This window comes from Melanotaenia boesemani, chromosome 8, assembly GCF_017639745.1.
Source record: "Melanotaenia boesemani isolate fMelBoe1 chromosome 8, fMelBoe1.pri, whole genome shotgun sequence".
Taxonomy (NCBI): domain Eukaryota; kingdom Metazoa; phylum Chordata; class Actinopteri; order Atheriniformes; family Melanotaeniidae; genus Melanotaenia; species Melanotaenia boesemani.
Genome location: NC_055689.1, coordinates 2,264,034 through 2,336,122, shown reverse-complemented (window position 1 = coordinate 2,336,122; position 72,089 = coordinate 2,264,034). Strand labels below are relative to the sequence as shown.

The following is a 72,089-nucleotide window of genomic DNA, read 5'->3' as shown; positions in this document are numbered from 1 at the left end:
TTTCACCACATGGTGAAATGTCTCCGTTTCATCTGATATCTTGTTTATGTTCTACTGGAACAAAATATGATTAAATTAAACAGATTAAAGAACATAAACCTGATCTACTTTCATTTACAGCAGATTTTAAATGGCTGTTAAAACCATTGGAAGAAAAATGCTTTTTTTTTTTTTATTATTTACTTGACTTTTACTAACTGTAAACATCTCCCCACACCAGGTAATTATCCATCAGAATGTACCCACACTACAGTTCCTGAGACACTGGTCATGATAGAAGAGAAAGATGCTCGGGGAGATGTGCTGGAGTTTTAAGGGTTAATGATTTAATGGTTTGTGAAATAATTCTAACAAAAACCATTATTATTACGTTAATTTATTTCTCTATGTATTCTCTCATTAATTCATTCATTTTCATATTTGTTTACAGTTCATCATCACCATGCAACAAGCCTTCAATGTGACATTTCATGCAGCCTTTTGGTATTTACATTTTCATGTTTTCCTCTATAAATGTCACACTGCCCACTCCCAGAATGCACTGGGAGACAATGTTCCTGCTGTCATTATTCTTTTAGGAAAAAAGAAACATTGCTGTAATAGTGTCTGTGGAGATGAGTTATTAATAATCATTTTAGGTGACACAGCCTCTCAGCACATGGACATACAAACACACACACACAGGCAGGATTTCAGAGCAGAATGACGAAGAAAAGAAACGTAACCTCAGGGCATGAAGAGGAAGAGGAGGGCAGAGCGAGGAAGGAGAGGAAGATATCGGTGGATACTGAAGTGGACCTGACATGCTGGAAGTAAATGAACAGCATCCCAGAGTTAGAATGTGCTATGTAAACAACTCTGAGTGAACACCATAGATTATTCTAGAGGAGCACATTTCCCCCCATCATTTCTGGATGAGTCCATATGAGCAGATCACATATTCATCACACAGCTGATGTGATGACATGTGACAGAAAACGGAGCAAACATCGCGTCACATGGTTAATCTTTTACAGTGTATTCCACTAATTACCATCATTATCATTACCATCAAAGGAAGCTGTGTTTTTATACTAAAAGGAGGAAATATACTAAACAAATGAGATAGATCTCTCATTGGACTCTCTCATAAAAATGAGCCTATTTATTTCCTAAAATGTGGAAATAACACCAATGGTGTTTATTTCTAAGACTTGTTTTTCCTACATAAGCTTTAGATAAGCTTACAGATAAGCTTTACATAAGCTTTTGCACATTCTACTGACCAGAAACTGGAATCTTTATAAAAGTGAAACAGAAAAACAGAAACCATAGTGTGAAACTGACAAGAAGGATGTGTTGGACTTGAAGGGATATAGCAAAACCCGAGCTCATGTGTGTTTTTATTTGTGGACACCCAGCTCCTGTCCCACACTTCATGGTCCCACGCTGGCACCCAGCTCCTGTCCCGCACTTCTTGGTCCCACGCTGGCACCCAGCTTCTGTCCCGCACTTCATGGTCCCACGCTGGCACCCAGCTTCTGTCCCGCACTTCTTGGTCCCACGCTGGCACCCAGCTTCTGTCCCGCACTTCATGGTCCCACGCTGGCACCCAGCTTCTGTCCCGCACTACTTGGTCCCACGCTGGCACCCAGCTTCTGTCCCGCACTTCATGGTCCCACGCTGGCACCCAGCTTCTGTCCCGCACTTCTTGGTCCCACGCTGGCACCCAGCTTCTGTCCCGCACTTCTTGGTCCCATGCTGGCACCCAGCTTCTGTCCCGCACTTCATGGTCCCATGCTGTCACCCAGCTCCTGTCCCATGCTTCTTGGTCCCACGCTGTCACCCAGCTCCTGTCCCGCACTTCATGGTCCCATGCTGTCACCCAGCTCCTGTCCCGCACTTCTTGGTCCCACGCTGGCACCCAGCTCCTGTCCCATGCTTCTTGGTCCCACGCTGTCACCCAGCTCCTGTCCCGCACTTCATGGTCCCATGCTGTCACCCAGCTCCTGTCCCGCACTTCTTGGTCCCACGCTGGCACCCAGCTCCTGTCCCACACTTCTTGGTTCCACGCTGGCACCCAGCTCCTGTCCCTCACTTCATAGTCCCACGCTGGCACCCAGCTCCTGTCCTGCGCTTCTTGGTGCCACGCTGGCACCCAGCTTCTGTCCCGCACTTCATGGTCCCACGCTGGCACCCAGCTTCTGTCCCGCACTTCTTGGTCCCACGCTGGCACCCAGCTTCTGTCCCGCACTTCATGGTCCCACGCTGGCACCCAGCTTCTGTCCCGCACTTCTTGGTCCCACGCTGGCACCCAGCTCCTGTCCCGCACTTCTTGGTCCCACGCTGGCACCCAGCTCCTGTCCCGCACTTCTTGGTCCCACGCTGGCACCCAGCTCCTGTCCTGCGCTTCTTGGTCCCACGCTGGCACCCAGCTCCTGTCCCATGCTTCTTGGTCCCACGCTGTCACCCAGCTCCTGTCCCGCACTTCATGGTCCCATGCTGTCACCCAGCTCCTGTCCCGCACTTCTTGGTCCCACGCTGGCACCCAGCTCCTGTCCCGCACTTCTTGGTCCCATGCTGTCACCCAGCTCCTGTCCTGTGCTTCTTGGTCCCACGCTGGCACCCAGCTCCTGTCCCGCACTTCTTGGTCCCATGCTGTCACCCAGCTTCTGTCCCGCACTTCATGGTCCCACGCTGGCACCCAGCTCCTGTCCCGCACTTCATGGTCCCATGCTGTCACCCAGCTCCTGTCCCGCACTTCTTGGTCCCACGCTGGCACCCAGCTCCTGTCCCGCACTTCTTGGTCCCATGCTGTCACCCAGCTCCTGTCCCATGCTTCTTGGTCCCACGCTGGCACCCAGCTCCTGTCCCGCACTTCTTGGTCCCATGCTGTCACCCAGCTCCTGTCCCATGCTTCTTGGTCCCACGCTGGCACCCAGCTCCTGTCCCGCACTTCATGGTCCCATGCTGGCACCCAGCTTCTGTCCCACACTTCATGGTCCCATGCTGGCACCCAGCTCCTGTCCCGCTCTTCTTGGTCCCACGCTGGCACCCAGCTCCTGTCCCTTTCTTCTTGGTCCCACGCTGTCACCCAGCTCCTGTCCCGCACTTCATGGTCCCATGCTGTCACCCAGCTCCTGTCCCGCACTTCTTGGTCCCACGCTGGCACCCAGCTCCTGTCCCACACTTCTTGGTTCCACGCTGGCACCCAGCTCCTGTCCCTCACTTCATGGTCCCACGCTGGCACCCAGCTCCTGTCCTGCGCTTCTTGGTCCCACGCTGGCACCTAGCTTCTGTCCCGCACTTCATGGTCCCACGCTGGCACCCAGCTCCTGTCCCGCGCTTCTTGGTCCCACGCTGGCACCCAGCTCCTGTCCCATGCTTCTTGGTCCCACGCTGTCACCCAGCTCCTGTCCCGCACTTCATGGTCCCACGCTGTCACCCAGCTCCTGTCCCGCACTTCATGGTCCCACGCTGGCACCCAGCTCCTGTCCCGCACTTCTTGGTCCCACGCTGGCACCCAGCTCCTGTCCCATGCTTCTTGGTCCCACGCTGTCACCCAGCTCCTGTCCCGCACTTCATGGTCCCATGCTGTCACCCAGCTCCTGTCCCGCACTTCTTGGTCCCACGCTGGCACCCAGCTCCTGTCCCGCACTTCTTGGTCCCATGCTGTCACCCAGCTCCTGTCCCATGCTTCTTGGTCCCACGCTGGCACCCAGCTCCTGTCCCGCACTTCTTGGTCCCATGCTGTCACCCAGCTCCTGTCCCATGCTTCTTGGTCCCACGCTGGCACCCAGCTCCTGTCCCGCACTTCATGGTCCCATGCTGGCACCCAGCTTCTGTCCCACACTTCATGGTCCCATGCTGGCACCCAGCTCCTGTCCCGCGCTTCTTGGTCCCACGCTGGCACCCAGCTCCTGTCCCATGCTTCTTGGTCCCACGCTGTCACCCAGCTCCTGTCCCGCACTTCATGGTCCCATGCTGTCACCCAGCTCCTGTCCCGCACTTCTTGGTCCCACGCTGGCACCCAGCTCCTGTCCCACACTTCTTGGTTCCACGCTGGCACCCAGCTCCTGTCCCTCACTTCATGGTCCCACGCTGGCACCCAGCTCCTGTCCTGCGCTTCTTGGTCCCACGCTGGCACCTAGCTTCTGTCCCGCACTTCATGGTCCCACGCTGGCACCCAGCTCCTGTCCCGCGCTTCTTGGTCCCACGCTGGCACCCAGCTCCTGTCCCATGCTTCTTGGTCCCACGCTGTCACCCAGCTCCTGTCCCGCACTTCATGGTCCCACGCTGTCACCCAGCTTCTGTCCCGCACTTCATGGTCCCACGCTGGCACCCAGCTCCTGTCCCGCACTTCTTGGTCCCACGCTGGCACCCAGCTCCTGTCCCATGCTTCTTGGTCCCACGCTGTGACCCAGCTCCTGTCCCGCACTTCATGGTCCCATGCTGTCACCCAGCTCCTGTCCCGCACTTCTTGGTCCCACGCTGGCACCCAGCTCCTGTCCCGCACTTCTTGGTCCCATGCTGTCACCCAGCTCCTGTCCCATGCTTCTTGGTCCCACGCTGGTGCCCAGGTCTAGTTATTTAGACTGTCCAACCACCATCACGTCTTCCTCACCCAGCTACATTTGGTTCAGCCAGCAGTTCCTGGCCACACTCTCCCTTAGAGATAGGGGCTCAGAGTAGAGTTACTGTTCCTCTGCATCGAGAAGAGCCAGATGAGGAGGTCAGGATGCCTCCTGGTGAGGTGTTCTGGGCATGTCCCACCAGGAGAAGGCCCTGGGGAAGATCTAGAACACACTGGAGGGATTACATCTCTCGGCTGGCCTGGAAACACATCGGGATCCCCTCAGGACGAGCTGGCAAATGTAAATGGAGAGAAGGAAACTGGGCTTTCCTGTACAGGGAGGCTGCCCCTGTGACCCGACTTGGGAAAGTTGCAAGAAAATGGATGGATGGTTTAACAAAATAATTAAAAATAAAGACATAAAAAGGGAAATTAAAAAAAAAATCAAGAGACCATTATAGTAAAAAAATGTTTTTACATCTGCTGTTTTGTCTTGGCCCATATTTAGCCTTGACTTACGGCATTGACACTATGTGTGTGAACCTTAGCCACATCACCAACAGATGTGCTCCACAAGGACTTTGCCATGACGAAGGTCTCCCGTAGATCACTTCTGGCCCGCAAAATACTATCCATAATCGTTGTCCAGGCCAACATCTGACATGTATAGCACATTTCATGTAGAAGACAATTCAAAGTGCTTTACATAAAACATTAACATCACAGCAGGTGCAGGAAGCAATAACAAGTGTATGAAAAAAAACTTTCAAAGAAATATAAGAAATTAAATAAAACCAGAGAGAAAAAAGCTAAAATAAAATAGATAAAATGCCAGAAATAAAGTTCCAGTGTGGGGAATTAACAGTTGTTTTGATAAAAGGCAGCAAATAGAAAAGTTTTTATGTAAAGTCGACAAGTCCAGGTTTTTCTTTTTCAGTAGTGGCTTGATGACGGCTGTTTTTAGGGTCTGAGGGAAGACGCCTGAAAGCAGAGACGTGTTTACAACCTGGAAGATATCTAAGGCCATGCATCCTGAAACATTCTTAAAAACCCGGCTGGCAGGGCGTCAAGACAGCATGTGATGGTTTTCAGATGGCCGATGATCCCATCCAGGTTTTTAGGACTGATTGGAGAAAAGCGTGTCATGGTGTTCATGTCTCTAGGACATGGGGACATATGTCCTACCCCTGGCATGGAAGCACTGACTGACTGCCTGGTTTTCTGAATTTTGTCAGTAAAGAAAGAAGCAAACTCATTCCAGGCCCAGTTGGATAGAAGTTCTGGAGTTACCACGAATAGCTGTGAAGGCTGTGGTGCACTGTAACGCGACACATGAGCACCTGGTGGAAATTGGGGATTAGAGTTTTTGTAGCTCACTAGTTAACAAGTATGGCCTACTATATAAATTGTTTGGCCCATGGGCCACTAGTGTGTCAAACAGGTAACTAGGTATTTTTTAAGGTACTTGTGTATGTAGCTTTGTTTTACTAATGAGGCTTCTATTGTAACTAGTTGTTGAAAAACAGTTACTAGTCAGATTTTGTATTCCACTAGTCTTTGCCTATGAAATGTGAGTATATATTAACTAGTTGCAAATTAGTGAACTTTAGCTAGTTAACTGGGACTGTCAGAGAGATCTGAACGACCTATGTCAGGGTTGGAAACATGACTTTATCTAGCAAGATGAAGATGCATTGCATATCATTAGAGGGAGTACTTACCTTTTTGCAGGTAAAGTAGTTCTTGGCCACTAAGCTTTCTTCAAATGTTAGATCAAGACTGTAATGATCTGCCAGACCTCTGAGGTCCTCCTCACAAAGAAAACTGTCTGATCCAGGGCGACAAGCCTGAATACCTCTGACAACTTTACTGTTAAGAGATGAAAACCGTTGATCATCTCAGCAACCATCCTGTCAAGGCATGGTAGAAACAAGTTTCTCTTTAGCTGCTCTGCATCACTGAGGTCACTTCTGCTCCATAACTAGAGAGCACCACATTGTCCTCCATGCATTTCTGCTTCTGCCTTGGTCTGGTTGCAGTTCTGGGACACATATGCTTTTTGCTTTGTCATGCACCTCAGCAGTGTTCTCATCTGTGCACATTTGTTTAGAGGGTCACATACAGCTCCTTTGTACTCTACAGCTTTACCAAGGTTCACTGTTTCACTTTGCAGATATTTGTGCAGGTTCTCTGTGACAGACAGAAAACAAGTATACTGTGGAGAATCGACTAATGCTGGGCTCACACCAAACGACTTTAACAGTCACAAACTGAAAACGGAAGTCTTTAGGGAACCTTAGGAGTTTTACTGGAGTCACAGCGTGTTCCCATTATCTTGATAGTTAGGTTTAAACTGTAAACATTTGTCTTTAGATGTGAGCTGGTAGTTTTCTAGAGTCTTTTGCAAATCTTTTAAAAGTCTTCTGGTGTGAGCCCAGCACAAGTTAGACATGAAGTCTCACTGCCATGGGCTTGTTGATGCTAGAGAGGCACCAAAGGACTGCAGAGATTCTCTACGGTGGCTTTTACAGAACGTAGCTGACATGACCAGCAGGTTTGTGAGAGTTGCACGAGTTCTCTAAAAGGCCAAACAGATCCCAGGCCTCTGGAATTGCCTGACAGGTGTGACACAGTGCTGAGTTGATGTGCATAGCAGTGCACATAAATGGCCTGGGGATGATTTGCTTGGACACCTCCAACCGTGCCACTCACTACTGCTGCACCATCATACCCAAATTTCCCTGAGGACTCTCCAAAGGGATTAATAAAGTATTTCTATTCTATACGTCTGTGCAACACAGAACATGCTCAGCGTGAACCAGCTGCTCGTCAACTGCAGAAGTTCATTCAGCATCAAAGCTTGTTAGTTCTGTCATGGCCAGCAAACACTCCTTTACTCCGCCTCAGTGACATAACAGACACATGTCGCCAACTGCTCAGTGTTTCCATCTCTGGCTTCATCTGCAACAACTCACTGACCAAACTTGCTGTCACCGCCTTAGCACAGCACTTTATTATCTCATTTTGAGATGAAGGGGATACATATGTGCTATGTGATGGAGCTGAGTATGACTGCAGGAATGGATCAAGCTCTTTCAAGAGTTTCATTCCAGGACGTTTCCCTGATTTTGGCTCAAGTCTCCTTCACTGTGACAGCGAAATGGGATATTTTGTTTACGAGTGATGTATTCCAGTCTCTCTTTGATTTCAGCTTCGCTTGCTGCATTTAATTGTTCGACAACATTACCCTGAGCCGCACTGGTTTTAAAGCTGTACCATGAAAGCATGCTTGCTTTATGGGCAATCCCTACAGTATCATGAGCGTTTTTTTCCAACTTTTAATGCCAATATTTAAAAATGTACCATGCCTCATGTTTTAACCAAACACCCTACATGAAAAACAAGAGGCAGCATCTCTAGATGTGGAATATTCCAACCGTGGGAAGCTTTCAAACCAGTTTGAATTGAATGATCTCTAATTTTAATCGAAATGTGTGCTGAGATAGTCTGACTTGATTTGGGCCCCAGTGCTTTCACCCAGATCATTAATAGTACCATCAACACAGTTTTTTCCTTCTGCTCCTGAAGCCACGACTTGTAGGTGCTGCAGCTGGATCTGATCTCTGCTGCACTCTCTCCCTTCTGCTTCTGTGTTTCTTTTCTCTGGTCTGGCCTGGTCATCCTGCATCCTCTCTCTCTCTATCCTTCTCCACATCTTTCTCTGCTACACCTACAAAACAGAATTCATGAGACTGCAGTCTCTCTTAATTAAGATAATTATTTAAGAGCTATCACCCACTTAAATATGTTTTTTGATGTGTTATTGCAACAGTGTTCTCCTCTTCCAACCTCTCTCAATGTCCTGTCCAATTTTTCCGACTTGTCCAATGGGCAGAGCAGCACTTTAAAAACATTATTTCAGTACCTGTCATGCTAAATCATTGTTTCACCTGCAGGAAACGTGGAGAAAACAGGAGCCGACTGCATTATAACCATCTTTCTACCTCTTTTCTTCACTCCATCCTCTTCTCTCTCCTTATCTTCCTCTCTATCATCCTTTTTATTGCTGTCAAGCAAAAGTGAAACAAACAAACCAGAGAATTTTTAATCTGATCAGATCATAGATTAATATGGAATTAAGTTATAGCATAATTCTGAATAAATATCAGGTTGTTGGAAATGAAGTTGGTTGATGTAACTTTCATCTCTCTCTCACTTGAATTTGGGTTTTTATGATGAAAAAAATGCTCATATGTCCATCTACTGAAAAAATACATTTTAATAATAATTATAAAACAGATTTGATTCCAAACTTTAACTTATTGACCATTTGTACATTAAATTGTTTGTATGGGAAAGTCTACTTCCATCAGAATTAGAAAAAAACACAGTGACAACATGTCCTAAACTAATAAAGCTTAGCTTAGGATGCGACTATGATCAGCTTGCTTAGAGCCAGAGTCAACATTGGACCTTCATTTTCAACAAAATCTATAAATTTCCTGGATCCACCAGTACAAGAAGAGCACCGTAAACAACTCTGAGCTGCATGTGCCACCTAATTCAGTTGTGTGCCTTGCTGCAGCTACTATTTTAATCAGTCTGCTTATTTTGCTTTACAGATATGCCTAAGATAACTGTCCTAAGTCCCTGCTACTGTTAGGCCTAGATCACCTTGTCCCTGACTGCTGGTCTACTCCTGTGTGCGATTATACCAGGTCACAGACCTCATTTACCGTAGTACGTGCCCCGGTCAATGAGGTCTGACAATGCCTATGCTCGAGAGTTTTTGAGACCATTTTATCTAGAGCCCGATCGATTGATTGGCCAGCCAGTTAAATCAGCCGATAAAAATCCCTTTTCATAATAATTATAATCGGCCAGGGTTTTGCCGATTTAACGCTGATATATTCTTAATTTATCGTTAAACCGTAAATGCTGTCCAGTTTCTGGGTCGTGCAGAATGATGTTGTTGCGCTGTTTGTCCACCAGATAGAGCTCCGACTCCATTCAGTCCTCACCACTGTCAATAACTACAGCAGCAGCTACAGCCAGGCAGCGCTACAGGGGTGGGCAGAGCGGACTATGATGACAGGTATATTTATAATGACATTGTGAAATTAAGCATGACTCAGCATGTCTCCAGTTTCTGTTGAACTCTGTTTGCCTTTTGCTAACCTAAGACATGCTAACCTAGCTTAAGTTACTCCCTATTACTCCCGCATAATGTTAGCAATAACATTGCTATGGTTATCCCAGCCTAGCATAGCGTTAGCTAACGGCTTAAAAGCCAGTAAGAACTGCAGAAATAACGTAAGTTTAGAAAATAGAGTCCAGAACAAGGTTCGTCCCTCCATCAGCTGCATGTTGAGACACATTTAGGGAGGATGGATGTGAAGCAGAAAGGAGGAGAAGTTAAAATGATGAACATTACTCTCTGTCTGCAGCTACGTCATGATGTCCCTCCTAGTTTTACTTGGTCAGAAAATGCTAGAACATGACTCATGCTGTAGCAGCAGCTCGCTGTGGTGTTGTGGAGGAACATGAGTTCCAGATTATCTGGGAGCATTATATGTTAAAAATGCAGCTCTGTTAAACATGACATGTGTTAACATCTGACTGTCTGGTTTATTTTGGTTCATATGAGTCATCACCTTTATGGCCCAGAAAATATCGGAGTAGAGAAAATGTGATTTAACGTTAAAGGGTGTCAGAAGGCTGCATAAATAATGATTTACCAGTAACTTCATTCATTATATATATATATATATATATATATATATATATATTCATCAGTGCAACTCATAGCTGTATTAATGCTCCACAGAAAGAAAAATTCACATTTATTTATTTTATAAATAAAGTAAAAGTTTTTTTATTCATATATCAGAATCAGCCTAAAAAAATCTGTATCGGTTGGATTCTAGTTTTATTCCTGTGATAAATAATATGACTGTGGCAAGTATTTTACTGAGCTGTGTTCTTCATTGTGAGAAATTGCAATAACTATTAAGTTTGTTTGATATTTCCATGTGCTGCGTCTTCCCTTTGTTAGAATAACTGACACTTTTCTGAATTTTTAGGCATTGCCAACCTTTAACTCTTTTGTAAATACTTTATAAGGCATAGATAGTGCACACTTTAGGTGAGCTCACACTATATACTTTATTAATGATTATAACTTATCATGATTATAATTTATTAATGTATTAATAACTCCTCATAACGCATCAATTGGAAAAGAAATTTGTGAGTTTGTATAAAGTATTTAACTAACCATTAGTACATGTCTAAACACTGTAAGTGCAAGCATAAATAAAAAAAACTCACATCTGGTTTGTAAGTGATGCAATACTACATTTTTAAATGCTGAATCCAAAATTTACAGCTTGAAAATACAATAATTAAACACCCTGTAGATGAGCTTATTAATGAAGAGTAAAAATCATAAATTTATCTATAAAACTGTAAACAAGCTGTTTAAATGATGAATTCAGGAATTGCTAACTCATAATAATGTGCTTCTCAATGATGAGTAAAACATCTACACCTGTGCTTATAAACCACATACTAATGAGTATTCCTGTCAGAAATACGTTTTGTAAATGATAAATTCAGTATTTATTCATGCTTAACAAATTCTTCGTAGTGTGTTCTTATTATAAAGTGTTACCAATTTCTTTTTTTGACAGGTTCTTTTCTGTTTATGCGGCAATGAATAACAGGAAATTTGACTATTTTATTTGTGTTTGTTGGATTTGTTTGGGGTTTTTTTCATGGGGATATGATAATGTCATTTTTATTTTTGCCGTACTGTGCTGAAAGGCTTAATCGGCGTCTATGTCTATTTAACCACTTTATCTCTGTAACAGGCAAGTCAGGTGCAGCGTATTAATATTGTTACACTTGGACTCCGGGGAGACAAGGGGACGTTTAACAGATTTATTGACAGAATGGAATATTGCAGACACATATACAATTACCAACAGGGACGTGAGGAATCTGGAGACAGAACGGGAGTGAGTCCTTGAGGTGTGTGGTTTAAGGTCCGACAAGGAGTGACTGAACTGGTGGAGTATATAAAGGACTGGGGAACAAAGGAAGACAGGTGTGGCAGGTTGACTAGATTACTGATGAGAGGATGAAGAACAGGTGTGGAGTGAATGGAGGAGTGGCAGGACAGATTGTAACAAATATTAACATATGCACTGACTACAAAGATATTTGGCAAATCTGATGTTTTACCACAGTTTCCTCCTGAACTCCGCCTTGTAATCCTGCTGTTGGTATCAGGATAATCCTGTTTTTTTTGGATCAAAGTTATCCGGATTCTACAAACTGAGGGTTTTATCCGGATAACAACCAGGACTGGATTACAGAATCCGGATTTCCCTTTTGAACAACCCATTTTCAAGATTTGTTCCTATCCGATAACCGAAATCCAATCGGATTAAATTTGAACAACCAGCCCAGAGTTCCCATTATCCAGGTTTGTAAGTAGAAGCCAACCATCTACTGATGGTGGCCCAAGAATCTTAAGTCATGTTGTGTAATGATAACATGTTTATAACGTCATCTAAAAAAGCTTTGTTGTTATAGCATTACATTTTTCAATGTTCTTTGATGCTGATATTCTACTTACTTATACGTCATTATTTAGTTAGTTAAATCAGAGTCTGCATGTTTTAACATGGTTTCAGTACAGAAGATTAAACTACAGTGTGTGCTGAAGCCTGCATTATGATACCAGGTTTACAACATAATTCAGGACATGAATAAATACGGTTTTTAAAAGCACAAAGCCTAATTAACATACATGAATAATGAATTAAAATATAAACACTACTGGCACGCAACATACAAAAAATTCTATATATGCACCTTATTAATTCTAAACTTAGCAATAATATAACTTAGCTGGTTAAGTTTAGACGCACATAGATTGAATTTAAAGTTAAATCCGAGTTAGCTGTTTTTATTTTTGGCCTGCTAAGTAAAGTTAAGTGCAGGTTTCATTACTGTAAGACGCAGCAGGGGCAGGACAGACTGAGCTGGTCCAGCTAAATTAGCTTCGCTGCTTTCTGTCTTCTTTTGCTCCGTCTGTTTGTTTGTGTTTTTTTTTTTTTTTTTGTCATTTGTCACTGCCAGATGGACAGGTTCTCTTCATTTTGAAAGATCTCCTCACTTGTTTTAGAAAGATGCAGCACTGCTTGCTGTGAGAGGAGAAGGTGGAGCCTCCAACATTATCACTGCTCTGTAATCATTCAAAGCTATTCAGTGCTTGGGGGCCTCTTCTGGCTGCGGCCCCAAGCACTGGCCGGCTTATTCCTGAGGAAGGTGTGAAAGTGCACTGATCCAGGATTAGTTTCATGTGGCTTGATGAATCCTGGCTTGCTCTTTGTGCAGCCAATGAAGCCGCTTGTTTGGATTGAATGAACCCAGCTTAGTTATTTACGTATCCTGGATATCTGGGTCCCACTGATGTGCAACAGGCCTCTGGTCTGTCTTTGTGTTTTGGTGTCAAATGACAGAAAGTTCAGACGAAAGGAGGTGGAGCAGGAGAAAGAAAAGCGATTCACTTCCTGTTATGATCTGCACTCGTTCGGAGGAACAGCTGACAGGAATCAGCAGGAGTTTGTTTGAGGAATAAAACTTATTCAAGATCTTCAGACTTTTTCTTCCAGACTTTCTACAGGTGATACGGTAAAATCAAGTCTTCTGTTTAATATCTGTTTTCCACCTGAACAAGGTCAGAACCTGTACGGTTACCACTGAGCTAATAAACTAAACTGTTAAACATAAGACACATGAGCAGCAAAAGAATCTGATCTTCCACTTTAATAATCCCACATAGATGCAGAAAAGGTTGATTATTCTGTAAATTATACACAGTGTGGATGGCTTTCTGTTTTACTTTCACTTTCATGTGTTGTCAGAGTGTCGTCATGTCAGCTGCCAGCTGCCTCCTGCATGAGGAGCAGTTCCTGTGCTGCATCTGCCTGGATGTTTTCACCCATCCCGTCACCATCCCGTGTGGACACAACTTCTGTAAAACGTGCATCACGCAGCACTGGAACGTGAACAGTTCTCGCTACCAGTGTCCCATGTGTAAAAAACACTTTACAGCACGTCCCGACCTGCAAGTCAACACTTTCATTTCCGAGCTGGCTGCTGAGTTCAAGCAGGCGGCAGGGAAGGAGAGCGGTGGCAGCCCGCAGATACTGCTGGCCAAACCCGGAGAAATCCCCTGTGACGTATGCTCAGGAACCAAACTGAAGGCCGTCAAGTCCTGCTTGACTTGTTTTGCCTCATACTGCGGCATCCATCTTGATCCTCACCAGACATCCGCTCGCCTGAAAACACACATGCTGACTGACCCGGTGGAGAACATGGAGGCCAGGGTGTGTTTGGACCACAAGAAGCCACTGGAGCTGTTCTGTAGGACTGATCAGATGTGTGTGTGCTCACACTGCATCGTTGCAGAGCATGCAGCACATAACATCACCTCCCTGAAAGATGAATGTGACACGAGGAAGGCCGAGCTGCAGCAGACAGAGGATGAAATCCAGCAGCTGATCCAGGAGAGGCAGCTGAAGAGCCAAAGGATTCACCAGCTGAAGAAGCACAGCAAGGATGACGCAGCCAGCGAGATCTCGCAGGGAGTTTGCATCTTCACTGTTTTCATGCAGGCTGCAGAGAGAGATCTGAACCAGCTCATCGAGGTGATTGAAGAGAGACAGAGGAGGACAGAAGAAGAGGCCGATGGCTACATTGCAGAGCTGGAACAAGAAATATCTGCTCTGAAGAAAAGAGCTGCAGATGTGCAGCTTCTCGCAACCTCTCAGGACTATCTCCACCTCCTCCAGAAGTCCAGGATCATGGACTCTGCTGTAAGCTCTAAGAGCTGGACTGAGGTGAGCGTCCGTCCTCCGTCGTACGAGGGGACTGCACTGAAAGCCGTGGCTGAGCTGGAGGACATGCTCAGCAGAGCGAAGGAGGAGCTTCTTGGTGGGGCCAGACTGAGACGAGTGCAGCAGTACGCGGTGGAGGTGAGGCTGGAGCCTGGAACAGCCAATCCGTGGCTCATCCTGTCAGACGATGGGAAGCAAGTCTGGTGTGGGGAGGTCAGACAGGACCTTCCAGACAATGTGGAGAGATTTTCTCTTTACATAAACGTCTTAGCACAACAGACTTTCTCTTCTGGAAGGTTCTACTACGAGGTGCAGGTTCGAGGGAAAACTGACTGGACTCTGGGGGTGGTCAGTGTGTCCGTGAACAGGAAGGGAACAATCCCACTCAGCCCCGCTAATGGCTACTGGGCTATAGGTTTAAGGAATGGAAACCAGTACCTAGCTCTGACCAGCCCCGTGGTCAGCCTCGGCCTGGACCCGAGGCCTCAGACGGTGGGGGTGTTTGTGAGTTATGAGGAGGGGCTGGTGTCCTTCTACGACGTGGACGAAGCGATTCTTCTGTACTCCTTCACTGCCTGCAGCTTCACGGAGACGCTGTGTCCCATCTTCAGTCCAGGTCTTCATCACGGTGGTCTGAACGCCGCCCCTCTGATCCTTTCACCCTCCGGTCCCACCGATCAGACGGCTGCATGAAGGACTGTTTTCCACTAGCTTTTCCATTTTTATTGGATAAAAGTCTATTTTAAAGAACGTAAACTTAATTACATTTCACATTTCTCTTCTTCCATCATTGTCCCACATTCACTGTAAAATAACCGCCTAATGCAGACGGCGCTCGCAGCTTCTTTCCCTGCAGCTGAGGCCTGAGGTGTGTTCTAAAGACATGGGTTGGATTTTTACATTTTTAGGGGCTTAAAAGAGGCCTACAGAGGCCCGTGTGTGTTTTTCTATTTGCAAAATCATGTAGTTTAGAGCAAACAGAAAATCAGATTGATTCATGTTGAACAAATAGATAAAAAGTGTGTGAAATAACTAAGACGTACAACTCAAGATAATTCCAGTCGAGTTTTTATGACTGAAACGGGAGGAAGACGTTTTTCGCTCCATCTCTGGTAGGAACCTTGGCATCACCTTTGATTGTGGTTTACTTTGGATGCACATGTTAATTCTCTGGTTCGTTCTTGTTTTTATCATCTGAGAATTGCTGCCAGACTAAGCTCCATTGTGTCATGTCCTGAGCTGGAAAACATTATTAATGCTTTGGTTTTATCAGGATCGGATTATTGCAACGCGCTACACACACGTCTTAGCAAAACAGCTGCGAGTTGTTCAAAATGCTGCAGCCAGGCTTCTGACAAAATCCTCCAAGTTTTCACGGTGACTCCAGTCTGGATGAAACTTCACTGGCTTCCGGTTTCTTTCAGAGTGCAGTTTAAGATTCGTTAACTGACTTGGAGACAGGCTTCATGGACAGGCACCAGCTTTTTCACCCAGATGTTCCTGGAGGTCCTGGGACCAGGGCCTGCTGATGGTGGCCCATAAGCTTCTGTTCTGGTCCAGACTCTGGAACATTCTTCCTTTGGACTTGAGACGGGTGGAATCTGTGGTTGCTTTTGAAAGCCAGTTAAAACATCTTTTAAATCTGCTTTATTGCTTTATCTTGTTTTTATAAGTCACACAACAGGCAGTAAAAACTTTAAATAATAACATAAAATTACCCTAAATGTGAATTTAGTTAAACACATAATGAGACAGTTTGGTTACCGGGACACTTCTTCCTCATAATCTTTTTAGAATTATTGTTTAATTGCACTTTTAATGTAGCTTTATTTTTTGTGAAACGTCTAGATTGTATGTAAACTTGTGTCATTTGTACGCACTAAATGTGCGTACTGCCGTATGCCTCATTGCCTCTGACCCAGGTCGTCTGGGCCACATTACCAGAGAAAACCAAAGAGATCATCACTGATTTCAGCTGCTCGCTGCCCTCCGTGGCATCATGGGAGGAGGTGGAGCGGGGACCCACTCTGCAGCAGCGAGGACAATCAATACCTGCAACTTGGTAAAAAAAAAAAAAGAAGCCCAACAGTAGCTCGACTTCCTACGGATGCTAAAAAATAACAGCCTCAGTCCAGAGCTGCTCCGTGTCTTTAACCAGGGCTCCATCAAAGGTGGAGCAACTTACTGACTAACAGACCTAAAAGCCTCCAGAGTCATGAGGGCTGCGGAGGAAATAGCTGGTCTCCCCCTGAACCTCTGGATCTTCCAGACCCGCTGCCTGGCAGATGCAACACACCTTTGCTGCCACCTGTTCCCCTTCTGCCCTCTGGGAGGCGCTACAGAGCACCGCCGGCACCTCCACACAGTTTTTATCTGATCTTCTGATTTCAGTTACATATTGTTTGTATACCAGTGGATCACTGTGTGTTTTTTATTTAGCAATTTTATGACTTTTTAAAATCTCATTTTATTATTTTATTTATTTTTAAGATCACCCTAATTTCATCATGTTGATGCTTGTGTCTGACATGATGACAATAAAGTTCTATCTTTGCATATGAGAAGTGCTTCTCAACCGACCTTCCTGGTTAAATAAAGGTTAAAAAGTCTTTTCATTCACAGATTGGTGGTTTGAACTTATGTGTTGTTGAACATTTTTTCATTTCCTCTGTGCAGCTGTTCCTAAAACTCCTCTTACTGCAGCAGACTTTCTTTTCATCAACAACAATAATATCAAGCTTCGTGCTGTCAGATGCTGATATTCTGAGACATGCAGCACGCTGTTCTCTCTTCATGACCCACCATTGACCATTACCTGGTCACGTCCAGGGTGAGACATGACTCAGCATATTTTATTGTCCTTTTATTCTCCTTTTGTAGCTGAAATCTCTGGTCTTGAGTCAGCATCGTTTCCTCATTGGTACTTTCCCAAATTTACCCATGTTTTGCTAGTAGTGTAAAAACTATAAATTTTATTTGGACTTGCTAATCCACAACGAAATCCAGAAGAAATCCACGACTTAAATTCATCAACTTAATAAAACCTTGAAAGAAAATATGACCATTAACAGATTTTACACACACACACACACACACACACACACACACACACACACACACACACACACACACACACACACACACACACACACCATCTTTATCCTTATAGCTGTAATCATTTGGGAAAAAAGAACAGACGTGATCATTTTGGCGTTTTGCAGTTGCATAGAATTAGTGACATTGGAGGAAATTCTTACATCATTATTATTCTAATTTTAATTTAGAACATCTTAAATTATTCTAGTCCAGGGTTTTTACCAAACAGCAACCTTTTCTTTAGTCTGTTTAAAATCAGGTGAAGGTCAGGTAAACACTTTTTCTTTTAAATTTTAATTAAATATGTAGACCAAGTCAAACTCTTGAGTACTAAAGCTCACCTTCACTTTTTAAAGTTGATTACAATAAAGTAAATGAATAAATGGGCTCCATCCTCTTTGAAAATACCACTCTACATTTTTCAGTAATGGATGTGGTCCAGTTCTGGTCCACAAACTTCCAGCCGAGAGACTGGATCCTGATTCCTGTCGTGGAAAGACAAACACGAATGAATTAAGGCTTCATGTATCTGCAGTTTTAATCACCATCATTTAGGATGAGGAAGTCCCAGAGTGGGAGTTTGACCGTCCTCATCACCAACACGTATCAGGAAGTATGCTCAGATTTAAAGGGTTAAAGTTATTGAAACAATAAGATATTTGGTCATTTTGACTGAAGTTGACTGAAAAATTTGAGAAAAAAAAGGAAAAAATAAACCGTCATGATTTTTCCTTTAGCAGTTTGTGATAGACGACTTTTTTGTCCACCAATTACCCAAAGAGACAGAAACCTGAAGCAACCGACAAAGGTTAAAACTGCAGCTAAAAGACGACAAATATTTTGCACATCAGTATTTGTGTCAAAAACAAAAGTCTCAACAATGTTCAGCAGCAGGAATATTTAATTTTATTGTCCTTTTCTTGTGATTAATTAAATCTTTAGTACTTAAGACATCCTATCTAATACGGATTGGGAGATTTTTAACTTCATCATTTATCTTCTCTGTGAATATTCTGGCTACAGGAGATTGCATTCATCAAAACCTGAGGCATTTCTTTATGAATCAGTATATAGATACTGAATTGGCACATTATAGTTATTAAAGCTTGGCTTTCTCTATTTGATGCATTTAGTTTGTGTAACAACTGCACGTCATTAACGTGGCAAACAGACTGAAACTCATTTGAAGAAGAAAAAGAAGTATTTCTATAAGAAAGTCATTAACCGGAAGATGGCAGTAATGCAACGACCACAATGCAAACTGCAGTAAAAAGCTTACAAACAAACAGAAGTTGGCCGACACTTCAGACCAGCTGGTGGCGGTAATGTACCAATCCACTGTTTGTTATCCGCTAATGGACGTCAACAAGAAGAAGAAGAAGAAGAAGAAGAAGCGGACGAAGAAGAAGAAGTTCTTCCAGCGAGCATTAGCAGCTAACTGAATGAATGAAACTGACTCTCAGTCAGATTTAAAATGTTTTCTATTAACGTACGCAGATCAGGAGCTCGTGCTGTTAGTCGGTACTTGCTCGGTAACGGTTTGTTTCTGCCGCAAACAGCAAAGTTTTCCTCCTGTTTGAGAGGAAGGAGCGGACAGCAGCTCGCGGTCCGGGCGGCTGGAAGGTCGTTCAATCAGGTCTGGACCCGGCAGCACGCACACACACTAACTGACCAACGCTAGCTAACACTGACCAAGAATAACTACCACTGACCAACAAACAATAACTAACTGTTCACACCAGAGTGTCATTTTTCCCATTTATCAACATCTGACCACTGTTCCCAACTCCTCAGTAAGAAAAGTTGATGTTGGCTGTACTAAAAGTCGCTAATTAGCATAATCAGCCTAGTTGTAATGGATGCTGCCATAAAGAGGGATGCAATGCGAGAAGACCAAGCCTCGTATGAGTGCCTTTGAATGGGGGAGGGGTCTGCGTAGCACCCGCTCCTCATTGGGAAGAGTAAACAACGGTAATTCACGTCAGTCTCCAAAAGTCTCCAGTAATACCCGAAAAAGTCGCTAGATTTTTGTCGCTAGTCGCTTTTTTGAGAAGAAGAAGAAGTCTCTAGAGGGGTTTGAAAACTTGCTAAGTCGCTACGTTGGCAACACTGCCCCTGACTGCAGGACTACTACGTGCATATCTTGATCCTCCTCACTCACCTGCATCCTCCGTATGCTGGAGCTCCACACCCAAACAGCTCCCCAACTTCCCCCAACAAACAGAAGCACTAAAACCTTTTAATGCTCTAGGCAGAACGCTGGTGTTTTAAGTTGAACACCCCCTCAGATTATAACCCCCATCTCTCTTAAAAGAACAAGTTCTGAATATTTCCAGGAGGTAGATGGTGTGCTGCTTCTACATGATCTGTGCTGTTTGAAAATAAAGCAGGTCTGTGAATTTTAATGTTTCTGATTTTAAGAAAAGTGAGTCTGTGTGATGTAACCAGGATTAGTATGGATGTGATTGTATGGTACATTTGTACACATTACCCCAAACCTCTGCACAGTGATGTAAATATGGTAAAATCAGTGAACAGTAGAGAATGTGGAGGGGTCTGTAATCCAGAACGTGGAGGGGTCTGTAATCCAGAACGTGGATGGGTCTGTAATCCAGAACATGGATGGGTCTGTAATCCAGAATGTGGGGTCTGTGGTCCAGAATGTGGATGGGTCTGTGGAAGGGTCTGTGGTCCAGAACGTGGAGGGGTCTGTGGTCCAGAACGTGGATGGGTCTGTGGAGGAGTCTGTGGTCCAGAACGTGGATGGGTCTGTGGAGGGGTCTGTGGAAGGGTCTGTGGTCCAGAATGTGGATGGGTCTGTGGAAGGGTCTGTGATCCAGAATGTGGATGGGTCTGTGGTCCAGAACGTGGATGGGTCTGTGGAGGGGTCTGTGGTCCATAACGTGGATGGGTCTGTGGAAGGGTCTGTGGTCCAAAATGTGGATGGGTCTGTGGAAGGGTCTGTGATCCAGAATGTGGATGGGTCTGTGATCCAGAATGTGGATGGGTCTGTGGAAGGGTCTGTGATCCAGAATGTGGATGGGTCTGTGGAAGGGTCTGTGATCCAGAATGTGGATGGGTCTGTGATCCAGAATGTGGATGGGTCTGTGGAAGGGTCTGTGATCCAGAATGTGGATGGGTCTGTGGAGGGGTCTGTGGTCCAGAATGTGGATGGGTCTGTGGAAGGGTCTGTGGTCCAGAATGTGGATGGGTCTGTGGAAGGGTCCGTGGTCCATAACTTGGATGGGTCTGTGGAAGGGTCTGTGATCCAGAATGTGGATGGGTCTGTGGTCCAGAATGTGGATGGGTCTGTGGAGGGGTCTGTGGTCCATAACGTGGATGGGTCTGTGGATGGGTCTGTGGAAGGGTCTGTGGTCCAGAATGTGGATGGGCCTGTGGAGGGGTCTGTGGTCCATAACGTGGATGGGTCTGTGGAAGGGTCTGTGATCCAGAATGTGGATGGGTTCTGTGGAAGGGTCTGTTGGTCCAATATGTGGAGGGTCTGTGGAGGAGTCTGTGGTCCAGAACGTAGATGGGTCTGTGGTCCAGAACGTGGATGGGTCTGTGGAAGGGTCCGTGGTTCAGAACGTGGAGGGGTTTGTGGTCCAGAACGTGGATGGGTCTGTGGTCCAGAACGTGGAGGGGTCTGTGGAAGGGTCTGTGGTCCAGAACGTGGATGGGTCTGTGGTCCAGAACGTGGAGGGGTCTGTGGAAGGGTCTGTGGTCCAGAACGTGGATGGGTCTGTGGAAGGGTCCGTGGTCCAGAACGTGGAGGGGTTTGTGGAGGGGTTTGTGGTCCAGAACGTGGATGGGTCTGTGGTCCAGAACGTGGAGGGGTCTGTGGAAGGGTCTGTGGTCCAGAACGTGGATGGGTCTGTGGTCCAGAACGTGGAGGGGTCTGTGGAAGGGTCTGTGGTCCAGAACGTGGATGGGTTCTGTGGAAGGGGTCCGTGGTCCAGAACGTGGAGGGGTTTGGTGGAGGGGTTTGTGGTCCAGAACGTGGATGGGTCTGTGGTCCAGAACGTGGAGGGGTCTGTGGAAGGGTCTGTGGTCCAGAACGTGGATGGGTCTGTGGAGGGGTCTGTGGTCCAGAACGTGGATGGGTCTGTGGAGGGGTCTGTGGTCCAGAACGTGGATGGGTACTGTGGAGGGGTCTGTGGTCCAGAACGTGGATGGGTCTGTGGAGGGGTCTGTGGTCCAGAACGTGGATGGGTCTGTGGAGGGGTCTGTGGTCCAGAACGTGGATGGGTCTGTGGAGGGGTCTGTGGTCCAGAACGTGGATGGGTCTGTGGAGGGGTCTGTGGTCCAGAACGTGGATGGGTCTGTGGAGGGGTCTGTGGTCCAGAACGTGCTGTGCTCAGAGCAGAAATGGTCCTTGACAGTTTGCTTTGTACGTATTTGATATGAGAATTCCAGCTTGTTTTTTCATCTATTACCCCAAGAAACTGGTTTCCATAAAGTCTCTCAATGTCCACCCCGTCTACACGTGTTTTCTTTAAATGAATTTGGTTTTACTTAAGTTTAATGATAATTTGTTTCTGTCAAACCACATTTTCAGTTTGCTCATGTCAGCAGGGGTCCTCTCCAGTAGTTCGTGTAAATCCCCCCAGGACAAAAAATACTGGTCACCTGCCAATGATACTAATTTTAAAATGTTTGAAACTTTGCTCGTCATTTATACAAAGTATAAACAGTTTGGACCTAATACTGACCCCTGGTGGACGCCACAAGCAATGTCCAAACCTGACCATGAATATTCCCCCAACTTCACCAATTTTTTATTACTCAAATAACTTCTCACCCAGTACAAAACTAACCCCCTGACCCCATACCATTCATGTTTATTGATTAATATGTCCTGACTGACTTTTTTAAGATCTAGGAATTCCTGCTGGATGCAGGCTGTGATCTCCTCAGCTGATCCTGTTGATTCCAGGGAAGTTGAAGTTTGTTCTGAATCCACACTGACTGTCAGAAAGTCATTTATGTTTCTTTATCAATGTGTCTGATCTGTTATTGAATAGTTTTTGTAACATTCTGGAAAATTGTAGAAGTAGACCGGTCTGTAATTGGTGAAGTGGTCTCAATGCCCAGTTTCATTCAGCGGTGCAACTTCAGCTGTTTTCATGTTGTTAGGAAATGTCCCATCTGGAATCAGAAGGTACAGATGTGTGTTAGTGGTGCTATGGCAAGCCGTTTGAGCATTTATTCCATATCCTTTATATCGGACACCAGTTTCCTTCACTAGTTTGCATTATGCACAAACTAGTTAACATGTGCTGGCATTTTATAGCAGGGCTCCAGACTGTTTTTTACGAGGAGCACAGGGGTCCCTAATTTAAATTTTTAGGAGTGCAAGCAGAAAATTTAGGGGTGCACACTAAATCGCCTTGTAAAGCAAATATTCACATTTCCTCTCATTTTCACTGTGTTAGTGATAAATATTTAAACAATAAATTCAGAAATTACAATGTTTACAATTCACATTTTTTGTGCAGCAGTTGACATAAAAAATGACTAGTAGTCAGCATCATCAGTCTAGTACATATAGTTGTAATGGATGCTGCCATAAAAAGGGATGTCGTGGGAAAGGCAAAAATTTATAAAAAGACAACCTAAAAATGTTTAGAACCGCAAAAAATAAATAAATTAAATTAATAATTAAATAATTCTATCAATATTTTCCTTATTTTTAGTTCAGTTTTGTTAAGTGTAATTTGTTTTTTAATTAGGAGTCATGTCACAACACTTAACTTTTAAAATATTTTTGTCCACACTCTTTATTAATAGACATTACTATCTGACGGTAAACCAGCAGGATCCTCCAGCAGCAGCTTCTACGTTTCATTTCCAGCCTGGTCATGAAACAGAGGTGAACGTCGTCTGAATGCAGCTGCTGCTGCTGCTGCGAGAAGACCAAGCCTCGTATGAGAGGGTCTGCACAGCACCGCTCAGTGGGAAGACTAAACTACGTTCATTCACGTCAGTCTACAAAAGTCTCCAATAATACCAGAAAAAGTTGCTAGATTTGTTGTTAGTCGCTTTTAAAAATGCCGCTAGAGGGTCTGAAAACTCGCTAAATAAAGCGACAAAGTCGTTAAGTTGCCAACACTGAGGAATAATAAATTCCCCCAAGACCCGCCTCTTTTCACACATAAGCCAATCACAGTGGTCGTTCGTCCCGCTCACACACACATTGGCTATCGTCTTCTTCGTTGGTGTTCATCTCCTTTTCTCGTTAGTTTGAGTCGACAAACCAGCAGCTAATTTGGGCATCACTGTGATCTCTGGGCTGAAGAGGTGAGCAGAAGTTTGTTAGCGACTAAATAAATTCAGTTAGAACTACTACAAGAAAAAGACCGGCTAATGTATTGGTCGCCATGGCGCGAGTAGATGAAAAATTCACTCACGCTCACATTTTAGTCGCAAAATGTGACCATTTGGTCGCAGTCTGGAGCCCTGCATAGGCATTTTTAATAGACCATTGGAACTGAAAATCCGACTAGTAACGATTTTTCAACAACTAGTGACTTTGTTCAACTAGTTACAACAGAAGCTGTACTAGTGAGGCCACTTGCTACAATAGTCGGATAAAATTAATATCTAGTTTAATGCACTAGTTGCACTTTGGGCCGAACTAGTAGACTAGTATGTTTTACTTGTTAACTAGTGAACTGCACAATATTGGCACGCTAACTAGTCAACATATGGTCTTCTCCCATAGTTAACTAGTGACCAGCAATAATCTCCACAAAATTACCAGGTGGAGCCCAGATATTTAACGATATTTAATGATCTAGTAAAGATGAAAAAGCTTAATATTTAATTAATAAATGCCAATTTTGATCCTACTAGAGAACAAGTGTGACTATAGATGGATTACTAGTTAACTAGTGAAGCCTAAATACCCTCTAGCAATACTAGTGAGTGACATACCTTCTCAGCTTGTGAACACCTGAGTGACAAATCAGCACTAGCAGACTAGTTAAAAACGTCGCACTCCCTAGTTCAACTAGTTGATGATATGCAAATAAATAGGGGGGGGGGTTAATGAGGCATCCTATTGGCTCCCCAGTTCAAAATTTAAAATGCCTACGAATCATATTTCCAGGACTTCATGCTAGCCCACCCAGTTCATTAACATGTGAGAGACTAGCTAACATGTGGTCCAGTGAACAGCAAATAGCCACCTAGTGGCTGCAAGTTGCAGCTTACATGTAAACTTGTAAAGACAAAGTGCCAACTAGTTGACTAGCTGAAGTATACTTTGATATTACATGTTCACTAGTGAGACTGAAAACATGAACTAATTAACAAATGATCTAAATGGTCTCTACAAGTTGGTATCTTGTTTTATATTGTTAACACACATACTGTCTTACTTGTGAACTAGTTCAGTGGAATACACTGTTTTTTTCATCAAGGATGACAAATTTATTTCGTTGATGAACCTTTTTTTCATGACGATAATGAGACGGTGATGAGCTAAAAATGGCTCTCTGATGACGAAAACATGACAAGACGTTTGTGAGATTTCGTTGACAAGACGAAAATGTTCAAGGGCTGATTGTCCGACATGAAAAACATGACATTTCTGCCTCTTGTGAGCTCAATCTGTCAGTCAGCAATGCTGCAGCACTTTGGCCACGCCCACCACCAGCGCACAGAGACAAGTAGTTTATTCATTCATATGTTAACCTTTCCCGTTTCCCTCTTCTGACTGTGGTTGGACGACACGGGGAGATCCGTCTTCTCCAGGGCCGAAGTAGCGTTCTCATCAGGGTGAACTCCCTACGCTCCTCTACACTTGTTAACGGCGTGAAACACAAGGAAAGGAAGGCAGCGGTTGAGCTGAGAAGACCTCGTTCATACTTTTTACACCACTTCTCCGCTCTCTTTACTCCCGATGCCCGTTTCCCTCTGTGTGCACGTTCATTCACGCTCACACACGCACTGAGCTGGCTGAACCACACACACAGCAGTTACACATCCCATAACACACAGATGAATCATGGCGGCAGCGTTGATGAAGGGGTTTGGTGGAAGCGATGAAACGATACATGGACATATTTTAACTATAATCCATCATAATTTCACTGGCAGACCAGGTCACGTTGAGCATGTGTTCCTCATCCTTTGCTCATGTTTTGGACATGTGTGTGTTCAGGGTGGAGTTTTACACTTCAGAAAATTCTCAGAAATAAAGCCACAGTTACCAAAGTCAGGATGTTGTCGCTCTTTGCTTTTTCGGAGTAATTGATTACAGTATTTGCTGTTGGTTGGGGAACCTTCTAAGTTTAAAAACTATTCCTTTTAATTTCGTAGTTATTGACGGCAGCATTGCTTCCCTGTTGATGGGAAAGTCTCGGCTAAAGCTGTCAGTCTGGTAAAGGGTCTGGTTATTATGTAAAAGCATTAAGGTTAACTTCTTTTATGAGTTACAATACTTGTTACCTGTTAACCTTGATTCCACTTTTTAATATGTACTATTGACCTAAATTGTTTAAAACTAATACTTTTTTTATTTGACTAAAACCTTTTTGAGTTTTCGTCGACTTAGAAATGACTAAAATGTGACTAAAACTAATAAGCATTATCGTCATGACGACTAAAACTAGGACTAAAACTGAGATGCCTCAGTTCAACATGTGTGCTTTTTGTCACACTAGTTGATATGATAGTTTAACTAGTTAACATGCGTATCTTAATACCTAAATAAAACTGCTGACTAGTCAGCATGTTCCAACAACTAGTTAACTAGCACAGGGCTGCATGTGTGTGCCTGAACAGATTTGAATGTAAACTAGTGCAATGGAAATGTTAACGAGAGGAAAAAAACATGTGAAACATGTTTTACTAGTTGCATATACCCATTCACAAGTGACAAGAAAATAACTAGTTAAAGAATAGAGTTGACGTGTAGGAAACATGTCCAACATGTCACGGCAAAGGCTTTACATGTTTGACAGTCTGGCTGGTAGGAGACAACACCCTCCACTAGAGCTGCAACGAATGACTATTCTGATAGTCGATTAGTGACTATTAAAACCACTAGTTGACCAATCAGATTATGTATCTCATAATTATTTAATGGCTCTTATTTTACTTTTAGCTTTGAAATCTTGAATAAGGTTGTCTTGTAAGTCTGACGTTCCTCGTCTTTTAATGTACTTCCGTGGTACACAAGGTCCGCTTTAAAAATCTCACATGTATTTAATTATTTTGTAAGTTTAACGTGAAGTTATTTCAGACTGTTGATGTCCTCTGCCACCGTTCTATCCCCTGGTCGGTCACCATATTTTTCTCCTGGTGGACTTTATTGCACATGTGCAGCTCTCAGCAGAGATAGGGAAGAAGACGATGTCTCACTCTGTAGGTTTTTTTTTTTTTTTTTTTTTTGCCAACAATAGTAGACGGGTAAATTAGTTGTCGACTGTTTTTATTGTCAACTATTGTCATCGTCGTCTAATCTTTGCAGCCCTACCCTCCACTTGTTTACTTGTGCAAAACAGATAGGTGTCACTAGTTTACTACTCACTATTTTTTAAAGCTTACTAGTTCACTAGCAAAATTATATTTGTCTCGTTAACTCGAAGCACTTCAAGGACGAGTGCTTCAGTAACCTTTGCCCGTATTAAGATGGTTTTGCAGAAAGACCACGTCTGAATAAATCAGTTCCTTCTCTCTATGAAAACGACAGACACAGCAAAGCGGTAAGCTCCAAATAACGCTAAAATTACATCAAGCTTTATGTAGCTGGTAGAGACGGCATGGGATGATGAAAAATGGGGAACTTATCAGTGAGGGACGAACAGAAAGGGAGAGAGGAGGACTCGAACATGTAAGGCTGGACGGACACATTTTCTGTTGCTGACATCTCTAGTAAACTTGCCAATAAAAAGTTTCTCTGCCGGTGGATAATCGTATCGCTGCTATCAAACTACAAATATGGCGGAATGGGGTGGAGTGGAACTGTCTGCGACCTGGAGGGAGGCAGGACATGAAATCCCTCATTCACATTTAAAGAGACCAAAACGAGTCGCTCTAAAGACGCGCCTCAGAACAGGGTTAACAAGGGTGTGTGGAGCCAGAATAACCAGGAATTCAGACCAAAGTATTGCTGGTCTACTTTATAAAGACCATAAATGAATGATTTACGTGTGAAAAGGAAGGATTTAAAAGCATGATATGTCCACTTTAAATGTGAGATGATCAATGCAGACATAAACTAACATAATAAAAATGAATTAAATATAATTAGAAATAAAAAGTAATTTTTATGTCAAGAATTTTATCTTTGGGCTGAGTATTTTGTTTTATATTCTTTTTTTGTCATAGTAAACAAATTAATGATTAATCAACCTTTAATTAGGGTAAATGAAAAGAAACGTCATTTGAATTTGAAAATCTTGTTCCAGTCTGTACGTATAACTGTAAAAACATAGATACAATTTGTAAGTATATAGTACATCCTACACAGAGTTTACCAAATCCATTTTATCCATTTATTTTTATTTTCATTTTTTTGTGATGCAGCTTTCATCTTCTCTGGCGTGTCTTCTCTTCTGATGCTGCGGTGACAGCATCTCCACCTGCTGCCACTGTTCTGTCTTTCTGACACCAGTAATGTCCACGCTGTGCCAAACATTTTTACGTTTGTCAACGTGGTCCGAAAAATTCCACTTCTTAACTCTTTTTCCCTCCCGAGCCATCATGCAAACGATGTGATGAATATGTATTACAGGCGTCCCCCTGACCTTTCATAGCCACCGTGTGGCCGTGGGAAGGCTTTCCCTCACGTGCACCCGCTTTAGAGTTAATTCTGATTTATGAACGGAAACAGGTGGAGGACATGCGTGTGCACGGTTTTATAAACATAAAAGTTGAAGTGCGCCGCAGACGCCACCTGTAGTTTGCTTTGCTGCGCGCAGTTTGATAAATAAGACCCCTGTAACACCATCACTAGGCTCGGCCCGGACACACACAATCCTTCCCTGCATGCCTGCTGTCTGTCCCCCACTAGACCACCTTTGTGGTCTAGTGGTGGTGAGACCAACATTTTTCCTGTTAATTGTTTTTCATCAGTATCGACACTTTTAGCCCATTAATGGAAAATCACATGATTTTACAGTGTACATTTATGTCTTAAATAAATAATAGTAAAACTCATTAATATAAGAGATTGAATTATAATGAAATATATCTACAAGTAAATTAAATGAAAATAAATGTATTAACTTTTTTAAAATTGTGAAGAACATTAAAAAACTGCACCAAAATATGAAAACACAACGTCATGGCATCTGATAGGCTACCATGATCATGTGACACATCATTTTCACATGTGATTTTATTACCTAAAACTCTGAGGTGGAGACATGTTTACTATTAATACAGAGGTACTGTGATATTTAAGAAGTCAGATTTTCAGTATAATGTCCCTGATGTGATCATCCTCGGGTTCAAGGGTTTCCTCTGCAGACAGATCCTCACATGAGTGTGCACACATCAGCTGACGTGCACGGATCAGATCTCTGGTAACCACTACAGAGTGATTAGAAACGAGTCCAGATGAGACAAGATACCAGCGCAGCATTCCACCACATTATCCAGCCGTGTTTCCACCTGTACAGGTAGAAGACAGGATTTCAGCAGCAGGTTAAGCCGTGACCTCTGACCTGCACACACACACCTGAACTGCTGAAGCAGTCTGGACGAACAATATCAGAATGTGTGTGTGGATTCAAACACGTTGGTTTCTCTTCCTACGATGGGACACGCTGACACTTCCAGGCACCAGAGCATGTTAGAACCAACACGGTTACAGCATCCGTGTCTGTTTCCTGCCACAGGTGAAGTCCAGCCGCCCCAGCAGCCACGGTCTGTCCACCGCGTCCGACTCCGAGGACGGAAACCTGATTTACTCCGGCAGCCTGGGCAGCGCCGTGCGGGGTGAGTTCCCTTCATCTTGTTTCTGATCAGTTCTGGACACTCTCCTCATTCAGCACATTAGTTTCATTCACGTTTCCACCTCCATCACTTTACTGCAGGCATGATGGAAGGAAAACATCCGTCATGTAAACAACAACAGAGCTTCCTGTTAGGAATCTTACAACAGCACAGGGGGATTACATGAAGATTTAGATGAAAAGCAAATAAACTTCATGAGGTTGTTACCAGGAAAACGCCCATTTCATGTTGATGCGCAAATAAAAATGTCTGGTTCAGATTTTTAAAAAGAAAACCTCATTTTCTTAAAGTTGAAGTTAATTGTAAATGAAATAAGTGAGAAGTTAGCCCCTGGTGGTAACACCTGTTTCACAAGGTTTAACATCAGGTCTGTTATGTAAAAATAAACATGTGGCATCCACAGAAAGTCCAGATATCAGCTAAAAGAACTGTTTATTTCACAGTGAAAGCAAACAAACAAGTAAAATAACAGAGTCTGCAGAAATATGTAAACAGAAATCATGGCTCCACCTGCTCCCCCCACAGCATGAACACAGACCAGCAACATCTCTACCGAGAGCAGAAAACTAAGTTCCATCATCTCCAACCAGGATTCACTGAAGCAGAAGAAGCTAAATTCTGCTTCATCTTCACCAGAAACTTCTACCCACCAGGATAAAAACTATATTTCCCTCAAACCAGATTATAGTCAGATGCCCCGTGGACTATGATGTCAGCTGCAACAAGTTATTTAACACAGACTGATGCAATGAGCAGCTTCTCATTTCTTAAACAACCACATGGAAAGACATATCCCATGGATAGTGGAGAAGCATCGTCTTCCAGGAAGAACATGTGGTCAGAAAAACATCCTGAATAATGGTGATCGATGATCAGTTAAACGTTTGATGGAACCAGATGGAAGGAAAAACAGCAGTAGAACTCAGACTATGTTTAATAGTGAAATTAGAACATTTCCACCTGAACGATGTGAAGAAACTCAAGGGACTGAACAGCTGTGGAGCCAGAAGAAAACCACTAATCAGTGAGGCTGACCAGAGAAAAAGGCTTCAGGTTGCTAGAGGGCATAAAGACTGGAGTCTGGAGCCAGAAGGTCATGTGGTCTGATGAGTCCAGATTTACTCTGGTCCAGAGTGATGGAGCATCAGGGTAAGAAGAGAAGAGGATGAAGGGATGCAGCTATCATGTCTAGTGCTACTGTACAAGCCTGTGGGGGCAGGCTATGATCTGGGGTTTCTGCAGCTGGTCAGGTCTAGGTTCAGGTCTGGGTTCAGGTCTAGGTTCAGGTCTGGGTTCAGCACCATTATGTGTCCAGAGAATGAGGTCAGCTGATACCTGAATACGAGCAGGTTATTCCATCTTCCCTGATGGAATGGCCAATTCAGAACAATACAGGATTCATGGAGCTCAGATTGTGAAAGAGTGGTTCAGGGAACAGGAGACATCATGTCCACACATGATCAGCCACCACAGAGTCAAGACCTGAACCCCATGGAGGCTCTTTGGGATGCTGCTGGAGAAGGCTTTGTGCAGTGTCGGACTCTCCATCATCAATATAAGATCTTGGAGAAAAATGAATGCAGCGCTGGATAGAAATAAATCTGGTGACACTGTAGAAGCTTCTAGAGACGATGGCACAGAGACGCTGCTGGAATCAGAGTGACATTTTTGGTGACAACTTTTGTTGTGGCCAGACAGTGTATGATGACTTCAATCACCATGAAACATAACTAACATAGATGTATCAGGTCCTGCTCAGAACATAGAAGTATATGATGATTTCAAACAGCTGACCTGGTTTCTGGATCCTTTACTGAAGCTTTCTAAAAACATTTAGAGCTCAACACATGACACATAAACTGGACAATCTCACACAGCTCCAACACACACACACACACACCACACACACCACATATACACACAGAGATACACATTTCCACTTCCAACACACATTTACTTTAACATAATAGAAACCATTCAAGCGATTCATACTGAAATGAAGCTGTTTCATATCCATCAAAATATTTGACTTTGGGCACCCTGGACACGTCAGGGGTGTCCAAAGTCAGTCCTCGAGGGCCGCTGTCCTGCAGATTTTCCAATGTTTCCTGCTTCAACACACCTGACTCAAATGAAATGGATCCAACAGCCTATTAAGTTTTGCACAATGACTCATCAATTTGATTCAGGTGTTTTTGGAGCAGGGACACATCAAAAACCTGCAGGATTGTGGCTGTTGACTGAAGTGTTCTTAAGTGACCCACTGACCTACTTTTGAGAGGTGGGCGTGGCTACACACCGGTGTGCAATAATCAATAAATGGCTGCTGCTCATTCACAAAATTATCCTCCTGGTAGCATGCAGGCCAAACGAGAATGGTGACTGTGTGACTGTGTGTCTTTCTTCCTCCGTATTGCCGTTGTCCAGCTCTTGTTCAGAATGGCTGCGCCAACAGTGGCCCTTGAGGACCGGAGCTGGACAACCCTGCTCTACGTCTTCATGCTTCTTATCTCAGAGTGGTCATGTGACGAGTTCTCTGGATCTTGTCTTTGCTCAGGGGTGAAGATGTTCTCGTACAGCACCAGCGGTGCCAGCCTCTTCCTCATGCCACAGATCCTCCTGAAAACCGGAATCGGGGTGAAGAGCGTCGCCCTGCAGGTGGCTTTCTGCGGTGTGATCGGCTTCTTCACCTTCCTCACCCCCTTCCTCCTCCACCTGGTCACTAAGGGCTACGTAGTCCGGCTGTACCACCACCCGGACAGGGACACCTACACTGCCGTCACCTACAGTGTGTTCCTGACTGAGAAGAAGTGTGTTTTCCACCAGAACCAGGTCAGAATCCCTGCCGTCAGCAAGATGTCACCACCTTCTACGCTGGCCAGGTGGGGCTGCTGGTCAACCCAGACCTGTTCCCCATTCCCCATGACTACAACCACCTGATGGGCTACGATAAACCCTTCAGCTTCAGCACAGAGGACATGGACCAACCTGATAAGAGCTGAAAGACATGCTGCTGCTCCTAGAGATTTACTGTTTAGTGTTAATAAATATTACATTTTAATTGTATGACCTAGTTTTTTTACTGCAGAAGTTTAGGAACTCGTAAAATAAAACTGTTCGTCCTATGCACCTTCAGGGCTGCAGGGGGTCCACCGGGTTCCGGTCATCTGTCCATCACAGAGATAATAAAAATCTAATTCTGTCATATTTCCCACAATGAATGATTTATTTCTGCTGTTGGGTCAGAACATCTTTCACACAGCTTTACCTCGTCAGGTGTGTGTGAATAAACTCAGTTGTGGCCTTTTCGAGCTCTTGTACTTCCACTGAGGCCAAACAAACCAAAATAAGTTCAAGTTGTACAGAGACGCTGGACATGATCTGAGTTTTCCATGGTTCAGACGGGAGTTCAGTGCTCTGTTTACTCCTGTTCCTCCTGAAGTCAACAGTCATCTCTTCTGTTTGTGTTCTAGATGAGGCGATTGTTTCTGCCTCCATCTCACAAAACTGAACCAGTTCTCTGTACTCGGCTGATACTCCTGAACCTGCAGAGTAATCGGTGTTTCCTCTGATGACCGGACAGAGTTGTATTGGAAGTTTCCTCCTTGTGTGGAGTTTCTTATTTAGCTAATTAACTTGGTTTTGGAGGCTTAATCAATTGATCCTGATGATCAACAACACCTGTTGCCATGGATACTCTTGAAACCATTCAAGCCTACAAAGGAGCGTGAAAAATCTCTACGGTTGGATGTCTGTAAAAAGTCAAATGTAAACCAACCAATTCCAAAGACGTCAGGACTGGTAAATAAAACCAGAATGCAGTGATTTCCAGATCTCATCAGACATATTTTATCCCCAGTAGAAGGTAAATAACATATCAGATGACATTTTACCATTTCATGGAAAACGAGCTGATTCTGAAGAATTCCCAGCAAAACCTGACCTGCTGAAATTTGCTGCCACCTAATGGTAGCTTTGGTTATTAATCAAAATTTATTTATGAAGCACTTTTAAAAACAATGGTTGACCAAAGTGCTGTATGTAATGAACATAAGACAAGATGACAGATGTCTCAGTTATGATTCATAATGAAACAAAAATTAAATCTTGATCTGTAAAAAACATTTTTGTCTATTGATGTGTTACAGTGGAGGAGTGTTGCACATAAAGAAAAATGTGTTGATGCTAACATGTTTACTGTGCTCGTTTAACAGACATCACAGTACAACCGTGACCTGCTGCTGGAAGACACCTGGATCAGGTGTGTGGACTGTGTGTAAAGAGAAATGATGGAGCCATGCCTGGTTTCTCTTCCAACTCTTCACCTTTGACATAAAATGTACCGTTTGTTGCTTTCTGTTTGAAACTAGATGGATGCACAGTTTATAAGAAGATCAGAAATAATGTGGTATAGACAAGACCTGCTGTGCAAAGACTTCGCTGGGAGAACTTAGACCATGCACCACATCTGGAAGGTTCCTGGTTAATCAGTTAAAATGAAACGAAAACAGAAGATCCAAAAGGAAACATCAGCCACGACCCCTGAGAAGATAAATAACACCTTTATAGAATTCTATAAAATTTTATATAATCACAACCTAAACACAACAGATGAGACTATTGATCAATTTCAAACATCAATTTTCCAGAATTAAAAAAAAAATTGCCTTGGATTCACCTCTCTCAGGTGGGCCAGGTCCAGGTCTAGATGTTCCAGGTCCAGATGGTTATCCAGCAGAACCCACAAGAATTCTGACAATGCTGGCACCCACTTTCTACAATATGAATTAGAATAAGGGAAAAACAAAAAATACCTTCAAATATGAACCTAGCTAATATACTGTACTATTAAAACAGGTAAAGACCCGACACTTCCATCCATTTTACCGTCCAATTCATTAATAAATGTAGATCTCAAAATAATAAGCAAAGCTTTGGCCAGAAGAATAGAAAAAATAACCCTCTAATAATAAATCCTGACCAAACAGGCTTTATTAAAGTAGACATTCCTCTACTACATTGCGTAGATTAATTAACATCATAGATTATTCTACTCTACATAATCTGGAATCCACAGTCCATTTCTTTAGACGCAGAAAAAGCGTTTGACCGAGTAAACTGGAAATTTTTATTTGCAACGTTAAACAAATTTGGGTTTGGGTCATCTTTCATAGACTGGATAAAAATATTATATAACAACCCAAATGCATGTGTGAAGACCAATGATCAAACTTCTCCAAGCTTCTGTTTGCAGAGAGGCACCAGACAGGGCTGCCCCCTTTCTCCATCACTCTTTGCTATTTTTTATTGAACCCCTAGCTGCTGCCATAAGACAAAATAAAGAGATTTAAAGAAATCCATGCCAAAAATATAGAACATAAGATAAGTCTTTATGCTGATGACGTATTACTTTTTCTCCAGAACTCACCGACATTCTCCCCCTAGACAATCACACTTATTAACACATTCTCATCAATATCTGGACTACTCTATTAACTGGTCTAAGACTATTGTTATGTTCATTAACTGTGACGTACAAAACACACCCAATACTACAATACAGTCTGAAACATTAGATATCTAGGCATAAACATTTCCCCCAGGTTATCAGAACTAACAAAGCTAAATTATGTCCAGCTACTTAACGCAATAGAGGATGATCTCTCACGGTGGAGGCGCTTACCCATACTCACTCATGGGGAGAGTGCCACAGTTAAAATGATGGTTCTATCTAAAGTAAACTAACTGTTTTCAATGATACCCACCTAAACCCATCCTCCAGCTGGTTTAAGTCACTGGACTCACTTATATCTAAAATTTTTATGGAAAAATAAGCCATCACGTATCGTCTAAAAACTTTACAACAGACTAAAGATAGAGGCGGATTGGAGCTACCCACTTTAATCATGTTTTCTTAGCTAACAAGCTGCAGTATATCTCCAAATGGCTTTAAACCTAGCGGGCTAGATGACCATGGTTAGATGTAGAGCAAGCATTGTGTGAGGATCTGTTTTATCTCTGACTGCCATTCATCAGCTCAACCATCAAAACACATAAGTGTTTTAAAAGCATCAATATCAGTTCCTCTTTAGTGGCTTGGTGGGATTTTCTAAAAATAACCAAATCCTGACGTTTTCCATGTAAGTTTACACCCTCTGGAACAACCCTGACATCCTGCAAACAAAAAGCTGATTAATTTTACTCAATGGAAAATAAAGGAATAAATAGTTAGAGAACATATAATAGAAAATGGAAACTTATCATTTAATATTCTCACTTCCACAATATGGAGATCAGTAGCAAAACATTTTTAGAATATCACCAGCTTAAATCTATTATATGTAAAAAAATATACCATTAATCAATTAAACTTACAGCTACCTATTAGGGTGGCAGAATTCATGAATCTCAATGCCCCAAAGATATTATCAAAAACATATAGACTATTATCTAAACTAGAAGACTCATTCTGTCTTCCAACTTCAAAATGGGAGGTTGACTTATCCGGTAACTTTAATAAAGATAAATGGTCACAAATATGTTTAAACACCTTTAAAATGACTAAAAATTCAAATATGCAACTAATACAATTCAAAATTCTGGATAGAACTTATTATACAGGACAAAGGATGTTCAGGATGGGTCTGTCACAATCAAACATCTGCACACACTGCAATGAAAACACACCAGACAACTATCTCCATGCCTGGTGGTCCTGCCACACCTGTCCGCAGGTTCTGGCTTCAGGTAGTGTGGACATGTCAACATGGTTTAAATGTAATATTCCTACAATCCCCGCACTATGTCTACTAGGTGACTTGGGTGACATTAATATGGTAATTAACTCTACACACATGGTCCTCACTGTCTTTGTGCAACACAAAGAAAACTATCCTTGTGAACTGGAACACCAAAATAAATCTATTAAGCAGTTTAGGAATCTCTTACAACAGTATGGAGAATTGGATGAATTTTACTCCATCTGATCCCCCTGTGGTTGGCTCCATCACTTAGTGTAGGTGGAGGATTGTGACGTAGTTGCTTTGGGGGTTGGATATTGGTGGGGATTACAGTTGGCTGTGGAAGTGCAACAAGATTACAGTTTATAAACCATCTGATCTGACCCGCACCCGCTGGTGGAAACGAGGCTATACTCTGCAGGCTGACACAGTCACCAAGTTCTTCAATGGGTTTATACACTAAGACTTAGTGTGTTGTCAGTGATTGAAGTTGATAAAGAGAAATCTTAAAAATAAAGTTAGATGAACATTAAACTTCATGTCATAGTAGAAATATGTGAATCAACGTATAATAGAAACAAGAAGTTACATGACAGGTTAAAAGTTACCTAATGAGTCAACTATCATTTGTACGATGATTAATCCTCCACAGGCTGTTGGTAGATTCCTCTGATTGGATAGATTGATTTAAAAAACTAACTTCAACATAACTCAGACACAGGACAGGAAAGAGGGGGTCAAAATAACTCTAATCCAGAGATTCCTGCTGAGAAAGAAGAAGAGAAACACAAATGAATGCCAACAACAACGTCAGATATTTCTACATGGAGAGTAAGAAAGCAGAGAGGAGCCCGGTGCATCATGGGACTTCACCAGCAGAGAGGAGCCCGGTGCCTCAAGTTGACTTTGTTGTGAATTCGTGCTGAATAAAACTAATCCATGAATTAGTTTTCCTGCATCACTCTGACACAGGATGCAACTCCAGGGAGCTCCACTTCCCCCATCACTCTAGCCAGTAAAACCAGACCTTGTGGTCCTCTAGGGAGCTCCACTGCTTCCATTACTCTACCTGAGCCAGATAACTAGACAGCTGACCAGAAGGCGAGCATGTAGTGACTGTAAGGAACTTCCAGACATCTGGAGACACGTCCTAGACTCATGAATACTGAATTCATCTACTTCCTGTTGTTGGCCCGACTGTTACCGCTGCTGAAACTGAAACATCAGATAATATAAACTATAAAAATAATATGGTTACAGGAAAATTATAATTCTTTATGTGTGCCGTCAACTAAAAGCTAAACATGTAAATAGAGACTTTGACCTTTTCAAACATAATTCTCACTGAAGTTCAGGTTGTTGTACTAAATAATGTCATTTTAATCTCACTGGAATTTGGCTGTTGACTTAGAAAACCCAACATAATAACAGCTGAATGGTCACATTTCACTCATCTTTATTGGTGCAGAAAAATTATTTGCTGTTGCTTAATATGTATTTGCAGCATAGTCTTGTTTAAAAAGTGATGTTGGACTTTATTCTCCAGTAAATGTGCTGAGTCATGGTTTGTGTTGTCACTTCTTCTACTCTGTTTTTTTTTTTAATCACATGCAGGTTTTCTGATTCCTGACAACATAATTAATAGCTAATATGTTAAATTAAGGCAAATTTACTTTTATTGCACATTTTACACATAAGGTAACCCAAAGTGCTGTAAAAAAGTAATTATAAGACAGCTCTTTTTAAAATTAAATATTTTCACAAGTCATTAAATCAGACTGCAATATGCCAACAGGTCAGATAATAACCAGACTCATTCATCTTCCATTATGGCTTTAAAGTTGGAATATTCTCTGGTTCATTTCAACCCTCTGGGAAATGATGTGGACGTTAACGTGGTTTTTTAGGTTGAGTGATGAGTCGCATCTTCTTTGAATCCTAATTAAAACTAATCCACTGATACTAAATGTCAATCAGATATGATTTCCAGCATTAATTGATCTGTGTTGTCCCTAAATGGATCCCAACAAGCTGCAGATGTCCGCTCAGACTGGCTGTTAGTTCGGTTTAGGAAGCAGCTGCCTCTCCTCCCTTCATTTTCTCTCCTCCTTTCTTTCGTTTTCTTTACCCTGCCTCCAGGCTGTGTGATCAATCCATCCATCTACATAACTTGGATGAATCTACCGGAACCGCTGGACTAAACCATTGACACCTGTTTAAAGGTGAGAGCTTCATAGAACGTCCATTGTTATTGTGGAAACTGGGGCAAACTGCTTTATTTGACCTTACAGATTAGTCTGAGATAATGGTCTTCAGGTCCAGTTCTATCATGGCTGGATGGTTTAGTCTTGTCTGAGACCGGGTCACGCCTGAACTCCATGAATACAGACTGCAGGAAAACATCCTCGTCCATCCACTGCAGGCTCTGCAGCATCATCCAAACAACACAAACAATCAAATAAAACAGAATTTATTTACACATTCAGTCAGCTTTCTTCATCAGCACCGTCATATTTACAGTATGTACATTCTGATATTCAGTTCAGTCTAGAAGCTGGATTTCAGCTTGTATCTGAAGTCCACGTCGTAGGTGGGTTGCAGGATTCCCAGACCAGCGCGAGACTGGTCCAGAGGAGGAACTCTGGTAGCAGGGTCCAGTAACTCCATGTCAAAGTAGGAAAGTACCAGAGAGAGGAACTGTTTGATTTCGTACACAGCAAAGAACCGTCCGGGACATTTAGTGACCCCAGAACCAAAGGGCATGTAGAAGTACCGGAGACGGCGACCGCTGCGGTGGAAAGTGGTTTTCTCCTGACCTTTCTCATCCAGGAAACGGTCAAACTTATACTCCTGCAAGGTGAAGAGGAAGAGGAGGAGAGATGAAGACCAGCATTAGTTACTGGGACATTCTGATAAGCATGATTTCCTTGTTTAACCCGTAAAACTCCCGTACATTTGTTAAAAATGTAAAATTGTGAGTAGAAGCTGAAGTTTTTAATCCCAGTCAGCATCAGACATGATGTCAGATTATGAGGCTAAAATGATGTAAAATGTATCAATAGATATAGCAGCAAAACGGCCGACCATAGTACATCAGAAACGTCTTCTTGGCTTTATTCCAGCCATAGAGGAGCATTATTTTTCTTCTTTTCACACACACATAGAACTTTCTGCTCACTGGTTGATCTTTGGCTGCTCCTGATTGGACGTTACCGTCAATCTAAGCTCTCTGATTGGTGGAAAGTCTGACAGGAAGTGGCTTCATCATCATGTCCAGGTCTAAATAGAGGTCTCTTAGCAACATAGTAGTGATGGTGATGTTTTTATGATGAAATGTGATAAATAATGCTGTTATCATGGATCATTGTGGATTTACCAGATAGAGTCTCTGAATAAAACTACATTTAGTGGCTGGATTGTAAACCTCCTGGACGGATAGAAATGTCTGGAAAAACTTCTGTAGATCAGCTAAAGGTAGCTATCCATCACATTTTACCCCACAGAGCTGCACACTGCCGCTCCTGAGACACTGGTGGTGATAGAAGAGATGGAGCTCGGGGAGATTTGGTGGAGTTTTAGGGGTTAAGAAGTGATGATGGAGTCTTACATATGGATCCTCGTAGATTTCTGGATCGTAGTGCAGCATGGGTGGATACAGGGCTATTACATCATCTTTCCTTATATGGTAAGCTTCCTGGTTGTCAAGGTGAAGCAGGAAGTCCTCCTTGGCAACACGGACATTCATGGAAGCGCTGGAAAGGCGCATGGCTTCTTTGATGATGCTGTCTGTGGAGAAGATGACAGATGAACTTCAGGTTTATAGGTTCAGGTATTGAACAGGTAACTTCTGTTCATCTGTAATCTCACCTAAAACAGGCATGTTGTCCAGCTGGTCCCTGCTCAGGTTCAGAGAGGGGTCACTGGGGTCAACTTTCAAATCCCCCAGAACTTTCTGGACCTCCTCACATGCTGCTTTCATAGCATCTGGACTCCTAAACCAAGATACAGTTTGTTTTAGAGACGTCAGTGACGTGTACCTGATGCTTGATGTTCTCCAGAAACATTAAAGAGATGAGGAGTATTTGCAGAATGCGTGGCTGCATTCCTCTGCAGGGTTTGAACCCAGGACCTCACGTTCAGACCCTGCTTTGACATTAAAATGACTCATGTAATTTGTTTCGTGTTCTGCTCAGCGGGACTTTTCCCCTAGGCTGTCCTCTTTGTCCTCAACTCTCTAATACCTTCAGGCAACACAATTATTTTTGGCCTAGTACATTTACAAAATTAACCTTTTCAGGGATGCAATGATGGAGTTTTCAAAGCAAAGCAAGCAGTTCTAAAACCATAACTTCCCATCTTTTTCTATTTGGAAAAAATATATATCCAACATGTATTTAAACGTTGTCTCCAGGAAACTCTAAGACACAAAACCTTTTAAAAGACTTCCCATTATCAGACTTTTACATTTTTAATCATATTTATTGCACCTTGTTGAAGCTGTTGAATTTTTTTATAAGTTTCTGAAATAAATGTTGATCAAACCTCATTATGGCACAATGCTGCTTACTAACCCCCAAAACAAACTGAAAAAAACAGGCAAAAATTCCCCATTTTTATCTGAAGACATCATTTGTCCCTTTAACCAAATGTAAAATAAATAAATAAAACAAGGGAAAAATCATTTGCAAAGATTTCATCTGCTACTGTGTGAAATGTCAAAATTATTTTAATACCAAAGATGTCCACCAGGGGACAGAAGACAAGTACCAGATTGTGTACAACTGGGGTTTTTTGTATACCCAGAACCTGTATAAAATCTGAGATATGAGACGTTAAAGGGTTAACCATGGTGCTGAGGCTGAGAAGTGGTGATGAAGGTGATGAAACCGATCTTTCACATGTATTTTGTTGTGTTTTTTGTTCTTGTCTTATTGGTGCGTTTGTCAGGAAAGCTGTTTAGTGAGTCATTTTGCTGACTGTTTGCCAGACTAGTTTCAGGTCCCTCTTGATTCCGTTTTCATTTAACATCATGAGCAAAATGCTTTTTCTGTGATAGGATGATGCTGATGCAGCAACATCTGATTGAGCTGTGATGTTTTCTCCACTCTTTAACGTAAACCCTGACAAACCATTCCTCTGACCTTCAAACAAGGACTATGGTCTGTGACTAACAGAGAACCAGATCAAGGTTTTCTGATGCAGACAGAGCAGGACAATCAGCCTCTGCTGCCCGGTGAGTTCTATCATCTGATCTTGCTGTTTGTTGCCCAGAGAGTCAGAAGAGTAAAGAAAAGGCTCCTATCTCCATACCTGATCATATAAAAGAGACTCCAGAAGGTGGCTGGCAGGGTGTTGGCTTGTGAGGCCCAGAGGAGAGCGACGTGGGTCCTGGCTTTGCTCACGTCGTTGAAGGTAGATAAGGAATCGTTCAAGATCATCCTCATAGAGATGAGATCAGACATGTTCTGCCTCTTGGACAGATTTTCAGCATGCATGGTCTTTGCAAGGTTCTACAAAGCAGAGAAAAGTAACCGATGCAAACATCATTCTCATGCAGATGAGCTTTGAGAGGAATAAAAACAGAAAAGCCACCAACCTCTCTGGCGCTGTAGGCGCTCTTGAAGACGTGGATGGGGAGGCCAGCCACCAGCGCTGGGAAAATCTTATCAAACTCCTTGAAATTCTCCAGAGCGTTGAGCACCAAGGCTTTCTGAGCTGCCTGCCGAGCCTGACACTTGTCTTCACCGAACTCTTTACCAAACAGAGTCAGGTAGCCAGACTCAAACATCACCTGGTGTAAAGAAGGGGGCAGACTCTTGTAAGGCCAGATTTCTCATTTTATGACTCAGACATAAGATCTTCAATCTGTTACTGACCTTGTAGCAAAAAGCAAAGATGCCATCCACCTGCCAGTGGTCCTTGCTGGGGCTGAGAGTGTCTGACTTCAGCATGACGTCCTGCAGGTGGCCCATCATGGTCTCTATCAGGGAGGGCAGAGCTTCACCCTGCAGGGTCTTCAGGAAGGTTTGGTGAAGGTTTTCTGTGGTGTGACCATGTCGAGGGTCGAAGCTGTCATGGCCAAAAGCCTGGAGGAAGGAAGGAAGGAAGGAAGGAAGGAAGGAGGAGACCAGTGAAGGACTCAGATCTCAGAAAGAAAAATGTCCCTGAGGATCAACATGATTTCCTTTTACCTTCACAGATGTGGCAAAGTGGAACTTCCTCCAGTCCAGATGTCTTCCCTGTCTGATGACTGAGTGGTAAGAGAAGGGGTCACACAGGAAGTGGATGTATTGACCTGCGATCTTGCAGGTGAAAATGTGGCCGTACTTCTTCTGGCGGCTGCGGAGGAACTGAAGAGGGTTTGCTCCGAACTGCAGAGCACAACCCAGGTAGGGGATGAAGCCATTTTCCACCACAGGCTCACCGGGTTGCCTAAACCGGGAGGAAACATCAGATAATAATCAGAACAAACTGCAAACAAACATCAGTCAAAAATGATGAAGTTCAGCTCCGTGCTGGGACACATCTGGTTATGTACGATGATAGGGACAGACCTTTTCCAGCTTTGTAGGTGTAACAACAAATACAGGTACAAACCCAAGTCTGTAAGTCAGGAAATACAAGTACAAAACTTTTTCCCCACATACTTTCAAAGCTGACCTGAACTTGTTGGAGCTTCATATTTACAGATAAAATTGCAGAACATGTGTATAAGTTAGAAAGCTTAGCTCCATAGTTAATAAGGTGATGATTAACATGTATTTTGACACATTAACTACACAACATAATCAGTACAGTTGGCACCTACATGAACTGTTCTCTGACAGCAATGTGCCCGTACTAGTTCCCCCACAGCTGAATGAAGGCAGTCAAAACAGCATTTAAAAACATTAAAATGTTCCTATAACCATCAACAGCCACGGATTCCATCGGTAACGCCTCCAGCTTCGTCTGTATTCTCGTTACCACAACAAGAAGGAGCAGGTCTGACATATTGTTATTGCTGTGAATGAATGAGCAACAAACACAGAGCAACAGCAGCCTGGTGACACAATGTGTGTGAATCAACATCATTCCAAACAAATCCCACATTCAGCTGCTTTTGTTCACCCAGAGCAGCAAGTATGAACACAAACACACTCTGCCTCAGGTTTACAACTTTTACACTCAGTTCAGATCCTGTTTCCTTCACTTCACCCAGTTTTTACGTTTATTCCACAGCCTGGAGGCTTAATTCAAAGAAGACTTACTTCTCAACCTCATAAAAAAGGAAAAAAACTTCAGCTTATTAAATGAATGATGAAGTTAAAGAGGATCAGCTGTGATGAGCTCTCACCTGCGTCTTATCCCCAGAACCAGCCACAGAAGGCAACACAACCCCACCACGACCCCCCAGATCAAAGCAAAGCTGATCATCATGATGTGATGATGAGGATGGCGAGAGGAAGCTCCACAGGTGAAGGTGAGATGTTAACAGCTAGTAACACTCCACACAGCTAACACTGACAGGGAAATAAAGAGATGCTGGACGAACTGTTCCAGCAGCAGAACAAAGGAGGAGCAGCCGGCCGTCAGCAGGTCTGAAAACAGGCAGCAACAGGCAGCTTTTATACTGCCTGCCTGTGGGAAGGACTCACGATGATATCATCCAGTCAGAAACAGGAATGTCCCCTCACTTCTGCTACTTAACAGTACTTTTCATCTCTATTTTAAATCAAGTTTTCATCAAATTCTGGGAATTTATTCCAAGTTTAATTCGTATTTCTTCTATTTCTTCTATTTTTTTCACACATGCAAACAAAGTTTGCTCCAGTTACAAAATAAACGCATGCATAGTTTTAAAAAGCAACAATAATGAAATAAAACTGGTTAAATGAACTATATCAACAACTATTAAGTCCAAAAAAGATCAGAATGAAGACACGTTTGTTTATTCCTTCCCCCTGTACTGGTCATAATCTACTCTTCCTATAGCCGTCCCACTAAATTAAATAAATATCATTCACATTATCCAAAAACAGAGAAATATGTATACCTAATTCATTTATATATATATATATATAATAAATAAGTATACCTCTATAGTTATCTTGTATGTTCTGTATATTATATACCTATCTATCGTTATATACCTGCATTCATCTATCTATCTATCTATCTATCTATCTATCTATCTATCTATCTATCTATCTATCTATCTACACGCATCACCTCAGACTTACATAGAATAACAAAATAAAATAATAATAAAAATGAATTCAATAATAAATACTTCAGACGTTTTAATCTATTTAAATTGCAGATTAGACATATTTTTATTGTAAATTACAGTGAATGTGTTATCTGACTGGAATCTCTCTAGGAAATCTAATTCCCTGCATACTGCATGTGCATGTGGTGGCCTTGACCAGAGTCCATGGTCAGTGTTACCTGAGCCACTGGATTGTGATAGTGAAGCTGGTGCGTAAATAGATCCAAGGTCTCTCCTGCTGTGTTTGTGTTGGATTCTGTGTGAACTGAATGAACATTACTGTACGTTTGATGTGTTGAGACATGCCACTGGGACGGGTGGAGATAAAATCTAGTTTAGCAGGAAAGAGAGAGAAAAGAAAAAAAAATACTTAAAGCATATTTTAGTTGTCACACAGTTTTAGAGCAGAGATGGAGGAAACTGGAAAAGTTTCATGTGTGAAAAGAAAGAAGAAAAGCATCATTTCTAGACTGGATCCACAGAACAGGTCAGGACGAAGCACTGAGACCCAGATCTGGAAAATCTGTCAGAAATACTTAATAAGAGGCTTTCTGGTTTTGCTCGTAACGTGGGGAGAGGGGCAGCTGTAACTCCTCCTGTTTAAACCTTTACATATTTTTAGATTTTTTCAGGTGACTCATTCATTTTTGAATTTTGAAATTTGTTTAATCTAAATTCATGTGAACACAGTCTTTTACAATAAGACCAGGTTTTTCTCAGAAAGTTTTCACCACATAGGAACCAGTGACTGAAGGAAAGCTTCATGTCCATGTCTTCTCAGCAACCACTGACCCTCCAGCTGGTCCAAACTACAGATTCATCCATTTTTATCTCAGTGTAGAGAAGGATAGAAGCTAACGTATGGGTCTGAGAGACAGGGGCAGAGCCTGGGACACCTGAACAGGTAATCAGTCCATTACAGAGAGGAAGCAGTACAACCTGGCAAGAACCCACACATGCAGAGAGAACTGGCTGAGATTAGAACCAGCTGCAGGGAGACAGAGCTGCAGGACAACAATAACGTCTCATCAGGACAATGGGTGACAATCAGCTGAGGAATCCAGATTTCTCTCGTTACTGGATGTCTCAGCAACATGTGGACTGAAGTCACAAAGTCTGAGTCCCTGCAACAGACGGTCCACCAAAGCACCAGCTTGGTCAACAGAGCGAGTGACAACAGGGACATGTCAGCAGAAACAACAGAGCAGAGCCAATCAGAACAGCTGAAATGGTTTATAAGGTGGGACTTATAAGGGAGCACGGGTCTCTCAGCTGTTTGTGTGATAGGAAATGGCCAGGACAGCTCAAGACATGCTTGATATTGGTAGGGACGTAGCTACAAAGATGATAAAAAAAGAAAACAAAAGCAACAGCTGCACAAATTAAAAGAGAAAAGAGGACAAGCAGGTGCCACATCTGTAAAAAACTTGAGAAAACATCTCACAAACTGCAAGAAAACAAAGCAGACATTCATCAGAAGACTAAGTATCAGAAGACACATGAAGAATAAACAAGACCAGAAACAAAACACAAGTGCAGCTATTGTTAATTAAATCTACAGGACAACACAGTGACTATGAGCATGTAAACGAGAGTGTAAAATATAATCAAGGACTTGTGTCTAATGATGAATGCAAATACAACCTAAGCCCTTCCAAGGATCAGAAGACTTAACCAAGTCCTGTCTCGACTTGGGACTGGATGGTTTGATGAACCCTGACCTCTGATGTGTTTCCACAGCCAACGCTGGAAGGAAAGTGTCAGCACTAAACCAGAGGAGATGTAACAAATGAAGCAATGCTTGTAAGCTAGTGCAGGCAGGAAACCTTTCATGTTTCATAATAACAGGATATATTGAACTTTTTTTGCAATAACTCTTGTGCAATGTTGTTACTGACATCCAATATTTAATTCTATGTACTGTAAATACACATGATGCTAACAGTGCATGTTGGTGTGTTAGTGTGCAGCCAAATCCAAATAAATGTTGTTTTTTAGATGGCAAAGGAAATGATCTCCCTCAGCTTTAAACGGTCTCCAGGAGCTGAACTGGTACTAGTTTTAACCTGCAAGTAACCTGCAAGGCTCGACTGTTGATCAGAAGTTGTCATTTAAGACACATATTGAAAACTTGATATCCGGCTACAACACAGCCTGAGTTTCTTTTAAAGGAACAAACCCAGTTTCTCCTTAAAACAAGAGAAATATTTATATCAGTTACTTTTTAACCTCTGCTGGATGATGGTGATCTGTTATTAACTTAAACAAACCATGCAAATCTTTTTACTAGAACACTTTGTTTTAACTAGAACACTGTTTTTACTGGGGGCTTTGGAGTAAATGGAGGGACCAGATGAAGCGCAGCTCAACAGACCCCTATGATGAATCAAATCAATGGACCCAGGTTTCCCTTGCCCAGACGTGGGTCACCAGGCCCCTCTCGGGAGCCAGGCCTGAAAGTGTGGCACAGAGGTGAGCGCCTGATGGCCTGGGCTTTACCCATGGGGCCTTGTCGGGCTCAGCTTGAAAGGGTGACATGGGGCCCCCTTCCCATGGGCTCTCCACCTGCAGGAGGGGCCATAGGGACCGGGTGCAGTGTGAGCTGGGCAGCGGCCGAAGGCGGGGACCCTGGCGGTCTAATCCTCGGCTGCAGAAGCTAGCTGATTTTCAGATATAAAACTATTGTTGGCTTACTTGCTTTACTGTACATCTCTCTACCTACATGTCTAGAAACCAGAATCAATATGGCTGCCACTCATCTACAGATGGTGGACCTCTCATTCTAGCCTACAGCTGGTGGACCTCTCATTCCGGCCTACAGATGGTGGTCCTCTCATTTTGGTCTACAGATGGTGGTCCTCTCATTCTAGCGTACAGATGGTGGACCTCTCATTCCGGCCTACAGATGGTGGTCCTCTCATTCTGGTCTACAGATGGTGGTCCTCTCATTTTGGTCTACAGATGGTGGTCCTCTCATTCTAGCCTACAGATGGTGGTCCTCTCATTCTGGTCTACAGATGGTGGTCCTCTCATTCTGGTCTACAGATGGTGGACCTCTCATTCCGGCCTACAGATGGTGGTCCTCTCATTCTGGTCTACAGATGGTGGTCCTCTCATTCTGGTCTACAGATGGTGGTCCTCTCATTCCGGCCTACAGATGGTGGTCCTCTCATTCCGGCCTACAGATGGTGGTCCTCTCATTCTGGTCTACAGATGGTGGTCCTCTCATTCCGGCCTACAGATGGTGGACCTCTCATTCTAGCCTACAGATGGTGGTCCTCTCATTCTGGTCTACAGATGGTGGACCTCTCATTCTGTCCTACAGATGGTGGTCCTCTCATTCTGGTCTACAGATGGTGGACCTCTCATTCTGTCCTACAGATGGTGGTCCTCTCATTCTGGTCTACAGATGGTGGACCTCTCATTCTAGCCTACAGATGGTGGTCCTCTCATTCTGGTCTACAGATGGTGGACCTCTCATTCTGGTCTACAGATGGTGGACCTCTCATTCTGTCCTACAGATGGTGGTCCTCTCATTCTGGTCTACAGATGGTGGACCTCTCATTCTAGCCTACAGATGGTGGACCTCTCATTCTAGCCTACAGATGGTGGTCCTCTCATTCTGGTCTACAGATGGTGGACCTCTCATTCTGGTCTACAGATGGTGGACCTCTCATTCTGGTCTATAGATGGTGGACCTCTTATTCTGGTCTACAGATGGTGGACCTCTCATTCTAGCCTACAGATGGTGGTCCTCTCATTCTGGTCTACAGATGGTGGACCTCTCATTCTGGTCTACAGATGGTGGACCTCTCATTCTGGTCTACAGATGGTGGACCTCTCATTCTGGTCTACAGATGGTGGACCTCTCATTCTGGTCTACAGATGATTTTTTTTTGTGAAATCCGATTTTTTTGAGAGTCCGTTCACATTTCCATTTAAATGCGACTTGTATGTGATCTCCTGTATGACCCTTATGCTCACAGAAAGTGTCCCGCATGCATGTCTTCGTGTTTACAGTAACAGCGGAGCAGTATGTTGCGAGTTTAAAGTTATTGTCCAACCATAGCCAGCACATTTTCAATGGCATCGTTTTAAGGAGGAGATTACAAAAGAGGAGAGCCAGATTTTTGGCAATGGCATTTTGCAGTGTCAGCAACATCTGTACAGAGAAACGTGGGTACGGAGTTTCAGCCAGGAGTGGTGGGAGAGTGATGCGAGTGCCTTTACAAATAAGGAGTTTATAAAGACTGTTGTGTATGACAGGTAGGTCGGATTAATGCGACCTGGCCGTTCAAACTGAGGTTGTATGGCAAAAGATCCGATACATATCGAATTTAGGACCATGTAAAATTTCTACATTAGTTGCAATATGTGTGTGACTGATGGATGTAGCTTCAGTTTTGGTAAGCATTTTGCCGGGTGGGGTGGGGGGCAAAACACCTGTTTTGCCTAGAGCACCTGCCAGCCTAGAGCCGGCCCTGTTTGCAGTAAATTGACACACATTCAAATGAAAAATGACATTATTAGAGAACAAAATCTAGATATTGTAACTTTTTTTCTCATAACCTTGGTCAAGCATCCCCCCTTGGTTGATCCATCTATCCCATAACTTCTTCAGCAATAGACTGCAACCAGTACAGGTAGGCTCAACCACTTCACCAGTACTCGACACAAATACTGGTGCTCCACAAGGTTGTGTGTTGAGTACTTTCCTGTACTCACTCTACTACTCTGCAATGACTGTATCAGCCCATCTCCCATAACCACCTACTGTAAATACTCTATGTTGCACCACATCTCCTTCTGTCACTGTACCAATGCATACAATCCAAATCCAGCCATCCTACTGTACTGCTACACCTGCTTTTATAAAATGTTAAAAACTGGACTTACATGCATAACCAGCACTGCTATATAAACCATTGGTCTGCCCACATCCTAACCTCACTGAACTTAACAACAAGCTCACCACATTAAATTAAAATCTCAGTAGTAAAGGACTCTATACATCCTCTACATGAATCCCGCACCCCATTGCTCCCAGGGCGCAGATGTAGGACATTGATGAGCAGGAAGGCTTGTTTTGGAAAAACCCTGATGCCCCAGTTATAGCTCCCCTAAACAACAGTCCCAGCTGAGTTCTTGTAGTGTCCAAGTCTAAAGTGAATGCATATTATCCATACATTGCTGCCACTGTGCAAATTTTTCTGACTAAAACCATAGACATGATGAACGACTATGCAGGCTGCACAGGTGCACTGATCTCTCACATTGCTGGACATAAGTAGCAAATTCATGAAATGTTGTGCATTACTTATGAGAATATTTTGCATCTGCATATCTAAGTGCTTTAATTTACTACCCTTTCAGATCATTAATGGACAAGAAAATCCTCTCACAAAAACTAAGAAAAAAAATGTCAGTTTGATTTTTTTCCCCCTTTATTGCTCAAATCACGAAATTAACATCAGTCTTAATAAATGGGACAACATTCCTCTCCTAAAACTCCAGCAGCTGGTCTCCTCATTTCCCAGACGTTTCCAGAGTTGTTAAAAGAAGAGGAGGTGTTAGACCATGCTGAACATCAAATGTCCCAGTTTCATCATCTGATCTGTTGTTTATGTTCTGCTGGGAATAAAATATTTCTTGATGGGATTTGAAAATGATTACATTCTGGTTTTATTTACCTGGTGTGTTTGGAGTTGGGGTTGAAATGCAGTGACACAATCTTGTTGTTGCATTCTTTAGAGATAAACTCCAGCAACCCACAGTTACAGGGAGTTCTGAGAAGCAGAAGGCTGCAAATCTGACAAAGGTCAGACATGTTACCTAACATGCAGCGTAGTTAAAAATCTTTCAGCGTTTGTTTTCACAGTGAACTGTACTCAGTGTTACTGATGAGCTTGTGTGATGCACTATTGTGCCACAAGTAAAAGAAAGCAGACCTAGAGTGTCACCAGTATTCTACACAAACATATTGAATGATAAATAGTTAAATAATCACTTTAAAGGAAGTTTTAAATCTAGCAGCTGAATTGTGGTAGTGAGGTTGATATGAGCTGCAGTCTTCCTCTCGCTGCTGTTAAATTGCTAATAGACAAAGATATGGATTATCCTGGACAAGTTTAACTAAGTGTGTCAAGGTCAAGGTTAGTGTAATTAGTAGTTTTTGAATTAGTAGTCAGTTTTTATCTGATAATCCTCTGGCAGTCAGACCTTTGCACCCTCATTAGAAAACCACCACACGTGAACCTCAGACATGACTTAATCTATTCATCACAATATCAAAATGTGATGGATGTTTGTTGCATCAACTTTCACAGTTAAATTTGATTTAAATATATCCATTTAAAAACTTTTTGTGATGGTATATGAATAAAAATGTACATCTATAGCCACAGTTAGCTTGTTATCTGATCATGAGGACAAGGATTAGATTTCACAATTTGTTTAAAACATTTAAAGATTTTTTTATTTGGGCTAAATCTATTTGTGGGTGTTATTGTCAAAATATAAGGATGTCTTTAATGAAAATGCTTTTCTTTTATATGCCAGTGTCCTTTGCTAAATGAGAACTAAAACATGAGGCTTTTATGTGTCATTTTCCAGATTTTCCTTTAGGACTGAGATGTTTTGCCTCATTCCCATGTTAATTAAACTATATAAAGGTAAAAAAAGAAAAGATTAATCCAAACATCTGCTCATTTTGAACTGAGAAAAACTTTTATGTTAAGACTTGGATGAGTCAAGGACAATGTAAGAGTTTGCCTTGCCTGACCTCCACCCAGCCATGTGTCCAGTTCACCTGAGTTCATACTGCAGTAACCCGGAGCTCTCCACCCCCTTCCAGGTCATAATGGGACGACCTGCTATCAATAACTCATGAACCTGCTCTGACATTAGCATTATACACTACTGATTAAAAAAGATGAACAATGATTTTACTCATTTCTGCTTTTTTTAGATTTAATTCTGTTTTGAAATGTCTTCGTTTACCCACCCTTCCTGTCTGTTGTAACAAGCTCAGAGGCTACATACACATCTGTTTTAAGACTGCAGAAAGCTACAGCCAGGCTCCGTTTCTTGGATGATGGTGATAAAGTGAAACAGATTGAACGGATAATAAGGCATTTAAAAATGCTGTGTTTACTACACCTTATCTTGTATTTTGTTGAGATGTTCTCTGAAGAACATCTGAAAAGGAACAGACGTCAAATCATTGTTTTACGTCACAGTCGCTGTACAAGACGCTGGAGAATAAACAGATGATGGGAGAGATGAAAAGCACACAAAGAAAACTCTTTTCTTTATTTTCTTTTAACCTCGTCCTGTCCAGCATCGTGACAGCAGAATGGGGATCTGAAACAGCTGACCTGAACAAATTTGCTTTTTGAACAGGGAACAAAACAAGGGAGAGAGTGAAAAGTAAAAAGAGACAGAGATACAAAAAAAAAAAAACAGAAAACCAGCTGCTTTCTCTGTGTTAAACAGAAAACATGCTACAGACAATGAAAGCAGACACTCATCAGGAGCACCTGCAGGAGGAAATAAAGATCTTTTTGGGGAAGCAACAGATACGCCATAGAGGAAGCTGCCTAGGGCGCCTCACGCTGTGACTCAGCAAAAACAAAAAAGTTGAACTCCGACTGGCTCTGTCTTAAAAATAAAAGGCTAACTGGGAAAGAAAAACATTTACAACTCTCCCCTCAGTGTTTCTCATTATTTTGTTGACCTGTCGGGAACCCATCCTGCTCCGAGCGCTAGGAGAGAGGGAAGGGATGAATTTTTTCAGGGTTCATCTCAGGCAGTGGTTAATACATCAACAACTCATCCAAGCACTCAGGAAAAAGAGGAAAAAGAAAAGAAGTTCCTGTGTAGAGATATGTGGTTTTATCTAAAATTAAAATGCTGCTTAATTTTTTCATCTGTACCAGTTAGAGGCTGGCTAAGGCCTGGTACATAAACTCTGGGATGTTCTCCCTCTTTCTGTGCCGTGTGCCAGAACCCTGAATGAATTTAAATCTTTTTGAAAACCCGTCTTTTTACACTGGCTTTTAACTCCAGAGAGAGCACCATCATTTTGCCAGGCTTTTTCTATAGTTTCTCTTTTATTGTTTGTTTTATTGTTGTTTTTTATGTATTGTTATTTTACCTGTGCAGCACTTTAGGTACCTCATGGTAAGTGAAAGTCCTTTATAAATAAAGGCTGATTTGATAAAGATTATCGGGCTGTTTTTGTCCCAATTTTGCCCCTTCCTGACCAGGGATGGCAAACGCCCAATTATCTTGAGTCTTTTAAGACTTTCCTATAAAATTATCTTTCAGTCTTAGGTGTGTTAAGAGCGAAACAATCAGCTTCGAAACGGTTCATGGTCGATATTCAGAAGTTTTAAACCTGTTCAATATTTACGACCAGAACTCTTAATGTGTGTGTAAAGCCGACGACTCTGAATTGTGACTCTGTGAATTATGACGTGGAACATAATGTAGCCAATGAGAGAGCGAGCTGACTGGGGAGCAAAGGAGGATATAAAGTCCGTGTTAACGCCGTCTCCAGTCTGTTTTTTTTTTACTTTTCTGCTTTTTCTGTTAACAATAGCCCCATGATCACCATCATTCCTTCCTCCTATATATCCCTTTCCATGCTGGGTGTTGTGTTTTTAGGTTGTTGCTACGTTTCTTCTTCTTCGTTCCTTTTAGATCACATTTGGTCATCATAGCACCCCTTTCTCCTAGTTTTCGTCACTATTTTCACACTTGAACCGGCTTCGGCGCCTCGTGAACATAGCCTTAAACTGCAGCTGGGTCTAAACCACACATTTTCCAAGACCCAGCTCAGCTTCTGATTGGTTATTAATTAGTGCCGGGCACGTTAACACGTTAATCACATGTTAACGCAACGCTTAACGCTGTTAATTTTTTTTGATAGCACGTTAAGTTGTTTTTTTTTTCTAGCCGCTGGCTTTGATAACAGAAACATGGCGTCTATGTCTCTCTTCCTGCTGCAGTGGTGCGTCTGATGTAATCAGGAGAGAGGGGGTTTATTAACATGAAGAGACGTTTTCTGTCTGGATCTTAAGAAAGAAGAAGAACCACCGATGATTCTTTGTCTAAACCCATGCAGATGGACAGAACATTGTGATATTGGGACAGGAATCTGCTCCCAAAAGACAACGATAAACTTTTATTTATTATTATTTTTTTAATAAATGAAGTTTTAACACTAGAAGTCCCAGGAATTTTGATATCTCCCTAAAGTCCCAGAGAAGGGTCGAAAGACCTTTAGTCCAAACTGACGACTCTGCTGGCAAAAATTAGCATCTCTTCATTTGTAAATGCAGCCATTACCTGAGGAATGCGCCCATTGCATCCAGCCCCTCCTTGTTACCTTGAAACGTCTGGTAAATTCTGTGGCAGTGGGGGATGGTGGGCTGAGGGGGATAAATAGTAGCTAGCTTCACCTCCAACAAATAGAAGGAAGTTGTTCTTTTATATCTTTGTCATGTTGACATTTATGCCCTCTTGACTTAGACACTAATGCTTCTGGACATTTTACTCACAGACCCTGCCTGTACCACCACAATCAAAAAATGTTTATTTTAAATATTCAAAATTGTTCATTGCTTGGGCTTTTTGGACATAAGGTACATGAACATTGGGTTAGAAAGTTTGAAAAATTGGTCAAAAATTCTGAAAAATTTGTATTTTTCATTTGTATGAAAAGAGGAGAGCTGGACCTTTTAAAGTGATTTTTAAAAAAAATATGAATTCATCATTTTGTCATATCATTCTAAATTGTTTGCTTTTTTATTGAAGGCCCACAATAATTATCTTTTTTTTTTCTTCTAAAAGCACACAAATGTGTCGAGGAGGTATATATCATATATCATATCAAATATATTTTTAATTATTTGAAATATACTAGAATGCAGGAAAACCTTTCTGAATCTGTTTGAGGTCTACTCCAATCTCATACTCAGGGGACCAAGCAGTGTCTCAAGCCAAGCTTTGGGCAAAAGTTGACAGTCCGGTTTCAAGAGTCTACAGTGTCTCCCCTAAGTATGCGCCCTCCTGGGGTGTGCCAGTAATTGACTCGTCTACAAACAAAAGAAGCTGTTCGCAGCTTAAGACAGGATTTTAGCTAAAATCCTACTGGTCAATCGACCCATCTCTGGGTTGTAAAGGTAGAAAGGTCCATTGACCCCTCTCTGGGACTTCTAGTGTTAATTTAGGCCAGACAGCAAAGGTAAGACATGTTTTCTGACTTTTACAAACGTGCAGCATAAATCGGGTCTTCTTCTGCCTCTGGTTCGGTGAATCTTGGTCGTAACGAGATGAAACTTCCAGCTGTGGAATCTGTGAGATGTGAGCTTTCAGTAGAGGAGTCATTTGTTCGTGTTCATGGGGAAACATCATCTGTGTTTATATGTGTGTTTGGACTTTGCGCAGCTGGTCTTTGAATTGTTTGTTGTCTTAACTGTGTGTGTTGGTGATAGAAATGGTTTTACTGAGCTGGTAGCTGAGATTCTGGACTTTCTGTGGATACCACACATGTTTATAGTTACATCTACAGACCTGACGCTACACCCGGAAACGAGATGTTAACCCTTAACTCCCGGTAGCGGAGGCTGCAGGTGCAGAGGTGAAGCTAAACAGTCAAGATAAGAATGAAAGTTTAGAGAATTTATATCCAGAAATGTGGATAATGAAGCAGTGAAGGTGCATGGATGGAAGTTATTGTGCATATTGTGAATATTTCTCTCTCCTCACCATCTAGAAGCTGTGAGATTCTCATCCTGCTTTCTGTCTGTTCACCTGATGCTGATATTCATCACATATTGTTCCTTCTGTGTTTAGAAGGAAGCAGCTTCACAGCTTTAAATTCATTCTGCTGACTTTTTACCTTTTAGTTAGTAAATCCTGAACATTTCATCCTTCTTTCTCATAAATATGTGGTTTTATATATGAAGAAATATTTTAACTGTTGCTGTTTAAAGAGAAAACTGCTGCTAAACCTGTTTATGTGTTTAGTGCAGGGGTCTGCAGCCTTTCCAATCCAAAGAGCCATTTTTCCCTCAGACAGCTAAATAAAACTCCTTTAGAGACGCAGATGTTACCAGACTTATCAAAAAGGAAACTTAATATATATTTTAATGAAGAGCCACCATAGGATGTTTGTTATTTTTTAAGAACCACATTTTTATTTCCATTTTTAAGGTTTTAAAATAAAGAAAAACACAAAACTTTATAAAAAGAGGATAAACAGACTTTCTTCTAAGGAATGTAGATATTTGTGGAAAATGATGTAAAAGAAAAAAAAGTCCCTGGTTTCCAACCTGATGACAAGATAGATTTAAAAAAATATTTTAGCCACGTATTTAGAGGCTTTGTGGACGGTCACATCCAGTCATGCAAACTTGTTTTGTTTTTTTCACCGACACTATGACTCTTATTGTTAAAAATTTCGAAAATCCCATAACCTCAGAGTGCATGCATTAACAGGCATGCAGCCTTTTCAGTCGCTTTGTTTACTCCAGGAACCAGCTGATAGCCCTGAAGCCAGCCAGACTAGCTGACAGACCCACGGATTTACCAGCTGAAAACTTGAGGAAAACACACCGGGGATGCAGTTTAGGAGGACAAAAGAAAAGAAAGAGGGAAGCGGAGAGACAGCGGAGGCGTACAGAGAAGAAACAACACAAGCCGTGTATCCCGTCTATTATAAGCGGGAACATGAGGTCACTGGTGAATAAGATGGACGAGCTGACAGTGCTAACATATGCATATTGAAAATAAACTGGACTGGGTTAAGAACACTACATTACTTTACAAGAAGGACCAGAGCGCCTCTATTTTCTGAGGCAGCTAAGGTGGTTTAACATCTGCCAAACGCTGCTCAGGATGTTTTATGAGTGTGTGTGGCCAGTGCTATCCTCTATGCTGCTGCATGCTGGTCGGCAGGCTGAGGGCTGCAGACACAAACACACTGAACACGCTGATCAGCAAAGCCAGTAACGTGGTGGGATGGAGCTGGACTCTCTGACGGTGGTGTCAGAGAGGAGAATGTCCATAATAAAGACAATACTGACGATACCTCCCACCCTCTTCACAACCTGCTGATCAGTCACAGGAGGACGTTCAGAGAGAGACTGATACCACCTCAAAGCTCCACTGAACCACACAGGAAATCCTTCCTACCTGCAGCCATCACACTGTACTCCTCCATATAGTAGCAACATCCACTGTTATACATTTACACTCTGCACTACATTTACATTTTTCTATCATATTGATAAAAATGTACATATTACTCACCAGCAGGATTTATCCTGGATCTGTTGTTTAGATACTGTAACGATTGTGTGATTTTCTTATTTTTCTTATTGTAATTGCTAGCTTTTCTTTTCTTATTTGGTATGGAGCAACTGTGTGCACACCATTTCCTCCGGGTATAAGTCCGGACCGGTGGAAAGGCGGACACAAACGCAGGTAACAGTTTAAGTGGTTTTAATACAGCGTAGCCACAGGAAACCAGTATAGGATCAGGGAAACAATAGACTACACAATGAACTGATGGCAGGGGGGGCAGGTGTAACTCATGAGACTGATGATGATGATTGAGCTCAGGTGGGATCCAAGATGGCAGAAGCAGAGGAATCATGGGTACTGTAGTCAGAACCAGTGATCAGTAGGCAGGGGAAGATGAGCGCACTAGAAGGCATGACAGGAAGGAGACAGAGCGCTGGATGTCAGCTGATACAGATTTATTGTGTCACAAGTGGGCAGCGGAATAATGAACGAGTCATTCTGGCACAGATGCAGCTCCAGTAGAGGACCCTGCATTCAGTCCAAAACGTTAAACCACCACAACAGGCCGTCTCCTAGCTGCAGCTCCAGATGAAAGCTGCCTCGGCATCATGTTAAAGATGTCTTCTCCTACCTTGGTCTTATTGTAATAAGAGGAGCTGATCATTTCAGCTCCATCTGAGTCTTCCTCATTCATTTGTTGGAGCACAGTCAAAGTTTATTCTGCATTCATTCTTCTGCTTCTTTTTATTTTTTTATGTTTTAGGTATTATGCATGTCAGTTTGTCTATCTGTCTGTTACATATATACATAACTAATTAAATTTTCAGGTAATGTCAGAACTGGGATAAAGGAACAAGAAATTAGATTTTGGGGATAATCCAGATCACGTCTGGATCCAAGAATTTTTTAAAGGAATCTTTATTATTAGGAGATAGGGATAATTTTGCCATTCCAGCTTCCAACTCAGATAATGTCCAGAATTACTGGCAAAAAAAAAAAAAACAAAGAAAAAACTATAAGAAAAAAATGACATCAGGGTAGATGTTATAATCTGACATTGTTTGGCCCAGATCATGTTGATACAGTAGTCTGGATCTGATGATCCAAAAGGTTCAAAATATTGGGGGAATTGGGTGGGCTGTTGGGCCTTTGGGGATTTTCTCAGTGACTCTATGGCTTGGCGGAGGTCTACGCTCTCTGAGGGCTTCTAGTTCTGCTGTTTCCATCACCTGGTTTACATATTCTTCATCACTGTCATCTGGTGGAACCCTGGTAGGAAGTAAAGCAGTTAACTTCGCATAAAACTTTAGCTACGCTTACATGGAGCACTTTTAATCCGATCGGACATCCAATCAGAATAAAGCAGGTCATGTAAACATGTCAGCTGATCCGATCGACCTCGATGGGAAAGAATTTTTTATCCAATCAGGAGGAGCGGTTAAAAGTTTTTCACGATGGAATCAGCAGGAAAAAAACAACCATGTATAGACTCCGATTGTTTTGTGGTGTGTTTTGTTTCTGCACATGGATGAAACACGTGGACGTTATGTGATGCAACAAGTTTCAGGAAAGACTTGAAAAATGGCGGTGCCAGATCGGGACTGTGGCAGATAGAAACTTAAGAGCTTGGGATTATTCCAACGGTCAAAAGGTTCAAAGTAAAAAAAAAAGAAAGAAAACACTTCTTTTTTCCAGCTAGTAGCACTGCGCATGTCAAAATCTGCCCATTATGTAAATACAACTGATCGGATCACTTTATGGTGCACCCATGAGACAAAGTGATCAGCAGAATTCACTTTAACCAAAGCACAAAGCTGATATTGAATTTTTCTGCCACCGCCCAGAGTTGGACTAATTCAATAACAGGTTGGTCCTTGGAGGAGTCAGCAAGCCAACATCAGCCAGCAGCAGCAGCGTATCATGGATACACTAATGATTTTAGAGTACCAGGTCAATACTGAAGCAAATATTAGTTCCTATCCTGAACTAATATTTGCAGGGATGACAAATCACTGCACCCATCAGCGGGGTTTATTTAGGAGGCAAGGATGAAGGAAAAAGGCCAGCTGAGCTCTAAAGGCTGATTTCTGGTTGAAAATAGTTTGATTTCAGGTGTTGATGTTTAATTTTATCAAATTAAATATATGAAATGCTTTTTTAATATTACTATATCAATATAATATAGGTAACTTAAGATTTATTCCAGGCTACAATCAGAACTGGATCTACAGGGAATAGTACACATGATTCACATCTCAGGAATCTGAGCTTTCCAACATGTGGAGGAGCTTTAAATGGAAAGTAACACACATGTTTTCTTTGTCATGTTCCTTCCACAGGGTGTCTGGTGGCAATGGGTTAATTATTATTATATTATTATAATTTTACAGTTATCTGAATGTTTTATCCAAGTTTAAAGTATTTCTGTGCAGCCGATGGTTTTTTTAATGAATGACAATGGGAGTCAGCGACAGACAGAGGACGGGAGATAAAAAGGTCAAGAGAGCAATAAACTGAGTGATAGTCTCTAAGCTGCAATAAACAAACACTTCCCTTTGATTAAGCATGGAGTCTGCATGGCCTTGAAACTCCAGATAACCTCTAATAATCCTCTGACACTACCTGTAATACGTCTGATAACTTTATAATTTACGTTTACGTAAGTAGAACTTCTCCCATCAACACCTGCTTACTGGTTTTAGTTAAAAACACTTAGACTGATCCAGATTCTGAAATACTTTATTCAACTATGGGGAAAATTCTTTTATAACAGCCCCGTTAATTGGAGATAATAAGGAGCAAAATGTGGATGATGCTGGTGATGCTTCACTTCTTTGGCCATTTGTAACTGTCCCCTTGTGCAACGTCCAACTACAACAAGTTTCTGCAACCGGGGTAACAACCAAACCAGACACAGATCAAGAGCCAGACCCTGCAGCCTGAATCCTCTTCCACCTCAGCTTGTAGAATTTACAACAAAATGGATTTAATGAAAATATGCTCTGACTCCAGACCATCATGGTCATCTCGAAGATGAGCTGATTATTGATTTCATGCTTATTGCACATGGATGACTTTAGAGAAACCTGAGCTAAAAGAGGACGTAGGATTGTAGTTTAAATCTAAACTCTGTTCCCAAACAGCTCAGACTGGACCTTTAAATCAGACACGTTGGTAACTTTTTCAGTTACTTCTTCTTTTTCAGTTTTCAGAAGACAGCTATGAAATTGACGTAACCACTGGTACATGTTCAAGAGTAATACACACATGGATGCACCGTTTTACTGCCTTCAGGCAGTCCACGTTCCGAGTTGCTCATAACTCTCCCACATTACTGCATTTATAGCAATAAATCAGATTTATTAGGATCATTGGTCTGCAGTGATTGACTACAACTAAATGGTCTAGCTAGAACAGTAGTATTAAGTACTGAAATGGGAAGGAATGTCGAGTGGACATCTTTCCCCCTGTTTCTCCTTTCTGGTTATTGTATAACCAATGCCTAACTAACACGAAACACAAAATAACTTAAAGCCTGGCAGATAAAATACCTTCATCAGTAACTGTGGGCCACGTCGTCAGTCCAGATATCCATTCTGCTGTCAGCATCGCAAACGACAACAGATACGAGGTTGATGGCAAAACACGAAATGGCCATCGGATTTGTCCATGGAATCATTCACATCTCAGGAATCTTAGCTTTACACCGGTTTATAACATGTGGAGGTACCTGAAAGGTAGACTTATATCTTGCTACAGTTTAACTACAACTTAGTGCCTCAGACGATCCCATTTCATTTGCTTCTGTTCGCATTCATGGATTTAATGTCATGATTAAATTACTCAAAGCACTTCTAATTTACGTAAAATAAGAAAAATATAGAATTTATTGGATAATTTATTGGATTTGATGTTAAATCTGAAATCTAAGAACCAGTGAAGGATTGCTGAAGATGAAATGTTAGTTCCAGCTTTTCTTTACCAATATGAAAACACACTTTCTAGTTGTTTTTTGCCTGAAAACAAAGCAGTGCCGAGCACTGTGGCAGCTTTAATGCTGCATTCAAGGTCAAGGTGGAGTTTTTTCATTCAACACATTTACAACACCCCCTTGTTGTCCAAAGTGTTGCACAATGAAGCAATAAAACAATAAAAAAACAGAATTAAAAACATATAGGAACCACTGAAAAAGCTCCGTCAGTCTTGGATCTGACCCTGGACTATGGATCCTCCAAGAGGAACTGGTAAGACCTCAGAGCTCTAACTGAAGTGTGTTGGTGGAGCAGCGCTAACCAGTATGATGGAGCCAAACCAATAAAAGTGTTAAAAACAAGTAATAAAGTCTTCAACTGGATCCTAAAAGTGACAGGAGGTCAGTTAAGAGCAGCAGCACATTGGTCATCTGCAGTCAGAACCAGAGATTTAAAGAAATTATCTAGAAGTTCTGGATCTGTTCTAGAGACTGATCTGAATCCTGGAACTGATTGTCCAGAGAAGATTGTTGCAACAGCTACAGGATTTGGAACATCTGTTCTTCACATCTTCTAGACCAGTGGTTCCTAACCTATTTTCCTCAGGGATGCCCTTCATGCAAATACTAACAGCCACCCATTCCCACCCTGTGCTGAAACAGTGCTTGGTTTTATGCTTTCTAAAGTGAAATTCTTGCCATAAATATGTATTCTGGCAGAGCCCTGTCCTTCGAAAAAGCCAAATGTTACGTAAGGACCCCTCAGAGACAGGAGAAGGATTGACAGAATTTATTTAAACAAGGAATATCAGGAGGAATGGTCTTACAACAGGCAGGCACAGACAGATCATCCTGAAGCCACAGAGCTGGAAAGGGAAAGAGAAAATGAGGATATCATCTAAGCAGACGAAAACCAACTTGTTTAACATGTCACTTAACACATCAATTACAAATGCCTGGAAGGCTGCTGCAGCTGAGGCTAACCACTGGAAAGGTATCGTGGAAGAGGTCAAGGCAGCAACCGGGGCGGCCAAGGATTTATAGTAATGGATGAAGCGATGATATAAATTGGCAAGGCCTAAGAAACACTTGATTTGTTTGCTGTTGTCAAGAGGTACCTATGAGGTGACAGCAGCAACCTTGGCAGGATCCATCTGAAGATTCCCTTGTGTCACAATGTCCCCCCCAAAAAACACAGAGGAAACATGGAACTCGCATTTTTCCAGCTTTACATACAGAGCAATCTTCAAAGGCGCTGAAGGACCGACTAGACATGATGAAAGTGTTTTTGTTTTTGGATTGCAAGAAGATGAGGATGTTGTTAGATAAATGAAGACATATCATATCCCACAGCACATCATTAACAAGAGTTTGGAAGACGGCTGGAGAATTGGTAATGAGAAGGAAACGGCAACTACCGTTGTAGCAAGAGCTTTCTTTTTAAGTTTAGTGAACTAAGTGGTATTTTCAGTTGGGAATGCTTGGTAATATTGATGTTCATATATGTTAAAATATAATGCCAGGTAAAAAAAAAGAGAAAAAGAAAAAAAAAGACCAATTTTCTTTAACTAAGCCAACAGGTCGGAGCTTCCTATTGGATAATTATTGCATGGGTGATGATCTTTCAGCTGCAACAAGTTTTTTAGCTCCAACTGATGCAATAAACAGCTTCTCATATCTTAGAGTTTTTATATTTGTTGGTTACTGATGTTTAACCTTAGTTTTATTAGTGTATTTTATTTTCAGAGGATGATCCATGCTGGGAGTTTATAACTGATCGATACTACCAATTTTTCCCTCCCTCCCTCTCTTTCTTTTCTTTTCTTTTCTTTTCTTTTTTTTATTAATTAAATTAATTAAATAACAATAATAATAAGGAGTTATTTGAATTCTATGTGTATGTGCATAAGGGAGGGAGGTCTCAAACAGAAGTGTATATAAGGTGAAACAGATTACACAGGACAAAAATGACAGTTGACAGGACAGGTGATTGGCTGGACTGCTCAGTTGGCAGGACGTCTGTCTTCCATGCAGGAGACCTGAACTTGAAACCCACAGGGGACGAATATTAACACCTTCCTGTTGGGTCCTTCGGCAAGACCCTTAATGGTACTGCCTAACTACCGTCAGATATCAGTCACTAGAGACAAGTCAACAGAAAAAAAATCAATGGGCAATAAAATCTAAACATTTATTTGAATGAATTTTCATAATTTTTAGATTTTCTCATCATAACTTTGTTTCTCATCCTGGTACACATTAGCTCGTCCCTCTTTGGAGAAGACTAACATGAATGCCGCAAGCTTTTACAAACATTGTGATGAATCATTACCTAATATGGTCAATGTGTCAACAACTTGATGAAACTGACGCAGCTGGAGCTTTTTATTTATTATTTTTATTCCTTCTGTTTTTGAAATCTAGTTTTAAAAATAACTCCAGGTCACAAGTGTTTCTTTGGTGAAGATGATGTAATTCTAAGATTTCTCATCGAGTGGATGGACGTGAGTGGGCAGGAGCTCATCTGTGACTACCATATTGTGTTAAAGTATTTCTTTTTTCTTTTTTTTTTTTTAACTTGTCCTGTCCAGCATCATAGCAGCAAAATGATAATCTGGTTGCTGTATCGTGCTGAAAAAATTTGCTCTGCCAAGGGGAGGCCTATGGGTAAGGCTCCTCTTGATAATGTGATTCATTTATTTATTTATTTACTTTGAATCGCGGAATCTATGTAATCTTGCTGGACCTGACCGGAGGGGACAGAAAAAGATGGAAAATAGCAAAAAGAACAAAAGGGAAAGAAGAAAGGAGACAAAAAGATCACAGACAGAAGCAACAACCCTTCAATCCACACCATCACCAGACAACAAACTGTTACATCTGTACATGAACACACCAGAAAATTTCCTAAAACTTTTACAAAAGCAGAAACACACACACAGAAAAAACTAGTCATTAAGAGTTTTTAAATAATAACCAAATCAAAAAGACAAAACAGCGACCAGATACTAACTCACAGGAAAAATACAAAAAAAAAAAAAAAAAAACTTAATAATTATCGCTTAGTATTAAAACCCACTGGACAACTCCGTGACTGTGTCAGCATGCAGAACATGAGAAACAAGGAGTGATCAGTGATGAAGAGTGGTGAGTGGGATCATGCAAATGCGACCACGCCTCCACGGAGGCCAGAGGCAGACCAGGGCCTGGGCCGGGCCCTCAGCAGCAGACCCGGAGCACCAACCCAAGCCACCCCACCACAAAGACGACTCCAACCCCACCCGAAGGGCGGCAGAGGAGAGCCCCAGCAAGAGCCCCCCACGGTCCCAGGGCACAGGCCCCAGTGGGCCAAGATCAGCAGCCGCCGGCCCCGCCAGGGACCGGTCACCCAGGGCAGCCCAAGCGAAGGGCCCAGGGCCCCAGGAGCCCAGAGGCGGCCGCCCCACCCCCCAAAGGCAGAGGGCCCGCAACATGCCTAGGAGGACCAGGCCCCCCCAGACAGCCACCTGGCGTAGGCCAGCACACACCCCGATGTTCCAGCTGCACACCCCGGGAACCAGGGTGCTATCGGCCCCCTCCCCCCACTACCCACCTACTTCAATCTGTACCCCATATAACCCCACACTCACACCCTCCCCCGTGCCGCACCCACAATCACTCACCACCACACAGTCATGCCACACACAACCCACCCACCATGCCCCATGGGGGACACCCCAGGTGGACCAGCGGACAGCGAGCCCCAAGCACCCCCCCTTGACCCAACCCCAACAGAGCCAGCAGCCCACCAGCGCAGCCACCCCGTGACCCGGCCCCCAGGGCAACCCCCCCCCCCCCCCCCCCCTAGCAACACACAGGAGGAGCAGGGGTGTAAGAGGTCCCCAATACCCTCTCCCTCCCCGCTCCTGCCTGTTTATCAATCAATCAATCAATCTTTATTTATATAGCACTTTTCATACAAGAATGCAGCACAAAGTGCTTTCCATGGTTAAAACAACCCCCCTCCCCCACCCCCACAGATAACCCCCTCCCTCCCCGCTTGTGTACAAGCAAGCATACACATACACATACACACACACATACTTGCACATATTAAAAGACTAATGTGAGGTTGAGCACAGATGAGCCTGGTAAGGAAACACTATCACAGGGAGCCGTCTGCACCGGGAGCCGCCCACCGACCACGACCGCCATGACACCAACCCAGGGCACACGGCCAATTGAGAGGCAGAGGAGCCACCCAACTAGACCGAAAGAACCCGCAGGACAGAGCCGCAGCAGCCACAGCCGATGAAAAGCCCCCGGTGCAGAGAGCCCCCTCCGAGGAAACACTGGGGAAATAACCTAAAAATAATATAAACAGAATAAAAGCATAAAATAAATAAAAATGAGTTAACATAGAAAAATAAATAGGCTAGGGGAATAAAATAAATAAAAATAAAATGAATAAATATTAAGTAAAAGCTAAATTAAAAAGGTGGGTCTTGAGCCTGCTCTTAAAAACATTAACATTCTCTGCAGCCCTGAGCTCCTCCGGCAGGCTGTTCCAGAGACGAGGACCATACCACTGGAAAGCTGCCTCTCCATGAGTATGTGTCCTGACTTTAGGTACAGTCAAGAGGCCAGTACCGGAAGACCTCAGGGGCCGCGAGGGTTCATAAGGTAAAAGCAAATCTGAAAGATAAGAAGGCCCAAGACCATTAAGACATTTAAAAACCAATAAGAGAACCTTAAAATTGATCCTGAAACACACGGGGAGCCAATGCAGTGATTCTAAAACCGGTGTAATGTGGCCCGCCCTCTGGTCTTCGTCAGCACACGAGCAGCTGAGTTGTAGAGGTGCAACACTCTTTTTGGGAAGACCAGAGAGCAGGGCATTACAGTAGTCAATACTACTGGTGATAAAAGCATGCATCAGCATCTCCGTGTTGGCCCGAGAGAGAATGGGACGGACTCTGGCTATGTTTTTTAGGTGATAAAATCCTATTTTAGTAATATGTTTAATATGTGGAATAAAACCAAGCTCAGAGTCAAAAATAACGCCCAGGTTTTTTACTTGTGATGATGGGTTTAATGCGGATGCCTGTAATTTAGCTAAGAGTTTCTCTCTCTGAGCCTCAGGACCAATGATTAAAACTTCAGTTTTGTCCTGGTTAAGCTGTAAAAAGTTTTCTGCCATCCAGGATTTGATATCTAAAATACAGTTGAAAAGGGCATCCATTGGTCTCGTGTCATCAGGAGACATGGAGATGTACAACTGAGTATCATCAGCATAACTGTGGAAGTTTACTCCATGCCTCCTGATGACACTGCCAAGAGGGAGCATATACAAATTAAAAAGAACAGGGCCTAAAACTGACCCTTGAGGCACACCACATGTCATTTTATGGATCTTAGAGGAGCATGTATCCAAACTTACCATGTAAGTTCTATCTGTGAGATAGGAAGTGAACCAGTTGTGAACAGCACCAGAGAGGCCCACCGGGTGTTTCAGTCTGTTTAAAAGAATAGTGTGGTCTACTGTGTCAAAGGCTGCGCTAAGATCCAGTAGCACCATGTAGTGTGTGTTGTGTGCAATTAAAATTGAGGGGCAGTGACTGGCCCCGCCGGCCATGCTCCGCATGCCATGCCCCCCAGGTGTTGTTTGTGTGTTGTGTTTCTTGTGTTTTGGTGTCTCGGTGCAATTAAAACTGAGAGGCGCGTAGCCACGGGGTGCATCCAAGGAGACCACTGAATGGTCTCCTCCGTTCCACCCCGCATGGCTCCACACCTCCCAACTCCCTACGTGTGTGTGTGTGTGAGACAGAGAGAGCGGGAAGTAAGAGGGGTCCGGGGATGTACGTCCAGAGGGAAGCAAACTTCCTTCTGGATGATGAGCCTTTAATGGCATTAGGCATCCCTGCTCCCCAGGAGGCCCCCCAGGGCAAGACAGGCCAGGAGAGGCCGCCCCCCACGACTGGGCCATTCAGGGACTGCAGCCAGTGAGCCGCCACCCACCCCAGAAAATACCCACCCTCCCACATCCCTAACGGGGAATGAGAGGATGGGGACAGCGGCAGACCCACGGCCCACCACCCCCAGGCCCGCCCAGGCCCCCCCCAACAAGTGCACTTAACCCCGCCCCAACCACACACAGAAACACATGCACACACCTATTTCCTTGCACACTCCCACTCATCCTAACTCACATATGCCCTCTCAGCCCCACCCAAAAAATATAAACACTCGCACAGCATCCAACCCTCCCACTCTCACTCCCCAGACACGCCCCCACTCATCCTAACACATGCATACGCACGCACACAAACATACCCCCCCATTCACACAAACATCCAAAGTATAGACACACACACACAACATACAAGCATCCCTGTCTCACACCCCAGCACCTCCCCCTATAATCCCCCTAATCCCACTCAGCCCTCCTTCAAACCCCTACACCCACCCTGCCCCCGGGCCATACCCTGGGTCCCAGGGTGTCAACCAGACACCAGGGCATGCACCAACCCACACCACGGCAGCACATCCGGGCAGGCCCAGACCCCAGGCACATACGGAGCCCACCACCCCGGAGGGAGGAGGACCACCCCCGGGCACCAGAGCCCAGAACCCCCGCCCAGCCCGCCCCGGAATAGCCCGGCCGCCCGGCCCAGGACCAACGCCCATCAACCCAGGCACCACCAGTGGCCTCACCCCCCGCCACGAGGCGACTCCAACCGCTGGCCCCCACAGCCCCCGCCAGACCCAGAGCCACCCCCACCGCAGAGCAGCCCCGGGCAACCACAAAGAACCCGCAACCACCAGTCACTCCCGGCCATTTCTCAAACCCCCATAGCAACGAGGTCACAGTCCTCCACCTACACTAAGTGATGGAAATAAGCACAGGGGACCAGAAGGAATGAGATTCAGCCAAATAGTTCTTTGAGGAGGCAGACATTGTCTCACTACTGATGTGGTCAACTAAGAGATTCCTAAACTGCTGAATACACAGATTATTTTTGTTTTTCCAGTTCACAAGGATAGTTTTCTTTGCGATGCATAATGCTGTGCGTATCATGTGTGCAGAGTTAATTGCCATATTAATGTCACCCAAGTCACCTAGTAGACATAGTGCGGGGATTGTAGGAATATTACATTTAAATCATGTTGACATGTCCACACATACCTGAAGCCAGAACCTGCGGACAGGTGTGCAGGACCACCAGGCATGGAGATAGTTGTCTGGTGTGTTTTCATTGCAGTGTGTGCAGATGTTTGATTGTGACAGACCCATCCTGAACATCCTTTGTCCTGTATAATGAGTTCTATGCAGAGTTTTGAATTGTATTAGTTGCATATTTGAATTCTTAGTCATTTTAAAGGTGTTTAAACATATTTGTGACCATTTATCTTTATTAAAGTTATTGGATAAGTCAACCTCCCATTTTGAAGTTGGAAGACAGAATGAGTCTTCTAGTTTAGATAATAGTCTATATGTTTTTGATAATATCTTTGGGGCATTGAGATTAATGAATTCTGCCACCCTAATAGGTAGCTGTAAGTTTAAATATATTAATGGTATATTTTTTACGTATAATAGATTTAAGCTGGTGATATTCTAAAAATGTTTTGCTACTGATTCCATATTGTGAAGTGAGAATATTAAATGACAAGAAGTTTCCATTTTCTATTATATGTACTAACTATTTTATTCCTTTATTTTTCCAATCAGCTTTTTATTTTGCAGGATGTCAGGGTTGTTCCAGAGGGGTGTAAACTTACATGGAAAAAGTGAGGATTTGGTTATTTTTAGAAAATCCCACCAAGCCACTAAGGAGGAACTGATATTGATGCTTTTAAAACACTGATGTGTTTTGATGGTTGAGCTGATGAATGGCAGGTCAGAGATAAACACATCCTCACACAATGCTTGCTCTACATCTAACCATGGTTCATCCAGACTGCTAGGTTTAAGCCATTTGGAGATATACTGCAGCTTGTTAGCTAAGAAAACATGATTAAAGTTGGGTAGCTCCAATCCGCCTCTATCTTTAGTCTGTTGTAAAGTTTTTAGACTGATACGTGATGGCTTATTTTTCCATAAAAATTTAGATATATGTGAGTCCAGTGACTTAAACCAGCTGGAGGATGGTTTAGTGGGTATCAGTGAAAACAGGTAGTTTACTTTAGATAGAACCATCATTTTAATTGTGGCAACCCTCCCCATGAGTGATATGGGTAAGCGCCTCCACCATGAGAGATCATCCTCTATTGCTTTAAGTAGCTGGACATAATTTAACTTTGTTAGTTCTGATAACCTGGGGGGAATGTTTATGCCTAGATATCCAATGTTTCCAGACTGTATTGTAGTATTGGGTGTGTTTTGTACGTCACAGTTAATGAACATAACAATAGTCTTAGACCAGTTAATAGAGTAGTCAGATATTGATGATAATGTGTTAATAAGTGTGATTGTCTGGGGGAGAGATGTCGGTGAGTTCTGGAGAAAAAGTAATACGTCATCAGCATATAGACTTATCTTGTGTTCTATATTTTTGGCATGGATTCCTTTAATCTCTTTATTTTGTCTTAATGGCAGCAGCTAGGGGTTCAATAAAAATAGCAAAGAGTGATGGAGAAAGCGGGCAGCCCTGTCTGGTGCCTCTCTGCAAACAGAAGCTTGGAGAAGTTTGATCATTGGTCTTCACACATGCATTTGGGTTGTTATATAATATCTTTATCCAATCTATGAAAGATGACCCAAACTTAAATTTGTTTAACGTTGCAAAGAAAAATTTCCAGTTTACTCAGTCAAATGCTTTTTCTGCGTCTAAAGAAATGACTGTGGATTCCAGATTATGTAGAGTAGAATAATCTATTATGTTAATTAATCTACGCATGTTAGTAGAGGAATGTCTACCTTTATTAAAGCCTGTTTGGTCAGGATGTATTATTAGAGGGATTATTTTTTCTATTCTTCTGGCCAAAGCTTTGTTAATTATTTTGAGATCTACATTTATTAATAAAATTGGACGGTAACTGGATGGAAGTGTCGGGTCTTTACCTGGTTTTAATAGTAGAGTAATATTGGCTAGGTTCATATTTGAAGGTATTTTTTGTTTTTCCTTTATTTCTAATATCATATTGTAGAAAGTGGGTGCCAGCATTGTCCAGAATTCTTTGTAGAATTCTGCTGGGTAACCATCTGGACCTGGACCATCTGGACCTGGAGCTTTATTGTTGGACATATGCTGGAGAGCTTCTTGGAGTTCACCGACTGAAAGGGGGGAATCCAAGACCATTTTATTTTCATGTTTTAATTGTGGAAGATTGATGTTACTAAGAAATTTATCAATATTGTCATCTGTTGTAGTTAGTTGTGATGTATATAATGTTTTATAGAATTCTTTGAAAGTGTTATTTATCTTGTCAGGGTCGTGGCTGATGTTTCCTTCTGGATCTCTGACAGAGGAGATGGTTGTTTTCTCCTTGTTTGTTTTTAACTGATTAGCCAGGAACCTTCCAGATTTGTTGCCATGCTCAAAATTCTCCAAGCGAAGTCTTTGCACCAAGAACTGCGTCTTTTTATCTATTATTTCATTAAGTTCAAGTTTAGCTTTCCTTATAGCATTTAGTGTGTGTTCTTCTGGGGAGACATGGTAAGCTCCTCTAAGGATTTAATTCTGAGTTCTAACTCTGAGATTCTCAAAGTTTCCTTCTTTTTCTTATGAGAAGAAAAGGAAATTATTTTCCCTCTCATTACTGCTTTTCCTGCTTCCCAAAGAACACACGCTGAAGTTTCTGGCAAGTTGTTATTTTCTAGATATAAGGACCATTCTCTTTTAAAGTAGCTAATAAACTCAGGATCTTTAAGTAATGACGTATTAAATCTCCAGTTTCTAGTTGCTGGTTTATTGCTCTTACTTCTCAGAGTGAATGATACTGGTGCGTGATAACTAATGCTAATAGGATGGATTCTGATTTCTGACATGTCATTCATCAGCGAGCTGCTAGTTAAGAAATAATCTAATCTAGAATAGGAATGGTGGACTGAAAAGAAGAAGGTGTATTCTCTTAGTGTGGGATGGTGAGAGCGCCAAGCATCACAGAGACCAAAATCCTTCATGTACTGTTTTACAGTTTCTGAGGATTTCCAGACTCGATGAGCTCCTGTGGTACTTTGTTTGTCCAGTTTAATGTTAAAATCACCTCCTATAATTAATGTGTTATCTGAGTGACCATAGAGTGAGGTGAAGAAAGAGTGAAAGAAGGAGGGATCATCTACATTTGGACCATATATATTTGCGATACATAACTTAACATTTTTAATAGATAATGTAACTATTATAAATCTGCCTTCTGGATCTATGATTGTATTATCTATGTCAAAATTTAACCTTCTATTAATGAGAGTTGCTGCTCCTCTTTGCCTAGAATTATAACAAGCTGAATACACGTGTGGAAACTGGGTTGTTGAGAGAAGATCTATTGTTGAGTTTGATAAATGAGTCTCTTGGAGTAATATTATATCTGCTTTCATTTCTTGCAAACGATTAAAAAATTTTTAACCTCTTTTCCCTTGTGCCAGCTCCACGCACATTCCAAGTGACAAATGTGAGTTTGTTCATGAACCAACCACAGAGATGAGGCTATATGTATATTACTGAAGCGTGTGTGCGTGCATCCCACTGCTTCTCTGCGTGCATGTGTATGTGCCCGCTGGTTGTGACAGAGATGTATGTGCGCTTGTGCTGTTCTGTGTGTGTTCCTGTGAATCATGAAAAGTGCTGATGTGTATATAATATAATGACAAGTGTTACCGTTAACCGTTAAAGGGTCGGAGAGAAGAAGTGTAAAGAGTGAAAAGAGCGACAGTGCCAATCGAAAAAAGTAATTTAAAAAACGCATCTGTGCTGAGAACAGTGTAGTGGAGACGGGCAGTGGATTTACCATCCATCCATCCATTATCTTGACCGCTTATTCCATTACGGGTCGCGAGTGAGCTGGAGCCTATCCCAGCATTTTAACAGGTGAGAGGCAGGGTACACCCTGGACAGGTCACCTGTCTGTCACATGGCCAACACAGATAGACAAACAACCATTCACACACACACTCTCTCCTAGGGAGAATTAAGAATAACCAATTAACCTATCATGCATGTCTTTGGACGGTGGGAGGAAGCCGGAGAACCCAGAGGGAACCCACGCATACACAGGGAGAACATGTAAACTCCACACAGAAAGGCCACCGCCCTCAAGGTTCGAACCCCCCCAGTCGAGATCTGAACTGGCGACCTTCTTGCTGTGA

The 72,089-nt window shown here is 42.7% G+C and overlaps 3 protein-coding genes and 1 long non-coding RNA gene across 5 annotated transcripts; 3 read left to right on the top strand and 1 right to left on the bottom strand.

The window, feature by feature from the left end:
- The first annotated feature begins 13,141 nt into the window (after positions 1-13,141).
- On the top strand, positions 13,142-16,552 carry LOC121645290 (E3 ubiquitin-protein ligase TRIM39-like). Of its 2 annotated transcripts, none has more exons than XM_041993723.1 (2): positions 13,142-13,255; positions 13,489-16,552. In XM_041993723.1, the coding sequence occupies exon 2, from the start codon at positions 13,498-13,500 to the stop codon at positions 15,154-15,156; it is 1,659 nt and encodes a 552-aa protein (XP_041849657.1). In that variant the 5' UTR covers positions 13,142-13,255; positions 13,489-13,497; the 3' UTR covers positions 15,157-16,552. The 2 variants fall into 2 exon arrangements, with proteins under 2 accessions (XP_041849657.1, XP_041849658.1); XM_041993724.1 differs by having other exon boundaries at positions 13,146-13,247.
- A 2,325-nt stretch (positions 16,553-18,877) lies between these two features.
- On the top strand, positions 18,878-33,620 carry tmem70 (transmembrane protein 70). Its single transcript, XM_041993351.1, is given in 4 exon segments — positions 18,878-19,195; positions 29,412-29,511; positions 32,087-32,386; positions 32,389-33,620. Coding segments are annotated over 4 exon segments (705 nt in total). The 5' UTR covers positions 18,878-19,033; the 3' UTR covers positions 32,532-33,620.
- Positions 33,621-38,723: 5,103 nt separating this feature from the next.
- On the bottom strand, positions 38,724-43,859 carry LOC121644447 (cytochrome P450 7A1). Its single transcript, XM_041992368.1, has 8 exons — positions 43,606-43,859; positions 42,461-42,701; positions 42,146-42,355; positions 41,866-42,060; positions 41,580-41,779; positions 40,137-40,261; positions 39,877-40,055; positions 38,724-39,119 (listed from the first exon to the last, which is right to left on the bottom strand). Exons 1-8 carry the CDS (start codon positions 43,686-43,688, stop codon positions 38,817-38,819), a joined length of 1,536 nt encoding a protein of 511 aa, XP_041848302.1. The 5' UTR covers positions 43,689-43,859; the 3' UTR covers positions 38,724-38,816.
- Positions 40,594-57,055, top strand: LOC121644448. Its single transcript, XR_006011276.1, has 3 exons — positions 40,594-40,672; positions 44,907-44,916; positions 57,045-57,055. It is a non-coding gene; the product is annotated as an uncharacterized LOC121644448 (long non-coding RNA).
- Positions 57,056-72,089: the final 15,034 nt, after the last annotated feature.

Coding starts and splice junctions, on each gene's coding strand:
- LOC121645290 (XM_041993723.1), top strand. CDS start 13,498: ATGTCAGCTGCCAGCTGCCTCCTGCATGAGGAGCAGTTCCTGTGCTGC.
- LOC121644447 (XM_041992368.1), bottom strand. CDS start 43,688: ATGATGATCAGCTTTGCTTTGATCTGGGGGGTCGTGGTGGGGTTGTGT. Junction 41,780..41,865: donor GCGCCTACAGCGCCAGAGAG/GTTGGTGGCTTT, acceptor TCTGCTTTGTAG/AACCTTGCAAAGACCATGCA. Junction 40,056..40,136: donor GGACAACATGCCTGTTTTAG/GTGAGATTACAG, acceptor TCTTCTCCACAG/ACAGCATCATCAAAGAAGCC.